At 44.9% G+C, this 68,099-nt stretch overlaps 10 protein-coding genes, 1 long non-coding RNA gene and 2 pseudogenes across 11 annotated transcripts; 5 read left to right on the top strand and 8 right to left on the bottom strand.

The window, feature by feature from the left end:
* Window positions 1-9,102: 9,102 nt before the first annotated feature.
* Window positions 9,103-9,643, bottom strand: LOC108156411. Its single transcript, XM_017287856.2, has 2 exons — window positions 9,546-9,643; window positions 9,103-9,492 (listed from the first exon to the last, which is right to left on the bottom strand). Exons 1-2 carry the CDS (start codon window positions 9,567-9,569, stop codon window positions 9,181-9,183), a joined length of 336 nt encoding a protein of 111 aa, XP_017143345.2. The 5' UTR covers window positions 9,570-9,643; the 3' UTR covers window positions 9,103-9,180.
* An 18,475-nt stretch (window positions 9,644-28,118) lies between these two features.
* LOC108157842 (4-coumarate--CoA ligase 1-like) lies at window positions 28,119-29,966 on the bottom strand. The gene is made up of 3 exons (XM_017290045.2): window positions 29,779-29,966; window positions 29,209-29,726; window positions 28,119-29,141 (listed from the first exon to the last, which is right to left on the bottom strand). Exons 1-3 carry the CDS (start codon window positions 29,920-29,922, stop codon window positions 28,175-28,177), a joined length of 1,629 nt encoding a protein of 542 aa, XP_017145534.1. The 5' UTR covers window positions 29,923-29,966; the 3' UTR covers window positions 28,119-28,174.
* A 298-nt stretch (window positions 29,967-30,264) lies between these two features.
* LOC108157418 (luciferin 4-monooxygenase-like) lies at window positions 30,265-32,171 on the top strand. The gene is made up of 3 exons (XM_017289469.2): window positions 30,265-30,456; window positions 30,504-31,021; window positions 31,108-32,171. The coding sequence occupies exons 1-3, from the start codon at window positions 30,313-30,315 to the stop codon at window positions 32,084-32,086; spliced, it is 1,641 nt and encodes a 546-aa protein (XP_017144958.2). The 5' UTR covers window positions 30,265-30,312; the 3' UTR covers window positions 32,087-32,171.
* A 235-nt stretch (window positions 32,172-32,406) lies between these two features.
* Window positions 32,407-33,956, bottom strand: LOC117187286 (microspherule protein 1-like). Its single transcript, XM_033389647.1, has 2 exons — window positions 33,838-33,956; window positions 32,407-33,770 (listed from the first exon to the last, which is right to left on the bottom strand). Exon 2 carries the CDS (start codon window positions 33,739-33,741, stop codon window positions 32,575-32,577), a length of 1,167 nt encoding a protein of 388 aa, XP_033245538.1. The 5' UTR covers window positions 33,742-33,770; window positions 33,838-33,956; the 3' UTR covers window positions 32,407-32,574.
* Window positions 33,957-34,093: 137 nt separating this feature from the next.
* Window positions 34,094-35,916, bottom strand: LOC108157419 (luciferin 4-monooxygenase-like). Its single transcript, XM_017289471.2, has 3 exons — window positions 35,712-35,916; window positions 35,142-35,659; window positions 34,094-35,088 (listed from the first exon to the last, which is right to left on the bottom strand). The coding sequence occupies exons 1-3, from the start codon at window positions 35,853-35,855 to the stop codon at window positions 34,134-34,136; spliced, it is 1,617 nt and encodes a 538-aa protein (XP_017144960.2). The 5' UTR covers window positions 35,856-35,916; the 3' UTR covers window positions 34,094-34,133.
* A 1,305-nt stretch (window positions 35,917-37,221) lies between these two features.
* LOC108157420 (microspherule protein 1-like) lies at window positions 37,222-38,759 on the bottom strand. Its single transcript, XM_033389941.1, has 2 exons — window positions 38,643-38,759; window positions 37,222-38,575 (listed from the first exon to the last, which is right to left on the bottom strand). The coding sequence occupies exon 2, from the start codon at window positions 38,544-38,546 to the stop codon at window positions 37,380-37,382; it is 1,167 nt and encodes a 388-aa protein (XP_033245832.1). The 5' UTR covers window positions 38,547-38,575; window positions 38,643-38,759; the 3' UTR covers window positions 37,222-37,379.
* Window positions 38,760-40,750: 1,991 nt separating this feature from the next.
* On the top strand, window positions 40,751-41,504 carry LOC117187265. Its single transcript, XR_004472006.1, has 2 exons — window positions 40,751-40,974; window positions 41,031-41,504. It is a non-coding gene; the product is annotated as an uncharacterized LOC117187265 (long non-coding RNA).
* A 1,087-nt stretch (window positions 41,505-42,591) lies between these two features.
* Window positions 42,592-46,596, bottom strand: LOC117187261 (protein argonaute-2-like). The gene is made up of 9 exons (XM_033389588.1): window positions 46,471-46,596; window positions 46,342-46,401; window positions 45,232-46,010; window positions 45,075-45,163; window positions 44,388-44,994; window positions 43,976-44,320; window positions 43,268-43,915; window positions 42,828-43,198; window positions 42,592-42,755 (listed from the first exon to the last, which is right to left on the bottom strand). The coding sequence occupies exons 1-9, from the start codon at window positions 46,484-46,486 to the stop codon at window positions 42,665-42,667; spliced, it is 3,006 nt and encodes a 1,001-aa protein (XP_033245479.1). The 5' UTR covers window positions 46,487-46,596; the 3' UTR covers window positions 42,592-42,664.
* A 164-nt stretch (window positions 46,597-46,760) lies between these two features.
* On the top strand, window positions 46,761-48,358 carry LOC117187263 (annotated as a pseudogene).
* A 128-nt stretch (window positions 48,359-48,486) lies between these two features.
* LOC108156019 (protein argonaute-2-like) lies at window positions 48,487-52,449 on the bottom strand. Its single transcript, XM_033389589.1, has 9 exons — window positions 52,341-52,449; window positions 52,212-52,271; window positions 51,102-51,880; window positions 50,945-51,033; window positions 50,258-50,864; window positions 49,846-50,190; window positions 49,138-49,785; window positions 48,698-49,068; window positions 48,487-48,625 (listed from the first exon to the last, which is right to left on the bottom strand). Exons 1-9 carry the CDS (start codon window positions 52,354-52,356, stop codon window positions 48,535-48,537), a joined length of 3,006 nt encoding a protein of 1,001 aa, XP_033245480.1. The 5' UTR covers window positions 52,357-52,449; the 3' UTR covers window positions 48,487-48,534.
* Window positions 52,450-52,627: 178 nt separating this feature from the next.
* On the top strand, window positions 52,628-54,219 carry LOC117187264 (annotated as a pseudogene).
* Window positions 54,220-54,390: 171 nt separating this feature from the next.
* Window positions 54,391-58,343, bottom strand: LOC117187262 (protein argonaute-2-like). Its single transcript, XM_033389590.1, has 9 exons — window positions 58,121-58,343; window positions 57,992-58,051; window positions 57,020-57,660; window positions 56,863-56,951; window positions 56,176-56,782; window positions 55,764-56,108; window positions 55,056-55,703; window positions 54,616-54,986; window positions 54,391-54,543 (listed from the first exon to the last, which is right to left on the bottom strand). Exons 1-9 carry the CDS (start codon window positions 58,134-58,136, stop codon window positions 54,453-54,455), a joined length of 2,868 nt encoding a protein of 955 aa, XP_033245481.1. The 5' UTR covers window positions 58,137-58,343; the 3' UTR covers window positions 54,391-54,452.
* Window positions 58,344-58,483: 140 nt separating this feature from the next.
* LOC108156020 (geranylgeranyl transferase type-2 subunit alpha) lies at window positions 58,484-60,313 on the top strand. The gene has a single exon (XM_033389591.1). It carries the CDS (start codon window positions 58,574-58,576, stop codon window positions 60,095-60,097), a length of 1,524 nt encoding a protein of 507 aa, XP_033245482.1. The 5' UTR covers window positions 58,484-58,573; the 3' UTR covers window positions 60,098-60,313.
* The last annotated feature ends 7,786 nt before the right edge of the window (window positions 60,314-68,099 follow it).

Genomic DNA, 68,099 nt, shown 5'->3' with positions numbered 1-68,099 from the left:
GTTAACAGCAGGTGGCTCTCACTGGATGGCCAAGTTCTCTCCCTCTGCCCCTCTCTCTGTCTCTACTACCCCCGGGCACAAGTTATCCGAAAATTGAAGTTAAAAGTTATCTCTGCCAGGGACTGACTGGGAGCTCTGATCCCCTATTGCCGGGAACACCCTCAAGTACGCCTGAGTGGCTAAATTCATTTGGCAGCCAAAATGCAAATTATTACAACTTACTTTTCTTTTTTATTTCGCCATCATTTCGTGTGCGAGAAGTCTGAAAATTATTTACTCGAATGGAGGCGGAAATTCCTCCATCCAAGCAGAAGTTCCGCCCGAGACTAAGGGTTGATCCCCGAAGTTTTTCGGTCGGAACTTTACGTGTGGCTGGTGGATGGGGTGGATGGTGGGATGGGGGCACCGAAAGGGATGGAGAAGGTAGTGTTACAACTTTGACTTCCGTATGGAGTCGTTTATGATTTGCTTTTTCAGCGTTAAAGATAAAGATATCATGCCTGGTCGGGCCTCGTTTCCTGTGCTCTGGGGAATGGGGGCTCTTTCTGCTTTCTTCTTTCTACTAAATCACCAAAAGGGGTTGGCCCTGCCGATAAGGAATCTCCCTTCGCTGTTCTTGTGCATTTTCTCAGGCCTCTCACCCTCTCACTCTCTCACCCTCGCAATTGTCATGTAAATCAATGCAACTGGCGCACATCGCATCCAAAAATCATTTCCATAACCTTACAGCAGGCACACTCACGTACATCCATCCATCCGTCTCTTTTTCCCGGTTGACTCCATCCATCTCTTTCCCTCACTCCAATATCTTCCTCCTTCTCGCATTTATTCAGTCGGCCTGCATTTTGCGCTTAAACGAAACCAATTGAAGCGTGAATCTTTCACATCGTTGTTGTAGTCGATAACGAAACGAATAATGAGTAAGAAGGAAAGAGGAGAAAAGGAATGGAGAGGGGGGAGGTAAAGTGAGAAAGGAAAGAGGCTGATGAAGAACCGAGAAGGGCAAAAAGGCTGTGGTAACAGGCGAGAAAAGGGAACGGGAGGAATGAGGGTAATGAGCAGGATGGGCCAAACGAGAGGGCACACAATCACAGTCGTGCCTCAGAATTAACACTGGCCAGCACATTTTTCAGTTTTCGAAAAGATTATTATTGGATAATACTGCAGATTATACATGCAATGCCTTGAGGAGATTTCTTAATGGAAGAAATGTTCATACATCTTCGGGAAGAAAATGGCATAGGGTTCCCTTGAAATTCTCTAGATGATCATTTCCTGTCATTAGATGAAAAGAGAACTTTAAATTCATTATCCGATTAGTTTCTGAAATCTATAGGAGACGGTCTCTTTGACTCTGAAGAATTCAGAGCTTTTATTTCTACAGAATCGAGATTTACAGACACTGTATTATTATTTATAGGAATTATTTTGGAATTATTTAGATAATGGTTATCATTACCACTCCTTCGGTCAATAATACATACAGTATGTCAAGAAACTCTTTACACACTGAAAATAAATTAAATTTTTTGACTTTGGATAAGAAAATAATGGTCTTTGGTTCAAATTTATCAAATTTTTTTAATTCATAACCATTCAGGGATTAATTATAAAGTAGTTAGTGAAAAAAAAATAACAAAACTATAAATAAGTAAATTACAAAACAACAAAAACAATGATTACTCATTTTTGACACTGTCAAGAAACTCTTTACACATTTCGTTTTCGAGCTCTGTTTTGATCTCGTTCTTAGAAAAAACGGGACTTTACCGTAATCTATGCTTTTGGCGTTGCTCAGTGATGCTCTATTTTTGCATTGACTTTGATTTGGTTGCGAAATTTTGACCGGTGCACATCTACAGACTAACTTTCTGAAATTTTTAAAATTCCTGGCAAAAGACTAAGCTTATGTATGTATCTATGTAGATTTAAGAATACTTATGTTGTTTTTATCTTTATCTTCTTCGAGGCAATATAAAATTCCATTTCGGATTTATCACTTTTATTATCCCAACTCCAAATTCAGCTTTTATTCCTTTGGAACTACAAAGATAACAAGTTTAATCTTTCACCTACAATTGTATATGGCTTCATTTCAAATTTTAAAGTAAGTTTGAAGATCATTTTGGTTAGGGATCTGTAAATCATTATCTCTCAAAGACGTTCCTGTGGTCTGGTGTAAACTAGCTGTTGAAGGCAAATCAAGACCCCTACAAAAGAGACTGCCATAGAGCTTCACTTACCCGATTATCCGATCCCCACTACCAAGTGCCACTACCACAAAGTACAATACCACTCCCAAAGTCCAGCTCCGATTCCACTGTCACTCCCAAAGTACAGCTCCGATTCCACTCCCATTCCGCTCACGCAGTGGTCTCAAAGTGGAGAAGCACTCAGGCTTAAATCTCTCGCGAAAGAGCATTGAGACCCTCGCTCGATATTAATTTCCATGCGGTCGCCCGTTGTCTATGTCTACGGCTTAAATTTAATGCCTGGCTCTGCCTTCCCTGCTTAGCCAGTGCCAGTGCCAGTGCCCTGGACCTGGACCTGGACCTGGGGCTGTGCCTGGGCCTGGGCCTGTGCCGGGCTTGTGTTTCAATTAAATCGCTTCGGAAAAAAACAGACACGAACAGAAAAGAACGTAACTTGAAACGCGGCACATTTTATTGATAGGCCTGCCAGGGCAACGTGCCAGACGTGTAATTGATGTCCGCGATTTAAGCGCAATTGATAAGCAGGGAACGAGAGTCCCGAACCGAACCGAACCCGAGTCGAGTAGAGTCCGTAATATAAACTGAAACTAAGAGCTCTACTCCCCTGCATCCCTCGCCCTGTGGCATGTCCCATCCCTCTGCGTTTGCTGTCCATTAAAAAGTCAGCAACTGTAGCTAATTAAAGCGACGTCTGAGCGAGTAAAGAGCAAAACTCGAATCAAATTTGGCGCATATCAAATTATGAGCACAGCTGGCAGCAATTGCCAGCGAACGAGCGGACTCTGCGACCAGGGACGGGACGGCAACGGCCTGAACGACAACATGACGCATATGGATGGGACATCAGACCATCAACCAAATAAATATGCAGCATGGGACCATCATCCATATAAATTTACAGTATGGGACATGGGACCATCATCCCATATAAAAGATATACAGTGTTTCCGAAAAGTTGTGTGACAAGGGGAATATTCATTAGAACTATACTTTATGGTATATTTTATGAAGGTTCTTTATAGTTCTGCAACACAGGTTGATAAGAACTGCTACACAGGAAAATAGCGTATGGAGCACTTTAATAAACAAAAACTGCTACACAGAAATAGAGAATGGTAAACATATCAAAACAATACTGTACTCTATTCGATGGTTGGATCTTTTGTTACCATTTTTATATCAGTCTCAAATTTTAACTCTGGTCCGCAGTTGGAAAAATAGGCTTTTCAAGTAATTTTAAACATAGTTCCGTCTCTTATATTATAAGTAAAATTCCTGAGATTGTATTCCATTATTTCTATATATGAATACTAAAATGTTTCGAATATATTCTGCACACACTGTGTGCGTTACGAAGAGTGCAGCCATGGGCGTTTTTCTTATAATAATGAATAACCTCAGGGGAGTAATTTGGACCTCATACCTCAACCAGGGGATTCATGGGTGACTCTCTCCCTTGTCCTCCCACTCCACTCTCATTCATTATATCATTTTCTCACTCTCGCTCTGTGCGTCGTTTCCCCGTTCTGCCTAATTTTGAAGCGTTTCCGTTTAATTACGGAATTCGCTTAGGAATCAAAATGAAATTCTGGCAGCGGGAGACGGGAAGAGGTGTCTCTGTTGTGTCCTACCTACCCACATCTATTACCATACCATATGCACGTATTTGCTTAGTACATTTCTGTTTTCCTAGGCACGTCGCCCTCTCTTGAACGGACCTTGTCCGTCCGTCCGTCCGTCCATTCGTTTGCTCTTATCGATGTTTGTCTAGTTTATGTTTTGTTATTTTTGTCATCTTCTATGTATTTCTGTCTCTTTTTTGAGTTTTGTTTGCCCACGTAGAGCCCAAAGAAGAAGTACTATAAGAAAAATAAGTAGAAGAAGGTAAAGACTCAAGCTGAGTTCTCTTTGAGCCGAAACGGTCCGGACCACAGACTCAAATTTCCCTGCCCAGTCACCGTGGTGCTAGACCCATGGAACCGATCTTCAAATGGAACAAATGTAACATTAATCCCCGGAGGACAAATGATATATGGCCTGGGTGTACGATTGCACTGTAGCTAGAAGCCATGTCATGTTTAAAGCCGAAAGTAAGTCGTCATCTGCTGTTGTAGATGGATAAAAAAGGTTGAGAAATGCTGCCCATAAACTGCTGGAGATCTAAGAAAACGGATATTGAATACGAATACGAGCAATATGGTATAAATATGAGTTGGATAGATGGACAGAAATATCTGGGAAATACGAGTATTTGCGGTCTACTATGTACTTTTTTGATTTATTCATATCTGAATTGATTTTGGATTATCCTGATTATGGAATGGGATAATCTTTTCAGAATATACATAAATATTAATACAGAAGGTATTCTCGTTACATCAAGTATTTCCCTTCATAATCCCCACTAATTGAATCAATCAGTAATGCAAATCATTCCACATAATCCGTATAAATACGAATGGCCTCTGGTAATGTCCATTTTGTAAACAACGATAAAATAAAGTTGCTTGCTTCATTGAAATGTGTGTTCTCCAGAAATTTCCAGCTGTTGCAATATCTACTTTTATCGGAACTACTAAAGGTTTATTCTGTATAATTAGTTCCAATTGTTAAATCTTAATTTGTTCAATTCATTCAATTTATGTACCACAAAACACACATTTCCCCAAAAGTTTATTAGCAGAATTCTGTTTAAGTTAGGTAACGATCATATGGTAGTTTTAAGTGGTTCTATGATTTGATGAGGGTAAATTCTTCAGAAACGAATCAGTTAACAACGTTCTGTACTACTCGTAAAAGTTTCTTCCTTTTTGGGTAGCCAATACTTAAGTTAATGAACAAATTCCTTGCGGAAATATTCCTTAAACATTCGTTAAATGGTCACTCAACTAAGCCGAAATTGCTTACAGGCCGAACCCAACTAAATGTGGAGACCACCATTAAGGATCTTATCTGCAGGCCCTTAGCAAAAACATGAAACATTCCCAAGTGCTCTTATCGCGCTTCTCTGCACTGGCGCTGGCTCCCCCAACTTTTGTCCATTCCACTGTGCGGCAGCGGCAACTGAAAAGTTGCCCCTTTTCGAGGGGCAGAAGCAGCAGGCAGCAGAGCAGGCAGCAGAGCAGACAGCAGGGCAGGCAGCAGGGCAGGCAGCAAACTTCCAGCGAAGGCAAATGCCTAATAGACATTAGTCCAAAAACCTGCTGACTCCTGACTGGTGTACGAGTACGAGTATATGGCTTGGTAGTGCCAGCTCTGGCGCTGGCTTTGGGTCTGCGATGGCTCTGCGATGGCTCCAACCCAAATGGAGCTGCTTCCATCCTTGGCTTGGCTCTAGAACAAACTTCAACATTGTTGTTACACTCTTGGGGAGAGTCTTGTCATTTTCAAACGAAGTTTGCCCAGCAGAGAAGGAGGATTTAGTTTCAGATATGGAAAGCTCAGACACAACCCCATCTTCTCATTGCTGATGCCTGAAAACCTATTAAGTCCATGGTAACGATCGTTTGTTTAAGGGTATTAGATGCTTCGTTCTACAAGCCCAACCTAGTTGCTGACGCCACTGTTGCTGTTTGTTTCGTTTCTGGTGTTGCATTACAAGTAGAAATTTTCAGTTTTGCAGCAATTTTGTTTAATTTCTTTTTGGGTGCCGCACGCCTCGAACATAACGAGCGTGGTTAATTGTAACCATATATACATACATACGGACCATGTCGATATCCAGGGAGACGACGACGACTCGCCCGGCGGGAGGGAGAGGCAGAGGCAGAGGCAGAGAGAGTGTGTCTGCCCCTTGGGTGTGCATGTCGCGACCCTCCTCCTGCCTCCTGCCTCCTGCCACCGCCATTCCCCGTTGCGGCTGCCGGCACTGGCGCAACCCTGCGTTTTGTTCAGAGTCTGTGGCAAATGTGTCATTAGGCATGTTTCATGACCCTTTGTCATGCACAAATAATTATAATTTAATACACTTGCCAGCAGGTTGTCGAACGGACAGAGGGGGACGTGCCCCTGCACGTAGGGCTCAGAGCGCTGCCACCCCAGAGTTGAGATTTCGGTTTCGTATTCTCATTACCTTTAATACCCATTACTTACATATTTGAACATTGAAGGGGGAAAGTTTTGGGTAGTCGTGGAGAAAAAAGTACATGGATATTTCCGGCCTATAAATCAGAGTATTCTAGACTTGAATTCAACGTACTCGAACTTCAGATATCCATGAATGCAATATAGGTAACTTCATGTTTATGCGACGGCTATCCCTATAGTCAAAGATTGATAACATTACTTAAAAACACTGATTTTACTGATTTATTTTATAGTTCTTCTAGTTTCCACCTCGCCAAAAAGAATGTTTTTTGCCTTATCGCCTACTGAGTAACCCCTTCGTCGACTCCACATCGATCTTTCATCATAATCTGGCCATCAAAGAGATTTTCCCTTGACTGTTTCGGGAATGCTTCGTTTTTTCCTGGATTTTTCCACCGTCGCATCGTGGCATTCTGTTGCTGTCGCTGTCGTTGTGTGTTTTACTTTACTTTGTGCCACATAATTGCCAACAATTTGCTGAAGTTGCCAGCACGAGTGCGCCGCCCGGCAATTACCAAAGGCGCAGGATGTGTTTTAGTGCGCGCACGGCCCCCGTCATCATCCTGCCCATTCCATTTCGTTCCGTTCCATTCGACTTCTACCCATCATCATGGTGCATAGTCCTTGGTACGAGTGCGAGTGCGAGTACCAGTACTATCCCTTGTCTTGGCCCCCAACTAATTTGCGCAGCTCGCGGCAAAATATTAAAAGTTTGTCTTGGCTAATTTGCTTTATGGCATTTTAATTGTATTTGCCCAGTGTCTGTCCCTGTCCCGTGGAGAACGCCATGGAAAACTGCTGACTGCCGACTACCGACTACCGACTAGCGACTCCTGCTGACTCCTCAGGAGTGTGCTGGGCTGTGCTGTCTGTTGAAAATTTAATGAGCTTATGAATTTCAAATCATTTTCCGACCCACTCAGTGCGCACTGCGCACCTGATAGAAGGGGATACTGGCTGGCTGTCGCTGTCCCCCGTCCCCCGTCCGCCGTCCGCCGTCCCACTCTTTGGCAGATGGCTCCGCGCTTTCGCTGCTGATAACCGCACATTAGCCAATTATTGATAATTTATGAAAGTAATTGAGGTACACGAAACATTTCCTATGAATGGTTCTACTCGCACTTACAGGCGTGTGTGTGCAGACATGTGTGCAACGTCTTTGTTGAAAATACAAATGAGCACAGCAGGGCCCCAAAGAGTGCAAATATAATTCTTATAAATAGACAACAACAGAGGCCCTTGTCGACAGTTGGCAGTCGTCATCATCATCATCATCATCATCATCATCATCGTCAAGCAACTAAGCAAACATAAATATATAAGAATAGCTATGCGAAGGCTATAGAGAAGTATAACGACGGGAAAATACCCGCCATTCAACAATTTCGGGGCGAAAGCTATGCCTCTGAATTGGAAATGGGAGATTACTCCAATCAGGGAAGCACCTAAGACTACTTTTGGCTGGAAAACTGATAGATTTGTTATGAAACTTGCCCAATGCCAGAGGAAATGGTTCCATAAAATATTTCATAAAATTCGAGCACTGAAACTTAAAAGATGAGACTTCTATAATACTTTATGAAGGAAAATATACTATTAAAAACTATGTCAAGGATACTACTAAATAATTTACCACTAATCACCAGTATTCCATGCAATAATATCCAATTAAAGTGTTTTTATTTGAAAAATAAGTCTGCTGGATCATTTAATCGAATGGATTTCAGAGGGCGTATCAGAAAGAATTTGCACAAAAAACTTAGCTCCTCCGGCTCTATCCGCAATGAAATACAACAAATTTAGGTAATCTGTAAGCACTGGGGATTAAAAGAAACCCAGAGACCCTCCGCCATTGACTTTGCTTTGCCCTGCCACGACCTCCCCCTGCCATATGGAGAGTGTAGAAAACAGAGGGCCCTACCATATAGAGAATATACTATGTACAGAAACGGAGGGAGCGATGGAACATGTCAATATTAGCAACGACAGCAACGGCATTGTCATTAATGAAACCAAATAAAAACCTTAAATGCTAGCTGGCAAAGCAGAAAAGCACACACTCGAAACACACACAAATTTGAACAGAAACAGAATTTTGTATTTGTTAACATACACCACACACTCGCAGATACTATTTGTTGTGTGTGTCTGTATGGGTGTGCGCCTGCATTTGGCTGGAAAAGTTGTTTCACAAATAAATAAGCGCTTCGAAATGGAAACATTCGCTCCATTGCTCATAAATATTTGTTACCGCTTATGTTGATTCAAATGGTTTGGATTGCTGACTGATAGATGGTGGAAAAGGGGCGGGCTGGGGTATGTGGGTAATTCAGGAGAGTTCAGGTCGTCACTGGAGTGGAAATATGTACATATGTACATATTTTTATACGGAAAGGTTGAAAAAAAACTAGCCTGGAACTAGGATAAAACAATCGTATGAACAGGAACACGAATACTCAAGAGAAATGTGTTTCTATCATAGTATATTAAATCATTAGGATCCCTATACGAATGTAATATGTCATTAATCATATAGTATATTTACTAATAATAAATTTCTGACCATTAAATGGGTTTTGAGTATATGTTTATACTATATGTCGTAGGTATTTCGTGAGTATAATAATTACTCGTTTGGTTTAAACTTGTTTTGCATTGGCTTTTGTGGAATCCAAAAATAAACCACACAATGATGCACAATTCCTTGAATTCTAATTTTATTTTAAGGTGAAGCTGCATATATTAATATTTTATAGGGTAAATCACATTTTTAGATACAAATTTGAAACAATTAAAATTAAAATTAGTTAAAAATTAAAACCGAATTTTAATTCATAAGAATATTTTATAGAACACATTACATTACATACTTTGCTGAAGTTTAGCCCGCTGAAGATTTCAAAGCATTCACACCGATTCTCTTTATGAAGGTCGTACCATTCAGAGGTGCGCCTGTCTCGTACGTGTAACGACTGCGATATCCATCAGGACCAGCCTTGTAAAAGAGGATTAGAGTGCCTCCTTCTTTGTAAGATTGTCGAATTTCTCCCTCGATCTGTCGATGGCCTTCCGCATCCTCGACCACCGATTCAGTGCGAAATCCTGTTCCATCTGGACGGGTGAACCTCAGTTGGTATTCCCTGCCGCAGGCTGATTCCAGCTCACAGCAACTAATCCACAGGACAAGAATCCACTAGGGGGACTTTAGTTATCTACAAATTCTCCATCAAATCCCCAGAGACTCACCGCACTGATGGTTCTAGGAGACATGACGTGATGTCGATCTAACTGGCAGCAGATTGCAACTACCACTACCCCGAATGATATCCAAAACTCTGTTTGTGCCAGCATCATTCTACACTCAACCGAAGGGGAAACGGGTTTTGTTGCAAAATGAAGATTAACTAAGATCAAAAGTGGCTAAACCACATTGCTACATTGAAACAAGCAATCAAGGCCGGATGCAGTGGGTCGAAGCTTTCAATACCCTTGGAAATTATAGGGTTTCCTACTTAACAATCCCAACTATTGATGATGCTATGATCATAAACAATTGCAAGGCACTATTGGCACTTCGATTGCATTAACAGAAGATTATGTAAGGAAAGAAAGATATGTGGTTGTTAAGTTCTGGGCAAAATGATATCAATAGTACCTAGCAGGTGAACTTATAAATAGCCATGATCCATTCAATTGTATTCCTCAATGGGAGAGAAGAGATATGTATATAGAACCTGTTCCTAAAAGGCACTTTTAATATTTAATAACACTCAATAAAGTGTTCTTCCAAAGAAAGTAAGCTTTCTTGTTCCGTAATTTCAAAGAGTGTTGTGTTTGATTGAAATGAATTCTCTGAAACGGCTCGTTTGATTTCTCAACTTTGGTGGGGGCTGTCGCTGTCGCCGTCCGTTTGCACTGCCTCTGAAGTGTCTTTATATCTTATCGAACTCGAAAAGAGTCAAGAGGCAGGGGTACGAGGCAGGGGCACTCCCTCAGCCCAGTCACCTGTCGGCTGTCGACTGTCTGTTTTTTCCTATCACTTACCACCTCGATGCCCAATTTTTCCCGAACACCAAATGCATCTAATAAATAGGCGCACAATTAACAAGTTGCTAGTGATTTATGCCGACCGTCGCCGGTTCGGTTCGGTTGCGTTGGGTTGGGTCTGGGTCTGGGTCGTTTGATTTTCGTGCCTAGGGCTGGGCCCGGCCTGGCCCTGCTAGATTTTATGAGCACCCCAACCGTGCCACGAAACAATGCAAGAGATAATTTTTTACGAGGCACTCGCTCTATGCGCCATGTGTTCGGGACCCAGAGAACAGGGACCAGGGAATAGGGCAGGTAGTGCCGGACCACGGACCACGGACCTCGACTTCGGTCTCTTTTAAGGGCCGCGTGTGCAATTAAACGATTTCGGGAAGGGCGTTAGGCATGCGCTCAGCCTTGACAGCGGCGCAGAGAGCCCCGGGAATCGAATCGAATTGAATCTCATTAAAGCAGTAAAGTCAATAGAGGCACGGCACCCTCTAAGCCAGATGGAAGAGGAAGAAGGTAGAAGGAAGAAAGGGGTTGTGTTGTGTGCGAGTGTGGGTCTTCTTGGGAAATTCAATTTGTGATTTTGTGGCAATGAAGTTGCTTTCTTTGTCTCTCGCTTGCTCGGTTCTCTCGTCCTTCTGGCTATTGATTTTTGATTTTGCTCGGTGGAAAAGTTTCCTCCTCATGCCATCTGAGACAGTTGGCCCGGAAACTTTTCTAATTGCTCCAACGCAGAGCAGAGCAGTAGCGGCAAGTTTTCCTTCATAATTTTCCAAGCAGCCGGCGATTGAACAAAGCAATATTTGCACAAGTAATTTTCGGTTCAAAAAACTTTCACGTCCCATCTCTCCGACAGATCCACAGCCAGCGCCAGAGCCAGCGCCAGAGCCAGAGCCGGGGCAGGGCTGAGATGGCAAAAAATAAACGAGTATTTTCCAGGCAGCCAGAACAAAATGATTTCCCAGCCACGTACTTCAGCACATTTCCAACTTTAATCTCTCGGGCGGTTCGAAGTTCCGTTCCATGCCGTTCGCTTCTCCGGCCCTGGCCCCACACTAATTTCTGTTTAAAAGCGGAATTTATGTGAGCTCAGCAGTTTTGCTCCTTCCTAATACCAAATCAAATAGAACTTTTCCACCGACCCACAGAAAAAGGGTGGGGCCCAGGCGCAGCCAGCCGAAAAAAAAGAATATACATAGTATGTACCAGTATTCGCGGAAAGGAGACGGAGATACGCAGAAATAGAATGAAAATCGTTTTGTTTGGTCCCGGGCTCATCTTGATTTATGGTCAGAGGAAGTTCGCACATTGGAGATGCCATTATTCTGCGTATTTATACAAATGTTATCCCCTCTCCTCTCCTCTCCACCCTTCCCCACCCAACCCTATAACGCATGCATTTATCCTCATATGTGGAATACCTCCCAATAAATCAATAAATGAAATTTACACGCATATTTTGTGTTACGTGCTGGTGGAAATTTATTAGATTCTCGCTGGGTTTGAGGGAAGTTGGGAAAATGGGAAACTGGGAACTTCAATCTGTCAAGTCATCCATTTCATTCATTTCTCTTCATTAAACGTAATCTTAGGGCCATCTACAGTGCGCTTCATCTCATACTCCTTTGAGGACATTTGATCAACTCTGTGGAATCCTTAGTAGTTCCATATCAAAGGAATAATTTATGCGGTTGCTTCTTGGAATGAATACAACGCGCTTGAACTGATGACGGGGCCCTTGAAGGGTAAGACGAGCGGACAGAAGGCAGAAGACCTCGTCTTGGTCAAAGGGAAACCCTAGAGCTATCAGAGCAACAACATCTACATCATTGGACCATTTGACACCCAAAGAATTTTTAATTAAGGCCGCCGCGAAACGAGTGAAACTGCTCTTATTCGGATGCTGTTTGAGCTCCTGCAGCGTCCATGTCCGCCTCGGCCTCGGCTTCGGTGTCGGCGTCGGCGTCAGCGTCAGCAAATGGCAATGAAACGATAACAATAAAAATGCAGCTATGGCCATATAGAGAGATATGCGAGAAACGCGAGCGAGAGAGATATATGGGCCTATATCGCTGCGGCAGCAACAGCAACAGCGGTGATGTGCAGCCCCAGAATGCACATAAAAATTGTCCGCATTATTGTTGCAACAGATGAAGGAAGCAATAAAAAGAAGTAGACGCCACAGCTTCGGATACCCTATTAGATCTATGTATTGTACGTATGGCATATAAATTTGGGAAATAGTGGTATGATTTGCAGCAAGTTTGGCAGAGTTATGCAAGAGCACACTATATTGCTGGATTTGGATATGCTTTGCAAACGTGTAATCAAAATCCTAATACCTTTTAAAAGGTACTCGAATAGAGAAGGCAGAGTACTAGAGCTTCTGCCCAAGGTGTACTTGTGCGAGGTGAGGAGTTCCTTTCGTCCATCGAGTCACATGTTTACATATTTATATATATTTATTTCGCTCTCTCTGCTTGCACATGGCGCTCGCATCGTGGGAGCGCCTTTTGGGACAGCGTCACCTCCTATAAATACACCTTGCATTAGCGCATCATCAGCAGTGAGAGGAGAATCAAAAGCAACAGAATCGAGGGTAAAGCAAAAGCGGCAGAGGCGCAGCGCTAGCAGCAGAGCACCACCACTAGAAGCAGCGGAGAAGTAGCAGAAATGGAAAGGGAGAAGCACATAAGTGAGGGAAGGCATATAAACAACAATGTCATCAGCATAATTGTATGTCAAGTGAGCGGCAGAGAGAGAGAAACGTTGAAGAAGGGGTGGGGGGCCCGTACAATGGAGTGAGTGAGAACTATAAAAAGCGAAAAGCAACAAAGAAAGGGGAAGGAGGGCAAAAAGCGGTGCCAGGAACCACTCGAGACCATGACGAGACAATGCAATCAAAGGAATCTCAGGGAGGGGGAAGGAGGTAGCAGAGGCAGTTGTAGAAAGGGACAGGGAAATGCAGCAGAGTTAGTCGATGGGAAGGGGTAACGTCAGCGGGGACAGGCCGATAGACAGTCGGTCGGAGGGGCAATGAATGGATGACGAGTCGCCGCCATGCATACGCAATATTAAGCCATCGGAAAGGAGGAGCAGTCGATCAGAGGCGGCGGGCAGGAGTTAGAGAGGAAGAGAAGGTGCATTTCTTCTGCTTTGCGGACGAATTAGCACACTACAGAATAGCCCTTAAGTTTTATAAGACGGTTGGTAAACCAATTAAATTCTTTTGTACTTTGTTACAGCTGGGAAAATATTAATGTTTCAATGTTATTTATTTCTCATGTGGATAGGGTATACAATATTCCTTCTATAGCGGAGACCCCCTTACAAATGCAGCTCGGATTGGATCATATGTGCACTTTACTGCTGTGTGTGTGTGTGTGTGTGCCATTAGACGATGCGGGTCGCCTCGATGACAAAAACACGGATTCTGCTGCACCCAACATTTAGCATTTTGCCATTCACGTCAGCGGCATCATAATAATCATCTCCATCTCCAGCATCCAGCAGCGCTATACAGAGTACTATGATTCCGACCCGACGTTTGCAACCCCAAGAGGAACGACTCGAATTGCCATGGGATTGCCACATCTGAAAGGGTATCAAAAGCTTCGTCATTTCCTTCAGGGCTGTTCTTGTTGTCGACGGTTTGTGTGTCATTGAAATGAAACGCCGGGCGACGCCTCTTGAGCGGAATTATTATTACCACTTATGCAGCAGTCGCCAGCAAAAGCAGAAGCTCTGACACAGGGAGCGACAGAAGGGGGGCAACCATTGGCATTGTTTTCCCACTGTGCGAGGCTTGGTTTTGGTTTTATTTTCCTTTTCTCTCCTCGTTTTTGTGTTGTATGCAGTTTTGTGTGTGTGTGTGTGTGTGTGCTGGCGGCTGCACTCATTTCCACATGAATGCACCGGCAGCAGCAGGGAGGACCGGGTCCATATGTGGCATACCACACGAAACCGTAGACACAGCTCCGACCCATACTGGAGACGCCGACATAAACCGCAAGATGTTAAAAAAAAAAACTGGCCACTCCGTCAGCAGCTCTAAAGCAGTCACACCCAGAACCACTCTTTTCTTTTATACAATTTTTGTTGAGGAGAATTTCAGGTTTTCCTCTTTGCAAGTCCTTAAGCTTTCTTTTGAAAACCATGCATCTCATTATCATATTAAAAATTGTCCCTCTTGATATGCCTTGAAAATGCTTTGCAGAATCAGAATAAATATAAAATTCGAACGAATGTAATGGCCTGATGTAAGGACCAAAAAGACCAAGACGCCCACAACAAAAATGTCCCGCAGGAATGGCTTCGTAAGACCGTGATAACGCCGCAAAAAAAAGGAAATTATACAAAAATTTAATCTTACACGTTCTGAGCTCAGAAATGGGTAAACTTAAGGAATGTTTAAACAGGGCCACAGTAGGAGATACAGAATGATTACATGATATGAAGCCAACTTTTCGTAGAGTAGGGGAATTAATGCTATAATGAATAGAGATGGATCTCCATTAATCATAGGGAGTTGTGAATCGAATCAAAATCCTGATTTTTATGAGAAAATGATATAGTGCTATATGCTACGTTATAATTCCAAGAGATAATATATTTTATTATGGATTTAGGGAAGTTTCGTTTAAGCTTTATATTTTCTAGATACCATATAAAGATCATACCATATAAAATCTTCAACATGCGATTCTCTGCACATTTTGAATGTTTCCAGTGGATCATAATAGATACTATTTCAATACGTATGTACTTACATATGGATCGATAAGCTTAACCCAATACAATTTTACAGATGCAGCTCCCACTTAATTTCGTTTTGCAGACATTCATTTGCATATCTTCAATGCACCATGCGGCATAAGTTCCGAAGAAGTAGTCATTCAAGAGCTGCACATGTACATATGTCGGGCAACCTACCATTTGGATATATGTATGTACGTAGTGTAAGTACGTATAGAGTGATCTCCAACAGACATCCGTCAATAACTATTTTGAGCATAGAATTCTTGGTGATTTCTCTTCGATGGCCACTCGAGGCGAATGGCAAGTGGCCAGTCAAGACGCTGTGCTCTATATAAGGTCACCCACCGCATATGTGTGCCCACATAGCATCCACAGAATGCCCCTAATGTCCACTTAACAGCAGCCTACTTAAATACATGCCATGCATACGAAAATGGCCAACGAAGCGGAGACGGTAGACAGTAGACGCCAATGCCGATGCCGATGTGGAAGCCACACATCAATGGCCCAAGTATCGAACTCTTAGAGAGAAGGCAGGGCCGATGTAGAGAGACACTCATTAAATGCCAAGAACATGCGACAACGACAACGTCGACAAACGGTACTGGAACGGGAGCGGGAGTGGGAGCGGAAACTTGAACAAGGGAGAACAATAAGCCTGCAGATTACGGAGCGGAGACTACGAGTGGCGACGGATGGGACGGTGCTCGGGACAGCGTCTGTCGGATCGGGTGAGTGGGGGTCAGTGAGTGATGTCTTTGAGTGGGCCGCACGAGGCACGGACAATTGAGTGCGTGGCCCCGTCCACGTCGATGTCGTAGTCGTTGTCGTTGTCGTTGTCGTCCATCGGCCCGTTTCAAATTCAAAATGCAATTGCCGGTGATGCCAACTTTAATTACACAACTGCGGATCCCACTGTCCGTGCCTCCCTCTCTTCCTCTCTCTCACACTCTCCTGGTACTCCGATCCAATCATGGTACACCCAGTACGACCCTCCCTCTTTCAAACTGGACTTGTGGGCTGACTAAATGCTGCTCATTAAAGTAAATTACAATTTCTGTTTCGCCATTTGAATACCCTAGCAGAGGGGTATTATGATTTGGAGTAAGTTTTTGCTAATCAAATAAGGAAGAAACGTTTCCTTAAGAGCGCGATGGAACCATCTCCATCTACCTGCAAATAGCCCCTTACTTGCAAGGGTACACCACATCATACAGACGGATAGCTAAAGGATCTACAAGTCTACAAGTAACACAGGGAAATGAATCACTAAATCATATAAGTAGCTTCTAGTAGGGCATCCAGATCTTCGGTTTCCCAAAAAGCCACCCTTATGTATATTCTTCTTTATCTTCGTTTGCATGTCGCATGTGGGCGTGGCAAGTCTTGGACCTGGTGCGAGGTTATGTGTAATTAATGTTGATTAACGGTTTCTGCTCCGGCGAAAACTTTTAACCCAACTTGAAAGCAAATTACATGAAAATTTCTGTGCGTTACAGCTGAAGTTTCATAGTTGCTTGTGCCAAGGGTAGGGGTGTTGCTGGTGGAGGGCGGGGGAGGGGTCGGGAAATTAATAGTTGGCTGCTGGGATTTTGGTGGGTAATGTTAAATGAAAGGTTACCAGCCAGGGTTGTCAGCCATGACGTTGGGGGTTGGACCTGATATGTTGCAAGAGCTTCGGAGCCGTTACTCAAAGTTGGTCGGTTCTGTGGGGGGTGGGTGGTGGGATGGGTGGGTGGTGCTGTCAGGTAGTGTGGGGTTCGGATGGCAGCGAAAAGTAATGGAAAGTTTTCACTCTAAATAATCCTTGAAGAAGGTGAAAGAGATGGTAAGACAGACGATGCTTCACAGGGATTAGAGCACGGAAATGTCCCAAAAAGCAAAAAATAAGAAAGGTGGTGGAGAAATAAGTATTCAGACAGAATGTAGTAGGGTATAGTAATCTATGCGGCTGGTTGAGAAGAAATCAATATATTTCTATACCTAAGGCGAACATCACCTCTGGATCCATGGATGTACTCACAACCATTTACAGAAACATGACTCCACAGAAAGTGGAAGTCCCATGGGTAACTAACGCCACTAACTAATTTCCAACTCTCAACAACAATTTTTTGCATTTTAAGGATGGAGACCCATCCTATCCGGCATAGAGAAAGCTAACCCTGCTTCCAGGCGACCTTTGTGGACAGAAACCCGCTCTTCTTCACATGAACGCACTGTCTAGCCTCCCATCCTATAGATCCATAATTGATTAGCATTCGAATGGAGCTCGGCAACAATGTCTTGATTAATTAATCCACCCACAATGCAAATTACATGCCACAGTATCTCGTGAAATCTGGCACAGCTGGTTCCCGGTGCCCCAACATTTCCAAGAGCCATGGTGCCACTCAGCATGTGCAGTGGGGGCACTCTCCATGCCCCAGCAGTGCCAGCGAGAAAAAGAGAGAGCGGTAGAGAGGCGAGGGACAGAGAGAAAAAATGATTGCCTACATCGGTGTCATAAATTAAAATCTAACAAAATAAATCAATAAAGATTAAATCTTACGTGCGGCACACACACACACACACAGCCACTCAGAGGGGGCATGCTTGGAAGTACTCGTTGATCGGATGGAGGAGGCATAATCCAGCTTGCTTTGTCTGCCCCTGCCTCTGCTCTGCCCCTGTACGTATCTGTGTATACGTATCTGTATCTGCGGCCCGGCCTTCTCCTCTATTTTGTATCTGTAACTAACAAAACGTGTGTCTGCATATGAAAGCGCCGCCATGTCGCTGTATCTGCTGTATCTGCTGTATCTGTGTGCGCTCGTATCTGTTTGCTGGTGCCGTGTCTCTGTCAGCCCCTCGGAAACTACTTAAGTATTTAGGTCTTTGCGCTGTCGCTTCGCATTTTGAATGCTGAATAGGTATTTAAATTTCATACAAATTCTATGAGCGCAATGTCTGGGGGAAGGAAGACTTCTGGGGAGGAGGCCCGTACAAAATGAAAAGCAGTTCAGCAATGCAAAAGGCCCGCTCAATTCATTCAGACAGAAAGAAGCTTAAAGTCGGGTTGAGTCCCAGTCACAGTCACAGTCCCCTCCTCGACTGAACATCCGCCGGCTGGTTTTTTAGGCAGACAATCAGATACAGTCACCTATACATACATATACATATTATATGTATGTACATACATACATACATACTCCTATATATTGATAAAGACTGCATGCGCTTTAATAATACGCAAAATAATACTAACAATAAAAAAGCTGCCACTACAACAAAAACAATGGGAAACAATCAACTCGAGGCCACACAATGGAGGTTTCTTTTTTTCTTTTAGAACAAAAAAGAGGAAAGAATCATATACATATATTCTTTTCTTTTCAGGGATAGGCATAGGAGAGGTCCGACCATTGTTGGCTCTCGTCGGGCATGACATAACTCAGCTTTCGACACGGATAATCCTAGGCGGCGTGTAAGCCTAAACTTGTTCAAGATTCTCTATCAATATCAATGGGTGGTCCCCACTGCTGGATGAATGCTTGATGAATGAATGGGCACGAGAGGATAAAGCATTCGAAAAGGGGTCAGTGGAGGTTCGTAGATCAATATGTGTGTTTTTTCATATGGAATACGGAAAAGCTAACAATGTTTTGTTTGATTTCGAGGGGAGCATGATGAAATGCTGATGATGGGATGGTCATGGTTAGGTAAACTTCTCTAAATTATTCAGAATAAATGTCAATAAAATTATTCATTTTTAAATATTCTAATTGTAGTCCCCACACAGCACTAAAGAAGGGATCATTTGGCTCGAAAATAATAGCCTGATTGATAATTCATGTACTTACTTGATTTTTATCTTGCAGCATAAATATGATAAAGAGCGCATTGATGGCTTTGTAGCTGATATCTCATCAGAAGTTATCAAAACTTGAAAGAGCGGGCAGAATATTGATTTCAGAGTTCATTTTCAAAAGATTAAATTCTGTAAACTCATTAAGAAGGGTTTCGGGCTCTCACTCTCTGATTGATTACGGTCCCCGGAATATTGTTGTTTCCCCGCATAAAAGAGCCACAGATAGCATTCAAAGGCGTTTCTATGCGCTCACACACCCACGAGTTCTGGTATCTGTATCTGGCCACCGCTTTTGTTGCTGCCCCATACCCCATTTCCCCACAATCGAAAGCAGTCCTGCGAGGTTCTTCGCTCAGTCATCATCGTGACCAGCACACAGAACACACCACACAGCACACAGCACGGGCGTCACTCAGCCACGACTGAGCAGATAAACGAAAATTGGGCCCCAGCGAACACTTATTATTAATAAGTGCACATTAATGTTTGCTTGATTAAGCGCTCAATCAAATGAAATTCTATACGCATGACGGCCCGAACAAAAAAAAAAAACAAATAAAACCCAACGAGAAATACGTAGAAAAACAGAGAGCCAATGAACAAAGAGCCGGAATATGCCAGTTCCGATCGCAATCCTTTTATGATTCTACAATACTTTGTGAAGCTCTTTTTCGAGGGGAATGCTTATCTATAAAATATCCGATCCATACTAACTTTAGGGCCTGGAATATTCTTTCACTAACATATCTGATACCATCCATAAAGTTTTACAATCGCAATCTTTCCATATTTCCACACCAATTTAGGGGCCTCATTTTAGCGGCGAACAAGTAAACATAATTTATAGTATTCGTTTGGGTTCTGGTTCTGGTTCTGTTCAACATATGATACCATTCCCATCCCATTCCATCGGATCTGCAGGGGTGCCTGTTTTTGGTTGGGTTCGGAGTCGGGGTCGGGGTCGGGCTCTGTTTCTTCTTTTTCTCGCCCATCAATCATAATAATATTGCACTGCAGACACTCACACATCAAAGGGAGCAATCTCGGTCTGCGTTTTATTTTCGGCACTTGAGCAACCGTATTCGTATCTGTATCTGTATCTGTAGCATCCGTATCTGTATCTTTACGCTGTTGCCATTGCCATTTCTTTAGCTGTATCTCTACCAGCGCGCTGGTACTGATGGTGTTGCTGCTGCTGTTGCTGTTGCTGTGTTTCTATCTGCATCTGTCGTTTGCTGTGTGCAATCTCTTGGGTGTGCGGAAGTGCCCTGGTGGCGACGTCGACGATGACGACGAGGAGTGCACCTTGCACACGCCTCTGCCCTTTCCCCCTGCAGTTTCCCTGCAGTGTGCTCTCCTCACTTTAATTGTTTGCACAGCAGCCGCTTCGGAGTGGTTCGGAGGTTTTTATCTGGCCCGACATTTACCGTTCTGCCGTTGCCGTTGACGCTGCCGCTGCCCCTTCCATTGTTGTTTGTTGGCCGAAAAGGACTCGGGGAATCGTGTGAATTTCTTAGGATTCTCTACAGCTCTCTACAGCCTTCCCGTTTATTTGCAATTTTTTGCATTCAAGTGAGATTCATGCCCCTCAACCCCAGGCATTACAGGATGTTTGCACCTTTCACAGTTGGGATGGATGGGATGTATCTTTGTCTGAGGCACATACATACATATCAGTATCTGGGTATCTGGTTCTGCTTAATGACAGGTTGACATTCCCCTGGCATCATTAATGCGCCATACGAAAGCAATTTAATGTATGTAAGTACGAGTATATACAATATTGTGTGTATAGCATCCGAACCACCCTTAATGGAAGCGCGGGGAAACCCTTTAGAAAATTGCTTGCGGAAAGTCAAAGACGGGGCGTCGTCGCTTTCGTCGTCCCTCAAAATGTTAATGCAAATAATAAAACACAAAAGTATCTCAAGTATTAAGCATTTCACGACTTGAACGAGTTGAATTTTAATGCGGCCTTCTCTCCGCCAGCTTTTCAAGAGCCATCTCCTTCTCGGCCTCAAGTGCCTCAGGAATATCGGATTTGGAAGCAGCAGCAGAAGCAGAATGGAAATTGCCGAACAACAAGTAATATAAAAAGCAATTGCTATAAATCAAATAAATCATGGGAAGGCTCTCCAAAGACGACTGAAAGAGTATTTGCACATGCTGAGAATGATTTCGAGACTACTTAAGATCAGAGAACGAATCCCATACCCCAGACCCCAGACCCCAGGCCCGACTGCCAGTCCCATTCTGATATCAGCTCCGAGATTACTTCACATGGCTGTACAGTGTACACTCGTAAACCCGTTTAAGAACAAACATGGAATACATTTCACTTGCAAGTGAATGCAGCACACCGGATCACATAAATTCAGAGATCACATTAATATAATTAAATCGAATATTGCGCCATTCAAATGGAGGGATTAACAAACATGTTTCGTTCATATTTATCTCCCCGACTTGGCCACTCAGATTTATGGCCCACAACTGCGACACCTGCATACTAATTTGTTTGATTATTTACACACACATACACACATTCATAAGTAGGTACATACGTACTCCAGGTACTCCTCCCGATTTGCATTTACAAATTGTCGTAAAGCGCTGCCAAGTAATTCTTGAAATGCTAATTTTTGACTTACTCAAATGAGTGCGGTAATTAATGAAGATTTCACTTCAAAGAAATTAAAATATATAGGGGGTTTTCTTGTAACAAAATATTCTGTTTCAAGATATACAATAACGGGTATGATTTATACATGTCTCATGTTGTATTTGGTGGTTAAATTATATTGTTGTTTTCATAGTTCAATAAAATACATTTTCTACCAATTTAATATAATATGCTTATATATTAAAATAGTTTATATTTAAATTGAATCAGGATCGTAGTTAAGAGATTTTTTTGAATACATTTACATCTACATCAAAGCAAATTAGTTTTTTAATTGTAATTTAAATAAGGGTGTGCGATGCCCTTCGGCGTGATTATTGTGATTGCCACAATTTTTACAGTGATCAATCGGCTTCAAAGATCACTAATCTGACTGTAACTTCAGTATTAAACTGCACAGAGGGATTGGGCCAAGGCCTATCATAAGACTATCATAGGAAGACTGCGTTCTAAAGATATTTACTTTATGAATCTACTTGATTTTCGCTGCCTGTTGTATGACCCAAATATGCTTCATTCGAAGGGTTTTTTTTCTGTTATTGAAATGCCACTCTTAACCAAAAATACTTGTTATCTCAGAAAAACCTGGGCACTGGAACCTCCCCTCAATATCCATATGAACACTTATTCCCAAACCATAAATTAAAATAATTTTTGTATGCATAATTTCCATTCGCTATAATTCCATTTAAAATTTTCTCAGGCGCTTTCAAAAGATGAAAATCGATCCAATTTGAATATTCAAATGCAAAGTAGGTGATTGTGAGTGGCAGTGGCAGGCCTTCCACATAGCCATGAATGAAAGTAATTGTTGAAATTTCACAGAAATATCTACGATACTCGGAAACGTCGCTTCCATTTATCGCAATGTACGAGTAGTACAAAGAAATGCAAATTCCGCTTTATGTTATACAATTTAATAGGTAAAAAAGAAGGCACAAGTTCTGCATTTAATGAATTATCCAGAAAATGCAAATGCCAAAATGGACCTGGGGAGATGACTGGCGAGGATTTGGCTGAGCCAGAACCCTGGATGGAGGCTGCTGCCTGCAATTGTTGTTTGTGTTTACTTAAGCGCTTGTCTCCGCCTCCATCCCCGTCTCCTGCCTCTTTTGTGTGCCCTTTTCAATGTGGCACGTTCAGGTCTCTGTCTCTCTGTCTCCTGGCCCTGGGTCTGGGACAGTGACTGGGCCTGGTTTCGGTCCGGTTCGTTCCCCTGCCCTGCCTAGACCTGGACCTGGGACTTGAGACCGTCGAGAGGCAGCGCAGCGCACTTAATCATATTCGATACAGATAAGCTTCAGTGCCGGTACGTGCATAGAATTTAAGCATACATAATAATCATCGACAGGGGAAGTGGGGAAGCAGAAGCAGAAACAGAAACAGACTCTCAACAGAACAGAACAGAACAGAACTGACGTACAATAACTAAAAATACGGAGCGTGTAGCTGGAAAAGGCATTATCATAAAGCAAATATACAGAACAGATAGATATATACTCGTAAGCGTAGAGAGCGAGATGAAACAGGGACAATTTGTGCGACTTGGGGATCAGAAACCCCGACCCAGACCGAACCATTTATAATTTCATACTATTATTATTATTTACGTCTTTTGCGCCAAAGAAATTGCAGATACAAAAGGCCAGTCCCCCGTTCCCAGTTCCCAGTTTCCCCCTTTTTTAGCCAGTTGCCGAACAGCTTTTAAGTTCAAATTATGTTCCCGTATACCGTTGCCATAGAGTGCGGTGCGGTTAAAAATTTGAACTTGGATGCCTCTGACTCTGACTCTGGCTCTGGCTCTGGCTGTGACGTTCAAGCCCCGCCCGACCCCCCTTTGCGGTTTTGAGGTTCGCTTCGCTTCAGTCCGGTCCAGGCCCAGCCCAATCCGCAAAACCGCAGTCGAAAAGTATCTTTGTATCTGCGAGATTTGCGCCATTTGATCTTTGGCTGGCGGCATGGCTCTTTTTTTGCTGTGCGCAATTTTTTATTTTCGATATTTCTTATTTTTTATGTGCTGCTGCTGCTGCTGCTCTTTTGTCTCGGGTTTCCAGCATATGCTTCTGCCACTGTGGCCACTGTGGAACGTGAACCGAGCTGCAGATGGCCAAGAAGTCCAATCATCAGTCAGTGGCTGCATCTGAGAACCAGATACCTGACAGGGATATACCTGCATATATATGTACTATGTATTTGTATGCAGGAGAGAGTGTGCGAGCGACAAAGTATGGGAATTAAGTAGCAGGGACTCAAAGACTACAATTAATTCTGCGAGAAATCAATTAACAGAACGTTAAGATTGCCAAGTGAATTGCCACCATTCCTCCGCTGCGCAGCGCTAGAGGGTGTGGCAATGAAAGAAAGAGTTCCTAAGAAACTTGCTGATTGTTCGCCATGATTGATCGGGAAATTGTGGGTTCATGGGCTGATATTAATACAGAATTATTCGATAAAATAAATGTATGAATTCTGGGAATTAAACCTGAATTAAACTGAATAGGTTTTAAAGCAGATTTTTACTCTTTGATCTGGTTTTGTCTTGGTTTACTCAGTATTACGGGGGATGAATGGAAATGAATAGAAACAGTTGCCATTGGTATTCACTTAACAACATCTGTGTCCGAGTATAGAAGATTGTAATTTAGGAAACCCCGATAATTATTTTGAAAGAAAAGTTATCCGATGCTTGCGTAAATCATCGAATTTCAATTACTTTTTTTTCGTGGTCCGTCCAAAATAAATCAGATTCCCGAGCCTGTTTTCCAGCTCAGCCAACTGAAAACTAGAGATCTGCCCGCACTTCAAAAGGGAATGGAATTAATTATAAATCGCCAGGGCAACAAAATTGCCATAATATTCCAAACAAAATGCCGCTGACCTTCCCTGCTGGCCAACAAAACCAACTGAAATCTAATTAACATGAACTATTTATATTACCAATGGAAATGCGAGACGTCCTCTCGGAGAGACAGACTCTGATTTCAGTGAGACAAGGATTTGGAGAAGTGGAATTCCCTGTTTCGCAGCATAAATCAACAGAACAGTAATCCGAGGCATCAAAATTATTAAAAATAAAATCAATGAAATGCGAAATATCAAAAGCGGAATGTAAATATCACCAGGGCCCAGGGGGCCCTTCGAAAGCCTCACTGAAGAGGGTGACACTCGTAGAACGGTTCAGGGCGGGGCGGGGCAGGGCAGGGCAGGGCAGGGCAGGGCAGGGCAGGGCAGGGCAGGGCAGGGCAGGGTGTTTGGCAAACGCTTAATTGGCATTAAGCACGTTAAGATGGGCAGGGGATTGTGACTGCGAGTGGGCCTGGGATTCCCCCCATTTTTGGGGTGGCAAATGCCTGTCAGGGCCAGCGAAGCGTTGCCAGCTGTAATTAGGACAACGGGAAACGGAAAACGGGCAACGGACCATAGGACACTGGGAGATGACGATTTAAAGCCTTAGTGCCTGAGTCAGCCGGTTATATTCTTTGGTCCTGCCACCACGTCCTGGCTATTTATTTAGGCACGTTATGCGCCGCTTCCCCTCCACCTTCCCCTTCCCAGTCTCTTGCCCAAGCCATGCCTTGAGCGGTGCTCTGTGCGGCAGCAAAGCCTTTAATGCTCTGGGTAAACAACGAAGCGATTTACGCACACGGATGCTGGGGCAGGAAACTAGGAAGACCCTAGTATAACCCGGGTACACTGCTGGTACGGTTCCTGTCACGTTGCATGCCACCAGAGTGGCTTGGACAGATCCTCCTCCTGTCGCTTCTGCTGCTGCTGCTGCCGCTGTTGTTATTATTGCAATTATTATAATTGCGCACACAGAAATCGACAGTTAGACAGGGGAAAAGTTCCATGTCCTCGCCCTCGCCCTCGTCCTCGTCCTCGTCCTCGTCAGGGTCCTGCCCACACATAAATTGCACACAAAAAATATATAAAAACTAATTCACTTCTTGTGCTTCAGATTGCTCGCTCGTTTCCTGTCCTGTCGTCAGCAGATTTGCATAACTTTTTCCAATTTCAAAGCTCAAGCTGTGGCCAAGGCATATGTATATACGTAAATAAGGCACACTCCCTGTGCTCCCTGTGCTCCCTGTACTCCCTGTACTCCCTGTATTCCCAGACCATCTCCGGTTACAGGCGTCGTCATCGTGGCGCTGACGTTGCCAGGCTGCTTCTTATTTACGTCAATTGCTTGCGCATTCGCTGAAGCCAACAAAACCAGGCGATAGCTGGAGGACTGTATGGACTAGAGGAGTACCAGAGGAAGACTAGCAAACGACCGGAGCAGAGCCAGAGGAAAGCCATTGGAGGACCAGTGGCAAGCCAGTGAATAGCCAGAGAAGGAGACGCCACCAGAGGGACGGGTATCCCCCACTTTGCTGCGAGCGTTTTCCCCTTGCGTGGGTATTAGGTGTCAATTTTCAGCGTGGAAGTGAAATGCTTGAAAATCGCTGAAATTTGCCTGGCTGCCAATCTACATGGGAGTGGGGTGCGGTGCGGTGGGGTTGGGTGTTGAGATATGGGAAATGTGGCAGAGAAACCACTGAATTTTCGCTTGAGGTCCACTTGGATTACCCATTTGATGGTAACACTTGGAGCAAGGTTACTGCCACGATGGGTGTTATTACACGTGGAAATGGAAATGGCAACTTGAATGCCATCTGAAGGAAAGTTGAAGTATTTGATATGCTCTCTAAGTAATTGTATGGAAAATACTCTGCTTGGAGCCTGGTTCTCTGCAATGGAGCTTGATTCATCTTAGAAGAACGTCATAATCCCTGACCATATTTAATTCGAATGTTACACAATTTCAAAGATATGGTACTACATAAATAAAGAACATCCTGAACCCCAAGTTGTCTTGGTTTCTGAAAGATAAAAGGGCTTCGGAGAATCGTTACTTCCAATCCATTGTACACACATACATTTAATGGCTTCTGGGCATTGGCCAAACCTCTAGCCAGAAGTATAATACCATTTGATGAAGTATTATTTGAAATTCAGGCGTCATTATGCCTCATTCTTCAGCAACTTCAGCAACTCCGCTGAGGGATCATCCCTCGAAGAAGAGAACGCCTATGCGCTCCATTCGTGACCAATCAATAGTTCAATTCCAGTCATGAAAGAACGAGGAAAAAGAAAGGAAAACTTCATCAGGCAAGTCATAAAATTTAATTAGAAAAGCATTTCTCCAGCGAGCGACTCAAAGTTGGAATACAAATACAAAAATCTCCTTTATTGTTTTATGGCTGAGCAGAAAGGAAATAAAATAAGGGGACCGAGGGACGGGGGCATAGGCAGGGGCATGAGCAGTAGCAGTGGCAGGACTCTCGCGTTCCCCTTCTTCCAGGGATAGACAAGAGCAAAGCCGAGAGCCGAGAGCCGAGAGCCATGGTCCTTCGTCTAGGGAACAATTTCAGACGAGTCAGGAGTAGCAGCAGGTGCGAATGAATAGGACTCTCCTCCGATGTGGTCCGGGGGGCGATGTCTTGGTGCGAGAAAATCAATCGTGCAGCAAAATCAAAGGAAATATACATGCACACAAACCCATATACCCGTAAAAAATATATGTATGAGTATATATGTAGGTATATAAAGTTTTATATATTTTCCTTTCTTCTTAAGGTTTTTTCTTCGTTTTTTTTATTTCACAGCAAATTTCGCGCGACGCGTTGAAATGTGGGCGTGACATCGCTCCCCCGCCGAAAACGCGTTTATCAAAGTCAGTTCCCGAGGGTTGCTCACCCACGAGGAAAGCAGGGCCGTTAGTCTGCGGCTCCTGCTGCCGTCATTCCCATCCCATACCCATCCCACTCGCGTCTAATGTGATACGCATCAATTTATGAAATTTGAAATATTATGACTGATTTTCGAGCATCTGAAATGCTCATGTGGGTTCGTTCTTGTCCTCGTCCCCGATCTCCCCGTGTCAGGCCTAATCCGGCTAACAGGTCACAGACCAGCCACAGCAGAGGGTTCTGTGTGAGACAGAGATAGAGACAGAGACAGAGACACAGTGAGACAGACAAACGGCCGCAGCTTAGGTGAAAAATACTCGCTGTGCATCCTCGTACGGGGATATCATATAACTCCGCCCGGAGCCCGCTCGGCCGACGACGGATTATGGACTATACGACAGGACGGCTGTCGACCGGGTAAATTGGAGGAGTAACAACAACGAGGCGCTATAACAAAGGCAATGAAATGAAGCGAGATTTCTATTTTTATGACGACACCCAACACAAAGGCAGGCGATTTAAAGTGAAGGTCTCTTCGACCGACTGACAGCTCGGGGGGTTTTATCAGGGTTGATTGCTTTCAGCCGTCTTAAATGCAGGGGTCAGGCCAACAGACCAGCCCAAACGATGGCACCAAACAAATAACATCAAATGCTAATATAACCTTGGGATCAGCACGAATCCACGAATGTATGAATATAGGGAACTCATTTGTGTATTTCTGTTATTTCCATGAATGCATGAATTTTCAATTGTCATCCATTGTAATTCATTTGAACCAAGAACTTTTAATTAAATACAAATTCCGAAATGGCTAAGTCCTGTTTCTGTTTGAGACCTCTAGAAAGTGCGCTTTTGTGGCGACTCGGTGGGTTTTTCCGTTCGGACTTCGTACCAGATCCTCCACAATGATGGCTCCTGCGTTCAGCTGCTTGTACTTGGCCCCAATATGTTCCTTTACAAACTTCACAACATCTTGAGGTGAGAGTTGGGTGCCAGGCTTCTTTACCACAGAGGCAGCGGCCTCGTCGCCATTCACTTCATCCCACACACCGAAGACACAGACCTCGGCTACGTCAGGGATCTGAGAGATCACTCTCTCTATTTCGCTTGGATAATACATGATGCTCTGATACTTGAGCATATCCTTCTTGCGGTCCACGAGGTATAGAAAGCCGTCTGGGTCCATGTAGCCCATATCACCGGTGTGTAGCCACCTCTGAGAGTCAACCATTATGCGCGTCTCCTCTGGATTCCCGTAATAGCCCGACCAATGCTGACCACTATAAAAACAGACTTCACCGACTTCACTGGGACCCAGGGCCTCGCCCTTTTCATTGATTATCTTGACTCTGATTCCTTTCACCGGGCGGCCCACGGAGTTGGGTTTTTCGTCAAAGTGATGGTTCAAGCAACCCAAGCTGTTCATCTCCGTTAAGTTATAGCTAAAGACCAGACAGTCCGCCTGCTTAAGACGCCTGCGCATTCGATGCTGCATCTCGACGGAGCAGGCAGTGCCTCCGTAAACGTAATACCGGATGCTCGACAGATCAGACGCGTCGAACTCTGGGCAGCTCACCAGCATGGCCATTTGGGAAGGGCTCTGAGCGAGGAATGTTATTTTGTACTCCTCGATGATACGACACAGGAAGGCAGAATCGAACTTGTTATCGGCAATAATGCTTGTGGTGCTGAACACTCCAGCGTTAATGCAAACGGAGAGTCCCGAGAACCAGTCCAGGGTGCTGTGCGAGTACTGAACCACATCGGTTGTCATGGGACTAATCAGAGAAGAAGAGAAATATACTGATATCAGTAAGAATGGATTACTAAACATATTAAACACACGTGCAGCTCCATAGAATCTGTTGGCTGTTAGTGAAAGTGACTGCCTTTGGAACGCCCGTGGTCCCCGAGGAGCAGAGAATGGCCAAGGTCTGACCGGGGCCCTGCTCCAGAAGTGCTGGCTGGAAGTTATCCTCAATGGGTGTTGCCAGGATATCCTGAATCCGCAGGGATCCCGAAGGGTGATTTCGCATGGTTATGATTGTGGTGTCCAGCTTGATGTGCTCGGTGGCTGCCAGAACTCTCTCGTACTCATCCCCATCGCAGAAGATCAGACGGGGTCTGGTAATGCTGAACAGCTTCTCTATGGTGTCCTGCTCGTAGGAGATGTTCAGGGAGTGGAACGGCATTCCATTGAAAAAGCAGGCGTAGGCCACGGCCACCAGGTGCGTGGTGTTCCTGGCTATGAAGCCCACAATATCACATTGCTTTAGGCCAAGTCCTCGGATATAGGTGGCCACACGCATCGCATTGAAACGCACCTCCTCCCGAGTCAGCACCGTCTTCTCAGTGGCTGAGATCTGGAAGGTTAGTTTAGTTAATAGTGGAATTCGATTCCTCGTAACAGCATACCTGTGCAATGAGCTTCGGATGCCTTTCCATCTCTCGGAAGATGATCTCCCCAATGGAAAGGTGCGGTGCGAAATAATTAGATCTTTCTCCACCACTCCAGACCTTGAGCCTTGGATCGTATTTGGATTCTGGCTTATCCGGCATTTTGCTAACTACCAGTTTTTATATTTTTTATTAACTGTTGACGATTTGTGGCTGCCGGTCCCCTCTTATAGAAACGAGAAGAAAACTTTGGGACAGACAAACGATAGGTTTTCAGATATATCACGTAATAAATTGAATTGTGGTTGCAAACATTTCTATATCCTGGGAAATAAAACATTATAGCCCTGCCCTACACGTGTGCCCTCAACGTGGAAGAATGTTGTAAGTTTTGAATTCCATTTTGCAAGCGCACGTTTGAAGGTTTGTACCGGTTAAAACACGCCCCCCGCAACGATCGTCAGTTCAGCTGTTCGATTATTCTATAAAAGGAACCTCAGGCACGATACGGAAGCAGTTTTGGAACTATACCGATAACTGATCGATCGCAGCATGCCGTACGGCCCGGAAATCACCTACGATGATACGCTCAAGGTGTGGAGTGGGGGCGAAAGAGCGAACTATTTCGCTCCGCACCTTTCCATTGGGGAGATCATCTTCCGGGAGATGGAAAGGCATCCGACACTCATTGCACAGGTATGCTGTTACGAGGAATCGAATTCCACTATTAACTAATCTTCCAGATCTCAGCCACTGAGAAGACCGTGTTGACACGGGAGGAGGTGCGTTTTAATGCGATGCGTGTGGCCACCTATATGCGAGGACTTGGCCTAAAGCAATGTGATATTGTGGGCCTCATAGCCAGGAACACCACGCACCTGGTGGCCGTGGCCTACGCCTGCTTTTTCAATGGAATGCCGTTCCACTCCCTGAACATCTCCTACGAGCAGGACACCATAGAGAAGCTGTTCAGCATTACCAGACCCCGTCTGATCTTCTGCGATGGGGATGAGTACGAGAGAGTTCTGGCAGCCACCGAGCACATCAAGCTGGAGACCACAATCATAACCATGCGAAATCACCCTTCGGGATCCCTGCGGATTCAGGATATCCTGGCAACACCCATTGAGGATAACTTCCAGCCAGCACTTCTGGAGCAGGGCCCCGATCAGACCTTGGCCATTCTCTGCTCCTCGGGGACCACGGGCGTTCCAAAGGCAGTCACGATTACAAACAGTCAACAGGTTCTTTTGACCTTTTTGTAAGTAGACAAGAACAAGCATATGCAGATTTCAATTGAACTAGTACTATTCCAACTCATCTGTTATATATTGCGTTGCATCACAGTCGTCTAACCTCCAATGATGTGCAATATACACACAGCACCCTAGATTGGATATCGGGTCTTATAACCATCATTAGCGCCGGGGTATTCAGCACAACTAGCATTATTGCCGACAATGTTTTCGATCCTGCTCTCCTGTGTCGTATGATCAAAGAATACAAGATAACATTCATCTTTCAATGTCCTTCACACATGGCCATGCTGGCCAACTGTCCGGAATTCGAAACATGTGATCTGTCAGGCATTCGGTTCTACATTTACGGTGGATCCAACTGCTCCTTGAAGGTTCAGAATCGAATACGTAGTCGCCTTAGCCACGACTGCCTGCACTTTGCGTACGCTGTAACAGAGCTGAACAGCGTGGGCTGTACTAATCTTCACTTTGACGAAAAACCCAACTCCGTGGGTCGCCCGATAAAAGGAATCAATCTAAAGATAATCAATGAACAGGGTGGGGCCCTGGGACCAAACGAAACGGGTCAAGTCTGCTTTCTCAATGGTCAGAATTGGTCGGGTTATTATGGGAACCCAGAAGAGACTCTCATAATTCGGGACTCAGAGAAGTGGCTGCATACTGGAGATCTGGGCTATATGGACGAAGATGGCTTCCTATACATAATTGATCGGCAAAAGGACATGCTAAAGTACCACAACATCATGTATTATCCCAACGAGATAGAGACAGTCATCTCCCAGATGCAGAATGTAGCCGAGGTCTGTGTCTTCGGGGTTTGGGATGCAGTCAATGGGGATGAGGCCGCAGCTTCTGTGGTGAAGCGGCATGGCTCTGAACTGCACGCCCAGGATGTTGTGGACTACGTAAACCAGTCCATCGATGCCAAGTACAAGAAACTGAACGCAGGAGCCATCATTGTAGATGATCTGAAGCGCAGTGCCAATGGAAAAACTAATCGACATGCGACCAAAGCTCACTTCCTGGAAATCACCAATAAGAGGGCGTTCGGAGAACAATCGATATAGTAATCGGGATTGTATTTTTATTTTTGTGGTGGTTTGCGTCTAAGTATGTATCTTGAAGAGCAAATACAAGACCTAAGACTTTTAATCAATATGATGAACAAAAATCTTCAAGGAACTCCTATGTCGGAGAGGAACGAGATATAACGGCTGGTGTTGGTGGGAGCAGGATGAAGATGAGACTGTTGTAGCGGAATACAAATCAATATCAGAAAAATGGAAGCAGATAAAATATTTTAAAATTCCAATCAAATGGGTCATTACATGGAAATAGGATAAACGGAGTGCCAGAATTAAATAATTAAATTTAAATAATAATTGAATTTACATATATTTAATTTAAGGAACATAAGTAGCGATAGTGCTTCCTCTTTATTTCTATCATCAGAAATTCTAGTAAAGTTAAGAGATATCGCAGAGAGATCCCCCACCCCGCATTAACCAACAAATTTAATTGGCTCTTCCTCAGATCAGGTCCTGTATCGATTCTGTTACTTCAACGGCTCCGATGTCTTGGCGCACTGCGTGCGTACGGCATCGATGGCATTGGGGTTAATGATGAACGTAAAGGTAAGGCCGCATATCTCCACCAACATATTGTCGTCGAGCCGTGTCTTGTGACTCGTAAGCAGGGGTTCGCCCTGCACAAAGATGGTCCGCTTGCCCACATTGGCAATGAAGATGATGCCATCGTTGCGCAGCTTAATGGTGCCCTGCAGACGTGACACCTTCTCGGCCGGACCCTCCAGGGCCAGGTTCACATCCACCTTCCAATCGGAACCTTCGTTACCGTCGCGCCCAAAGTTGATCTCCGGATGTTGTATCAGAAAGCGCACCCGATGGCCGCACAAACAGGCAATCGTATTGTTGTCCAGGTCTCGAGGACCACGACCACAGTCCACCAGGACGGACATACGAGTTATTTCGTTCTCCAACAACCGAATGGAGCGCCTATTGCGACGGTTCTGAAGCTCCAGCTCGGCGTCCAGGGCCTCGTCGATGGGCTCGTGGACATTGACATTAAAAGCCTCCGCCTCGGCCTCGGAGAAGCTCTGCAGATAGGACGCCTCTTCGCCCGGCGCAATCACCTGATCAGGCAGCAGCATATACTTGCGGAGCTCGCGCCAGTAAGTTTGCAGATATTGGGCCGTTCGTTCACGCAAAAAGATGGCAGCATTCTGATCGATCAGCTCCTGAAACTTTGCCAGTGAGGGGGATTCCGAGCTCTTGATGCTCATGATTACTTCCTCCTCCTCGGGACTGAGTACCGTATTAGCCCTAACGGTGGCCACCGTCTCCGGGTGTAGATTCTCGATGGCCGTCATGGCCGTCTGCGAATCCATGGGCGAGTAGAGCAGTGCCTTCCAACGCTGATGGACCTCCTTGAGCGAGAACATGCACGAGAATTTGCATACACGATGCACAATCTTAACATTGTTCACCCGATCCATGGCAGTCAACAGGGCCAGGTCATCAATGGGCTTCCAGCGGCCGACCATTTGGGCCCTTGGCTCTTCATCCTTGCGGAGCTTGCGACCCCCCTTGAGGGCGGCCGCATCAATCTTGGCTCGTCGAAGTTGCTGCATTGGACGGAGTTCCATCACGTTCCCATTGGGTACAAATTCCATATCCTCACGTTTAAACTTTGACAGCGACATTTTGCACAAAAAAAAGCTAAGCCGTTTTCCTTGTAAAAAAATTAGAGAAACAAATTTACAAATGCAATAAAAGAGTCCGAAAAGTGCCATATTTACCTTCACTTTAGAGTTTGTCTGATGGGAGTACCACTATTTAGTGTTTTTATTCCAATTTGGTTTTCTTCTGCCACACCAGCCCTTTTATTTCTGCAGTAAGGTTGTCAAGTCATCTTATTCATCAATAAAATGACGTTGTCAAATGTCAAAGTTGTCAAATCAGCTCATTAATCGATAAAATAGGTTTTAGTGTTGATAAATTATCAAATATATAAAGGATAAAGTGTTGGACTTGGTTCTTGGTATATTATTAAGTTTTTTTTTTGTTTCTCCCTTCTCTCGCTTAGGGATTTAAGCTACTTGATCTTCTGAACATTCAGAAAGTGATCCTTGTTGGCGCGTCGATTGGTTTTCCCATTTCCACTTCGCTTCAGATCATCTACAATGATGACTCCAGCATTTAATAGTTTATACTGGGCATCAATATGTTCCTTTACAAAGTCCAAAACGTCCTGGGCGGCCAGATTGGTTCCGTGCCTCTTCACCACAGAGGCTGCAGCCTCATCGCCATTGACTGCATTCCAAATGCCAAATACACAGACCTCGGAAACGTTAGGCATCTGGGAGATAACTGTCTCTATCTCGTTGGGATAGTACATGATGTTGTGGTACTTGAGCATGTCCTTTTTGCGATCATCTATAAACAAGAAGCCATCTTCATCAACGTAGCCCAAATCTCCGGTGTGAAACCACTTTTGAGAGTCGCGAATCATAAGCGTCTCCTCGGGATTGCCATAGTAGCCAGACCAATGCTGGCCATTGAAGAGACACACTTCACCCACTTTATTTGGACCCAGAGCCACACCCTCTTCATCGATTATCTTGATTTTGTTGCCAGCGACTAGACAACCCACTGAGTTGGGCTTTTCATCAAAGTGAAGGTTCAAGGTGCCCGTGCTATTCAGCTCTGTTATGGAATAGCTAAAGATCAGATCTCCCTTGAGGCGGCTTCGGACACGATTCTGAACATCCAGGGAGCACCGGGAGCCACCAAAAATGCAATGCTTTATGCTCGACAGGTCAGCGTCTTCGAATTCCGGGCAGTTCGCCAGCATTGCCATGTGGGAAGGACATTGAAAGACCAACCCGATCTTGTATTCCTGGACCATACGACACATGAAGGCGGGATCAAAATCATTGTCAGCAATAACATTTGTAGTGCTGAAAACTCCAGCGTTGATTATGGAGGAAAGGCCCGAAAACCAATCCACGGTGCTGTGCGTGTACTGAACAACATCGGTGGTGACGAGGCTGCGAGAGGAGACAGTCAATGGTGAGCTAGTCAACCATTCCGATGGACTTACAAGCCGGGGAATATGCAATTGTGACTGTTGGTTGCAGTAACCGCCTTGGGAACGCCCGTGGTTCCTGAGGAACAGAGAATGGCCAAGGTCTGATCGGGGCCCTGCTCCAGAAGTGCTGGCTGGAAGTTATCCTCAATGGGTGTTGCCAGGATATCCTGAATCCGCAGGGATCCCGAGGGGTGGTTTCGCATGGTTATGATTGTGGTGTCCAGCTTGATGTGCTCAGTGGCTGCCAGAACTCTCTCGTACTCATCACCGTCGCAGAATATTAGACGGGGTCTGGTAATGCTAAGCAGCTTCTCAATGGTGTCCTGCTCGTAGGAGATGTTCATAGAGTGGAACGGCATTCCATTGAAAAAGCAGGCGTAGGCCACGGCCACCAGGTGCGTGGTGTTCCTGGCTATGAGGCCCACAATATCACATTGCTTTAGGCCAAGTCCTCGCATATAGGTGGCCACACGCATCGCATTGAAACGCACCTCCTCCCGAGTCAGCACCGTCTTCTCAGTGGCTGAGATCTGGAAGGTTAGTTTAGTTAATAGTGGAATTCGATTCCTCGTAACAGCATACCTGTGCAATGAGCTTCGGATGCCTTTCCATCTCCCGGAAGATGATCTCCCCAATGGAAAGGTGAGGTGCGAAATAGTTCTCTCTTTCGCCTCCACTCCACACCTTGAGCATATCATCGTAGGTGATTTGCGGATCATACGGCATTGTCTCAGCTGTTAGCTTAAACGATGTGTTTCAACTGTTGGCAATTTGTGCTCGAAGTCCTTTTTATAGAACTAAAATACTGAGCGTGTTGAGATACTGTGTATATATTACAGTAGCGTAGTAACGTTCGGACAGACAAACAAAGACAGACCTTTGCAATTACTGGGCGTATTTCATAAATATTTTGAACCTTCCAGGCGAGAGAACGTGTGGGAATTTTATTGTATAATATAATAATATACATAATATATAATAATAATTGTCGATCTGATTGTTAAAATACATATGGGTTTGTCGACTGTTATTAAAAAAATCGTTAATTGTTTAATTGGTTTTATATAAAAAAAACAAAGATTTTGAATTAATAAAAACAATTTGAAGTTGTGGCCGATGCAACTAAAGAAAACAGCATGCAGCGCCATCTATGCTTCGTCTTGCCAGCAGCCACCTTGTGTCAGCGTGCTAATTCCGTTACAAAAAAAGTCTAAAGATAATCAATGAACAGGGTGGGGCCCTGGGACCAAACGAAACGGGTCAAGTCTGCTTTCTCAATGGTCAGAATTGGTCGGGTTATTATGGGAACCCAGAAGAGACTCTCATAATTCGGGACTCAGAGAATTGGCTGCATACTGGATATCTGGGGTATATGGACGAAGATGGCTTCCTATACATAATTGATCGGCAAAAGGACATGCTAAAGTACCACAACATCATGTATTATCCCAACGAGATAGAGACAGTCATCTCCCAGATGCAGAATGTAGCCGAGGTCTGTGTCTTCGGGGTTTGGGATGCAGTCAATGGGGATGAGGCCGCAGCTTCTGTGGTGAAGCGGCATGGCTCTGAACTGCACGCCCAGGATGTTGTGGACTACGTAAACCAGTCCATCGATGCCAAGTACAAGAAACTGAACGCAGGAGCCATCATTGTAGATGATCTGAAGCGCAGTGCCACTGGAAAAACTAATCGACATGTGACCAAAGCTCACTTCCTGGAAATCACCAATAAGAGGGCGTTCGGAGAACAATCGATATAGTGATCGGGATTGTATTTTTATTTTTGTGGTGGTTTGCGTCTAAGTATGTATCTTGAAGAGCAAATACAAGACCTAAGACTTTTAATCAATATGATGAACAAAAATCTTCAAGGAACTCCTATGTCGGAGAGGAACGAGATATAACGGCTGGTGTTGGTGGGAGCAGGATGAAGATGAGACTGTTGTAGCGGAATACAAATCAATATCAGAAAAATGGAAACAGATAAAATATTTTAAAATTCCAATCAAATGGGTCATTACATGGAAATAGGATAAACGGAGTGCCAGAATTAAATAATTAAATTTAAATAATAATTGAATTTACATATATTTAATTTAAGGAACATAAGTAGCGATAGTGCTTCCTCTTTATTTCTATCATCAGAAATTCTAGTAAAGTTAAGAGATATCGCAGAGAGATCCCCCACCCCGCATTAACCAACAAATTTAATTGGCTCTTCCTCAGATCAGGTCCTGTATCGATTCTGTTACTTCAACGGCTCCGATGTCTTGGCGCACTGCGTGCGTACGGCATCGATGGCATTGGGGTTAATGATGAACGTAAAGGTAAGGCCGCATATCTCCACCAACATATTGTCGTCGAGCCGTGTCTTGTGACTCGTAAGCAGGGGTTCGCCCTGCACAAAGATGGTCCGCTTGCCCACATTGGCAATGAAGATGATGCCATCGTTGCGCAGCTTAATGGTGCCCTGCAGACGTGACACCTTCTCGGCCGGACCCTCCAGGGCCAGGTTCACATCCACCTTCCAATCGGAACCTTCGTTACCGTCGCGCCCAAAGTTGATCTCCGGATGTTGTATCAGAAAGCGCACCCGATGGCCGCACAAACAGGCAATCGTATTGTTGTCCAGGTCTCGAGGACCACGACCACAGTCCACCAGGACGGACATACGAGTTATTTCGTTCTCCAACAACCGAATGGAGCGCCTATTGCGACGGTTCTGAAGCTCCAGCTCGGCGTCCAGGGCCTCGTCGATGGGCTCGTGGACATTGACATTAAAAGCCTCCGCCTCGGCCTCGGAGAAGCTCTGCAGATAGGACGCCTCTTCGCCCGGCGCAATCACCTGATCAGGCAGCAGCATATACTTGCGGAGCTCGCGCCAGTAAGTTTGCAGATATTGGGCCGTTCGTTCACGCAAAAAGATGGCAGCATTCTGATCGATCAGCTCCTGAAACTTTGCCAGTGAGGGGGATTCCGAGCTCTTGATGCTCATGATTACTTCCTCCTCCTCGGGACTGAGTACCGTATTAGCCCTAACGGTGGCCACCGTCTCCGGGTGTAGATTCTCGATGGCCGTCATGGCCGTCTGCGAATCCATGGGCGAGTAGAGCAGTGCCTTCCAACGCTGATGGACCTCCTTGAGCGAGAACATGCACGAGAATTTGCATACACGATGCACAATCTTAACATTGTTCACCCGATCCATGGCAGTCAACAGGGCCAGGTCATCAATGGGCTTCCAGCGGCCGACCATTTGGGCCCTTGGCTCTTCATCCTTGCGGAGCTTGCGACCCCCCTTGAGGGCGGCCGCATCAATCTTGGCTCGTCGAAGTTGCTGCATTGGACGGAGTTCCATCACGTTCCCATTGGGTACAAATTCCATATCCTCACGTTTAAACTTTGACAGCGACATTTTGCACAAAAAAAAGCTAAGCCGTTTTCCTTGTAAAAAAATTAGAGAAACAAATTTACAAATGCAATAAAAGAGTCCGAAAAGTGCCATATTTACCTTCACTTTAGAGTTTGTCTGATGGGAGTACCACTATTTAGTGTTTTTATTCCAATTTGGTTTTCTTCTGCCACACCAGCCCTTTTATTTCTGCAGTAAGGTTGTCAAGTCATCTTATTCATCAATAAAATGACGTTGTCAAATGTCAAAGTTGTCAAATCAGCTCATTAATCGATAAAATAGGTTTTAGTGTTGATAAATTATCAAATATACAAAGGATAAAGTGTTGGACTTGGTTCTTGGTATATTATTAAGTTTTTTTTTTGTTTCTCCCTTCTCTCGCTTAGGGATTTAAGCTACTTGATCTTCTGAACATTCAGAAAGTGATCCTTGTTGGCGCGTCGATTGGTTTTCCCATTTCCACTTCGCTTCAGATCATCTACAATGATGACTCCAGCATTTAATAGTTTATACTGGGCAACAATATGTTCCTTTACAAAGTCCAAAACGTCCTGGGCGGCCAGATTGGTTCCGTGCCTCTTCACCACAGAGGCTGCAGCCTCATCGCCATTGACTGCAGTTCTCTCTTTCGCCTCCACTCCACACCTTGAGCATATCATCGTAGGTGATTTGCGGATCATACGGCATTGTCCAAGCTGTTAGCTTAAACGATGTGTTTCAACTGTTGGCAATTTGTGCTCGAAGTCCTTTTTATAGAACTAAAATACTGAGCGTGTTGAGATACTGTGTATATATTACAGTAGCGTAGTAACGTTCGGACCGACAAACAAAGACAGACCTTTGCAATTACTGGGCGTATTTCATAAATATTTTGAACCTTCCAGGCGAGAGAACGTGTGGGAATTTTATTGTATAATATAATAATATACATAATATATAATAATAATTGTCGAACTGATTGTTAAAATACATATGGGTTTGTCGACTGTTATTAAAAAAATCGTTAATTGTTTAATTGGTTTTATATAAAAACAAAGATTTTGAATTAATAAAAACAATTTGAAGTTGTGGCCGATGCAACTAAAGAAAACAGCATGCAGCGCCGTCTATGCTTCGTCTTGCCAGCAGCCACCTTGTGTCAGCGTGCTAATTCCGTTACAAAAAAGCTGATTTTAGTTGAATAACAATGTCCGAATTAAAGAACATGCGTTGGAGTTGGACTAATTCTGTTTAATAGTGTTCATCAGATATGGATATTAAAAGTAAGTTTAACAACAGTACAACGCGTGAGTGCACAGTGTATACCTGAATCCCATTAAGAACCTCTGTGGTATCCTCCCTGTCAAGGACAAATTAAAATGGCAATAGAGTAAGACTGGACGAATACTGATGTAATGAATGCATCCACCATTAAATCGCTAGTTGAATCCATGATTTCTGATTGAGCTCCCTGCGCATTGTCATACTTCCACGCTAATCTTCGTGAGCATTGTGCTGTATTTGGAGGTGCTTCTGGCTGTCGCATTCAGGTCTAAAGGAAAGCCTGGAAGGTGGATCTTCTCTTTAGTTCTTCAGGCTTATCGCATCTTTCTTGTGTTATAGGTAACCCAAAATGAGATGCGAGGGACCCTGGAAAGAAAAGACAACGGAAGTGAAAAAAGAATGAAAACCCGTCTATAATCCACTAACCAACAAATGCATAAAAATTGGACTTCAAGGGATATGAATCTTGCTGGTGCGAAAAGCGCATAACGCTTCATGTAAATGAATCATTTAGAGAACGGAAATTAGTAGATTGATTCCCTTGATTTCTCTGTGGAGTTCCCTGGAATTCAAAACACTCGTGCGGTGAAGAGAAAGGCATTGTCTATGAGAACAATGTCTGTTCTTGCGGATGGGAATCCCAGGAACTCTTTGATTCATTAAAGATGACGAAATTCTCCCCGGTGCCAAAATTTCGTCGAGTCAATTGAATGGAAAATGTATCAGTCAATGGTATTTTCTGCTGTCAAATTTCCGAAAGCTAATTTAAAGAACTGTAAGATATGAATATTAGTTTATAAGATTTGAATATTAGTTTAAGATTTACTCATCGATAGTATTATAAGAAATACCAATGTACTCAATATATCGATACTTGTCCTCGACAAGTATCGATATGCCAACACACATTCATTCGAATACGCCGATCAAGAAAGAAGAACATATAATAAAACCGTGCTATTAAAAGTTTACAGAACTAAGATCCAAATAACTATTGCGACTCGGGTACTCGATATCCATTGCTATTCCATTCTTGTGCTATACTCGTATTGTGTTGTTTTAAGTATTTTTTGGAGCATGTTCTTTCTGATAAATGGTCATGCTTGACCATCTACAAACAGTGGCGCGCACATGAGCAGATCACTAACGATAATCCCAATAAATTTGCGTGAGTAGTGTATTATTTATTTTATATCAAAAGCGCTCATCAAAAGAAAGGATCAGCATCAGCATCAGGATGGAACGGAGCGGGTATCTAGCGGCGTATGCACTGACGACGACAGTCGGCGAGAGAGCAGTAGCGGTTGTTGTTGCCCCCACAGCCCAAGTACCTCATCGTTTGGCAGTCCCTGACGCGTGGGTTGTACCACCACATTACGGGCATGAATCTCGCTGGACAGGACCTATTTCGGTTGTGGCCTTCATGCCGGCCGCCAGTGCATGCCTGGATCGCTACAGAAACATAGAAATAATGTCCTGTAAGTTGATAAGCTCGAAACTGAACTGATCTTCACTTACCGGGACGTCCACGTCAGTTGACCTGGCTAGAGGTGTGGGCCACATAAAGTGCCAGACAAGCCAAAACCAAAATAACCTTCATTCTCAAAAGACTCGTGTCGAATGTTCGATTTAAACTGTAGGATCAATCGGGTTTCGGGGCTTATATAGGATCGATCTTCTGGTAGTAAAGTCATTTCACTAGTCAATCAAAAACACCTGACCCCTATTGTGAAAGATGCATACAATGGGTTCTGGATATCAATATGGGCACAATCGATATCGAAAATTACAGCTATATATAGACGCTTCTTTCATACTGATCTGGGCAGACATATGTATCCAATTCAAAATAATATACATATGTACGTACTACATTGAAATTCCCCCAAGAATCCGAGGAAATTTTCCATGCCAGAACAATGGAAAAGCTGCGTCTTTCAGTTCGTTTGTCACTTCTGTTTTGAACATTCTTGTATCGTATCTGTAGCGGGAACCAAGGCGCAGATAAAGATTTTCAAACACAAAAGATACATCTCAAAAGTATACAATAGTTTTTTTAATGTTGTTATGTATTGGGGTTCAAGGACAGAAAACTGAAAGGACACTGCGAAATTGGTTGAAAGAATCGCTGTTTACCAACAAACTTACTTTTTCGCCGTAAAAAGTCAACCAATATTAATTATTATTTATGGATACAGTTACAGTTGAACTTCCATAAATCGAACCACTATTATCCAACTTAAGCGAATGCCTTATGGAGACTTGGACTTGGACAAAGTTGGATGTAATGTGCTCCCTAAATGCTGCTGCCACCCGTTTTAGTTCGAAATAATAGAAAATTCCAGTTGCAGACGTTCGACCTATTGGTCCTTCTGCTTACATTTTGAGAGTTCCGTATATAAACACTGCCCAAAAGGAATAATTTTCTTTTCCGTCAGGCTGATGGTTGAAACACTATTTTGCCTTGTCAATAATTATTAAAAAAAGTTTTACCTGTTACATTGTCCTGGCTTTTTAGCAAGAGACGAGAATTTGTTAAAACAAGTCCGTATATTTAAAGTATATAATATATACTTTTCTGTATTATTTTGACTTCGAAATAAAGTTGAAAGTTTAAACATGATATCCGATTATGGACAGAGAACGAATAGCCCATTGTCGACCAGTGGTTATTAAAATTCATAGAACTTTAACAAACAGTACCATATTCCGCGGTTTAACTCAATGTGTTCGCCTGTTTAACTAGAGGGGGGTTAAGTGGGTAAAGTTCGCTTTTTCATCGGTATACTTATGGAATATTTTGGTATAGATGATATAGAGTCAGATTATCTGAAAATAAAAACGTTTTATTGTTCTGCCTACACGAAATACATGGGGTTCGTTTTCAAGAACTCTGGAACAATCAACCGCTTTGCGTATTCCTCCTTTGGAGTGCGGAACTTGGTGCAGCTGTAAGAGAAGCAGTCAAGATATATATCGTCAGAACAAATAAACGTAACAATAATAGCATTAATATCGCACCCAGTGAGATAGACACGTCCACGTGCCGCAGCCAAATGTGCCAGATATGCCGGAGCCGGATAAGACACTGCGCGGTTGCAACGGGGAAACATGTGACAAAGATTGTATGTTAATTGCTGCAGTAAGTCTATATCCAAGTTGCCCGTATTCTCAATCACATTGTAACGCGTCGGCTTGGCCGTCCCCTGAATCGACTGATGGCTGACCATGAAGAACTGCATCTCATTGGGATGAACAATGGTGCGATCGACGACCGTTCCCGGATCAACATTGTTAAACTTGTTGTATTGCGATGGAGCTCCGTTCGGAAAGAAGCGTGTATGATGCCGCTTAACTACGATGACGCAGCAAATCTTGGGATTAATGCGCATCTGAAAGGAGACGAAGGGTGATTAGCGATAGAAAATGATGAGGCTTCTGGAGGCAAGAGTTCAACTTACCTTGCTGCAGGCCGCAGAAATTCCTCTCAACTCTTCATTTTTGATCTTGGGAAACTGACCATCGCTCACGCCATCACGATAATAGACAATATGCTCGGGATAGGATTTGCGGAACTGATGATAGACACGCAAGTGCTCAAGAGTTATCGACTCCATGTCCTCTATCTCCTCCAAGGTAGAGCGTTGCAAGCGATATTGCATGTTATATGAAGCCCCGAATGGATCATGGGAGGCGGCAACCCCCACCACACTGGGGATCTCACGCTGATCTGGCGATGGATGAGTTACATCAGCACCCAAGAACATCGCATTCTTTAGCAGAAAGCGTGGGTCATCCTTTAGCTTGTGATTAATTCCGTTTAGCTTGGAATTGACCTTAAGCAAAACGTTGCCAATACACTGCAGGTTACATTTACGCAGGACTGTGATCTCCTTGATGCATTGTGTGAGAATTCCATGCTGCAGCTCAGCCTTTTGCTTCACGACATCATAAAAGGGCCCGGAATTTGGTATAATAACGAACACCAAATCAAATTGATTTTTTTTGAAGTCATGGAAATGAGAATCCAGGTCACGCTCATCCCTGTAATTTCGTATCTCGGCCTTCTCATTCAGGCACACATTGACGGTGCGACTCTGCTGAATTATCTGAAAAGAAAATTAGTCAGGATCTGAGTGAAATTCTGCTTCCAGCCGTGCACAACTTACCATGCCCTGAAAATCGACCACACTCATGTAGTTAGTCTTACCGTGGAGTATAGCCCATTTATGTGGCTTTGGCTTGGGTTCAAAGAATTGCATCCGATCCATGCGCCACGAACCGTTCCTCACCGAAGCCAAATTGTTATTCTTATACTCAACCTGGGGCGCATTGAGGGTGCGTGTATGCACCACAATGAAGTCGTTTTCCAAGCGAATGCCAAAGTGGCTGATGGTCGGATCTAAGTTGTGTTTGAAATATTCGAGCAAGTGGATGATCTTGGCCTTCCTCTCGTTGGTGGAAGTGGCAGCATACTTAATCATGGCCGCCACCTGATTAGCTCCATCCTTGCGCTTCAATGCGATGTAAGGAAATCAAATCAGGAAATTATTTGCAGTGAAAGAAACTTGTTGAACTCACATTCAGGGCCTGCCCATCCTCAATGCGACATAGTTCGATGGGCAAATAAATGTTTTTTAGCGGCGGCCCAACATGCAAGCAGAGCAGGTTCGGATACATTAAATTATATTTCCGAGACCGGAAGTACTCTGCAACTGTTGTTTGCTTCCCATCCAGCTCAAATTTCTGACTGCTAGCGGGAAACTTGGAAAGCCCGTTGACTCTGAAGACGCGAGGGGCACTGGTAAAACAGGCAGGCGGATCGTATACTATATTCATGCCCTTTAGGAATGCTTCGATATCGTATCGCCTGTAGTCAAGATTTGTGCTTTTGTCAATTTTCTGGCGCTGATACTGCTCTAAATATTCAATGATCGTAATGGCCTTCGGAAAGGACTTGTGCGATATGTCCACATTAACAAACGGACGATCGCCAAGCACAAATGTTTGATAGAGTCCAACTAGAGCTTCGTAGCCGTCGTTCAGATCAAAGGCTTTTCCGGGCTCTGACCTTTTGAAGAACGAGCGACCGGCGCGTATGGCGGTGTTATGACAGGGGGCCGCCAACACAACCTCCAGACACTGCAAGGCTCTCATGGGTTTGTCATATATCTTATTCTTCATATAGCTGCAAAAATAAAAAAATGGATAATTGCATTATGCCGATTCTCTACCGACACATTTGGTTCAATATAACGGTTCACTCACTTTCTCAGCGAGTTCAGATCGACCTCCGTGTCCTCTGTCTCCTTGAGTTCCAGAGTGTAAGTCAGGGTACGGCCGTGGCGATCTAATATCTGGACGGCAAAAGCAATATTCACTTCAAAGGTTCCTCAAGCTCGACGAAATACACAACAGCACTTACTTTCACTTCTTGGCCCTGGGAGCTGCATTTTAGCTTCACAGCTGAGTAGGCCGATGCACGTCCATCAAATGCGGCAATCGCACCGCCCAAGTGTTCAACTCTGTACTGATCAAAAGCCTGACGATAGAATTTCTTAGGACGCTCTGGCGTGATCTTCACATCGTAGTGGTAGGCCACAGCTGGCATTTTGTCCAAGTTAACGTCGAGGTAATTGACAGATACTTGACCTGGTTTTCCCAAAGTTCCACGCTTCATGGTGCCTGCTGGGAGAGGCGGCAGAGCCGCGCCTCCTTGGACCCGTCCCTGCTGACTCTGAGGACGTTGCTGATAGCCACCCTGTTGTTGTGGCGGCCCGCGGTATTGCCCCTGTGCTTGCTGACCCTGAGGACGTTGCTGATAGCCACCCTGTTGTTGTGGCGGCCCGCGGTATTGCCCCTGTGCTTGCTGGCCCTGAGGACGTTGCTGATAGCCACCCTGTTGTTGTGGCGGCCCGCGGTATTGCCCCTGTGCTTGCTGACCCTGAGGACGTTGCTGATAGCCGCCCTGCTGTTGGGGTGGTCCTCTCTGTTGTCCGCCTCCTTGCTGCTGCGGTCCTGTCTGTTGACTGCCTCCTTGCTGCTGCGGTCCTTTTTGTTGTCCGCCCTGGTGACTGTCCTGTGTTCGCCATCCTCCCTGCTGTTGTTGGGACCCAGAAGCGGCGGAGCTTGTGGATGGAGTGGGAGTGGCTGGGGGTCTAGCGGGTTGAGTGGGTCTGTTCTGAGCACCCGGTGCACCAGCAGCTGCTCATAATTTTAGTGGAAAACAAGAAAAATATTAAAAACTAGTGTTTTCCACTAAACAAAGGAGTGAAATCTTTCGTGCACATGTCAGCCCACACGAAATTGATTTCATCAGAGGCTCGGCGAATTTCGTGATTCCCCCGATATTGAAAACGTCTTTAAACACACATACATACATACGTATGTATGTACATATGTATTTACAAAGCTTATCGGAGGAATGGAAGTTACATACATATGTATATGTATGTATATACAACATACATATACAGAAGATGCTAGAAGATTTTTTGCATACGTTGTGTGAGTATTTGTAGTGCATTTCACTTACCTTGTTGTTGTTGTTGTGGCTGTGCTGCAGGGGGCACAGGCTTCTCAGCCTCCTTATATTCTAAGATTTTAATGAAATAGGATGGAGCATGTTACTTACTTAAATAATACAATTTTGTAGTATTCTTACTATTTTTCTTTCCCATGTCTAAGACTTTCTGATGCGTAAAAAAGCAACTAACTGATTGCGAATTGCTGCACTATAATGCAGTTAAACAGTTTCTGTGCGTTCTGGTTTAAGGTCACACCAAAAATCAGGGTCTTAATCCAAATTATTCGTGCAGAGCTACCAAAAAAAAATGTTCACAAAGAATTTAGCAAAAATCTGACCGACCCTCAGAAATATACCGAAACATACCGTCTTATTTTCAGTATATTTACGGTATATTTCTTAAATGAGACGGTATGTTTCGGTATATTTAAGTCCACGGTCACACTGATCCCATCCCAGCTGCTGACTAGTTTTTTGTTAATTTTTTTGAAAGAAATTTAAAATTTATTAACAAAATACGATGCATGGCCGTGTGAAAGTGCGCACCACCGAGGAGGAGCGGGAGCGCAAGAAGAAGGAACATGCGCTGAAGGTGCGGGACTGGGCGGCCATGGGCGGCCATGGGACGGATACTCAAGAAGCGCGATGCAGGAGAACTCGATGACGAAATGCTTGGCCTGACGGTGCAAATCCTGCATCGCAATCCGGACGTGACCACGCTGTGGAACATTCGTCGAGAGTGTGTGCTGGAGAAAATTAAGCAGAGTCCAAGAAGTCCGATGAGGTCCAGGCGGAAGCAGGGGCGGAGGAAAAACCTGCTGCACCGGAAGATAAGCTACAATCTGTGTACGGCCAAGAGTTGAACGTCACAGAACAGTGTCTGATGGTTAATCCCAAGTCATACAATGCCTGGCATCATCGCTGCTGGACCCTCGAGCAGAATCCCCAAGCAGACTGGCAGCGGGAGGTGCAGCTCTGCAACAAGTATCTCAAATACGATGAGCGAAACTTTCACACCTGGGACTTCCGGCGTTTTGTGACCGCCAAGGCGGCCGTGCCTGCAGAGCAGGAGCTGGACTTTTGCACTGAAAAGATCAAGGTTAACTTTTCAAACTATTCTAGCTGGCATCACCGGAGCCTCCTGCTGCCGACGCTCTACCCCAACGAGCAGCGCGACCGACCCATGAGCGAGGAAAAGCTGCAGCAGGAGCTGGAGATGGTGCTCACCGCCGCCTTCACCGATCCCAACGACAGTAGCGCCTGGTTCTATCAGCGCTGGCTGCTGGGCGGTGGCGCCCAAGTGGATCAGGCCCCCAAGGTGGTTGCCTTTCGCATGGGAGTGACTTTGTCACTTCTGTTTTGAACATTCTTGTATCGTATCTGTAGCGGGAACCAAGGCGCAGATAAAGATTTTCAAACACAAAAGATACATCTCAAAAGTATACAATAGTTTTTTTAATGTTGTTATGTATTGGGGTTCAAGGACAGAAAACTGAAAGGACACTCTGCGAAATTGGTTGAAAGAATCGCTGTTTACCAACAAACTTACTTTTTCGCCGTAAAAAGTCAACCAATATTAATTATTATTTATGGATACAGTTACAGTTGCACTTCCATAAATCGAACCACTATTATCCAACTTAAGCGAATGCCTTATGGAGACTTGGACTTGGACAAAGTTGGATGTAATGTGCTCCCTAAATGCTGCTGCCACCCGTTTTAGTTCGAAATAATAGAAAATTCCAGTTGCAGACGTTCGACCTATTGGTCCTTCTGCTTACATTTTGAGAGTTCCGTATATAAACACTGCCCAAAAGGAATAATTTTCTTTTCCGTCAGGCTGATGGTTGAAACACTATTTTGCCTTGTCAATAATTATTAAAAAAAGTTTTACCTGTTACATTGCCCTGGCTTTTTAGCAAGAGACGAGAATTTGTTAAAACAAGTCCGTATATTTAAAGTATATAATATATACTTTTCTGTATTATTTTGACTTCGAAATAAAGTTGAAAGTTTAAACATGATATCCGATTATGGACAGAGAACGATTAGCCCATTGTCGACCAGTGGTTATTAAAATTCATAGAACTTTAACAAACAGTACCATATTCCGCGGTTTAACTCAATGTGTTCGCCTGTTTAACTAGAGGGGGGTTAAGTGGAGTCAGATTATCTGACAATAAAAACGTTTTATTGTTCTGCCTACACGAAATACATGGGGTTCGTTTTCAAGAACTCTGGAACAATCAACCGCTTTGCGTATTCCTCCTTTGGAGTGCGGAACTTGGTGCAGCTGTAAGAGAAGCAGTCAAGATATATATCGTCAGAACAAATAAACGTAACAATAATAGCATTAATATCGCACCCAGTGAGATAGACACGTCCACGTGCCGCAGCCAAATGTGCCAGATATGCCGGAGCCGGATAAGACACTGCGCGGTTGCAACGGGGAAACATGTGACAAAGATTGTATGTTAATTGCTGCAGTAAGTCTATATCCAAGTTGCCCGTATTCTCAATCACATTGTAACGCGTCGGCTTGGCCGTCCCCTGAATCGACTGATGGCTGACCATGAAGAACTGCATCTCATTGGGATGAACAATGGTGCGATCGACGACCGTTCCCGGATCAACATTGTTAAACTTGTTGTATTGCGATGGAGCTCCGTTCGGAAAGAAGCGTGTATGATGCCGCTTAACTACGATGACGCAGCAGATCTTGGGATTAATGCGCATCTGAAAGGAGACGAAGGGTGATTAGCGATAGAAAATGATGAGGCTTCTGGAGGCAAGAGTTCAACTTACCTTGCTGCAGGCCGCAGAAATTCCTCTCAACTCTTCATTTTTGATCTTGGGAAACTGACCATCGCTCACGCCATCACGATAATAGACAATATGCTCGGGATAGGATTTGCGGAACTGATGATAGACACGCAAGTGCTCAAGAGTTATCGACTCCATGTCCTCTATCTCCTCCAAGGTAGAGCGTTGCAAGCGATATTGCATGTTATATGAAGCCCCGAATGGATCATGGGAGGCGGCAACCCCCACCACACTGGGGATCTCACGCTGATCTGGCGATGGATGAGTTACATCAGCACCCAAGAACATCGCATTCTTTAGCAGAAAGCGTGGGTCATCCTTTAGCTTGTGATTAATTCCGTTTAGCTTGGAATTGACCTTAAGCAAAACGTTGCCAATACACTGCAGGTTACATTTACGCAGGACTGTGATCTCCTTGATGCATTGTGTGAGAATTCCATGCTGCAGCTCAGCCTTTTGCTTCACGACATCATAAAAGGGCCCGGAATTTGGTATAATAACGAACACCAAATCAAATTGATTTTTTTTGAAGTCATGGAAATGAGAATCCAGGTCACGCTCATCCCTGTAATTTCGTATCTCGGCCTTCTCATTCAGGCACACATTGACGGTGCGACTCTGCTGAATTATCTGAAAAGAAAATTAGTCAGGATCTGAGTGAAATTCTGCTTCCAGCCGTGCACAACTTACCATGCCCTGAAAATCGACCACACTCATGTAGTTAGTCTTACCGTGGAGTATAGCCCATTTATGTGGCTTTGGCTTGGGTTCAAAGAATTGCATCCGATCCATGCGCCACGAACCGTTCCTCACCGAAGCCAAATTGTTATTCTTATACTCAACCTGGGGCGCATTGAGGGTGCGTGTATGCACCACAATGAAGTCGTTTTCCAAGCGAATGCCAAAGTGGCTGATGGTCGGATCTAAGTTGTGTTTGAAATATTCGAGCAAGTGGATGATCTTGGCCTTCCTCTCGTTGGTGGAAGTGGCAGCATACTTAATCATGGCCGCCACCTGATTAGCTCCATCCTTGCGCTGCAATGCGATGTAAGGAAATCAAATCAGGAAATTATTTGCAGTGAAAGAAACTTGTTGAACTCACATTCAGGGCCTGCCCATCCTCAATGCGACATAGTTCGATGGGCAAATAAATGTTTTTCAGCGGCGGCCCAACATGCAAGCAGAGCAGGTTCGGATACATTAAATTATATTTCCGAGACCGGAAGTACTCTGCAACTGTTGTTTGCTTCCCATCCAGCTCAAATTTCTGACTGCTAGCGGGAAACTTGGAAAGCCCGTTGACTCTGAAGACGCGAGGGGCACTGGTAAAACAGGCAGGCGGATCGTATACTATATTCATGCCCTTTAGGAATGCTTCGATATCGTATCGCCTGTAGTCAAGATTTGTGCTTTTGTCAATTTTCTGGCGCTGATACTGCTCTAAATATTCAATGATCGTAATGGCCTTCGGAAAGGACTTGTGCGATATGTCCACATTAACAAACGGACGATCGCCAAGCACAAATGTTTGATAGAGTCCAACTAGAGCTTCGTAGCCGTCGTTCAGATCAAAGGCTTTTCCGGGCTCTGACCTTTTGAAGAACGAGCGACCGGCGCGTATGGCGGTGTTATGACAGGGGGCCGCCAACACAACCTCCAGACACTGCAAGGCTCTCATGGGTTTGTCATATATCTTATTCTTCATATAGCTGCAAAAATAAAAAAATGGATAATTGCATTATGCCGATTCTCTACCGACACATTTGGTTCAATATAACGGTTCACTCACTTTCTCAGCGAGTTCAGATCGACCTCCGTGTCCTCTGTCTCCTTGAGTTCCAGAGTGTAAGTCAGGGTACGGCCGTGGCGATCTAATATCTGGACGGCAAAAGCAATATTCACTTCAAAGGTTCCTCAAGCTCGACGAAATACACAACAGCACTTACTTTCACTTCTTGGCCCTGGGAGCTGCATTTTAGCTTCACAGCTGAGTAGGCCGATGCACGTCCATCAAATGCGGCAATCGCACCGCCCAAGTGTTCAACTCTGTACTGATCAAAAGCCTGACGATAGAATTTCTTAGGACGCTCTGGCGTGATCTTCACATCGTAGTGGTAGGCCACAGCTGGCATTTTGTCCAAGTTAACGTCGAGGTAATTGACAGATACTTGACCTGGTTTTCCCAAAGTTCCACGCTTCATGGTGCCTGCTGGGAGAGGCGGCAGAGCCGCGCCTCCTTGGACCCGTCCCTGCTGACTCTGAGGACGTTGCTGATAGCCACCCTGTTGTTGTGGCGGCCCGCGGTATTGCCCCTGTGCTTGCTGGCCCTGAGGACGTTGCTGATAGCCACCCTGTTGTTGTGGCGGCCCGCGGTATTGCCCCTGTGCTTGCTGGCCCTGAGGACGTTGCTGATAGCCACCCTGTTGTTGTGGCGGCCCGCGGTATTGCCCCTGTGCTTGCTGACCCTGAGGACGTTGCTGATAGCCGCCCTGCTGTTGGGGTGGTCCTCTCTGTTGTCCGCCTCCTTGCTGCTGCGGTCCTGTCTGTTGACTGCCTCCTTGCTGCTGCGGTCCTTTTTGTTGTCCGCCCTGGTGACTGTCCTGTGTTCGCCATCCTCCCTGCTGTTGTTGGGACCCAGAAGCGGCGGAGCTTGTGGATGGAGTGGGAGTGGCTGGGGGTCTAGCGGGTTGGGTGGGTCTGTTCTGAGCACCCGGTGCACCAGCAGCTGCTCATAATTTTAGTGGAAAACAAGAAAAATATTAAAAACTAGTGTTTTCCACTAAACAAAGGAGTGAAATCTTTCGTGCACATGTCAGCCCACACGAAATTGATTTCATCAGAGGCTCGGCGAATTTCGTGATTCCCCCGATATTGAAAACGTCTTTAAACACACATACATACATACGTATGTATGTACATATGTATTTACAAAGCTTATCGGAGGAATGGAAGTTACATACATATGTATATGTATGTATATACAACATACATATACAGAAGATGCTAGAAGATTTTTTGCATACGTTGTGTGAGTATTTGTAGTGCATTTCACTTACCTTGTTGTTGTTGTTGTGGCTGTGCTGCAGGGGGCACAGGCTTCTCAGCCTCCTTATATTCTAAGATTTTAATGAAATAGGATGGAGCATGTTACTTACTTAAATAATACAATTTTGTAGTATTCTTACTATTTTTCTTTCCCATGTCTAAGACATTCTGATGCGTAAAAAAGCAACTAACTGATTGCGAATTGCTGCACTATAATGGAGTTAAACAGTTTCTGTGCGTTCTGGTTTAAGGTCACACCAAAAATCAGGGTCTTAATCCAAATTATTCGTGCAGAGCTACCAAAAAAAAATGTTCACAAAGAATTTAGCAAAAATCTGACCGACCCTCAGAAATATACCGAAACATACCGTCTTATTTTCAGTATATTTACGGTATATTTCTTAAATGAGACGGTATGTTTCGGTATATTTAAGTCCACGGTCACACTGATCCCATCCCAGCTGCTGACTAGTTTTTTGTTAATTTTTTTGAAAGAAATTTAAAATTTATTAACAAAATACGATGCATGGCCGTGTGAAAGTGCGCACCACCGAGGAGGAGCGGGAGCGCAAGAAGAAGGAACATGCGCTGAAGGTGCGGGACTACCGGGCGGCCATGGGACGGATACTCAAGAAGCGCGATGCAGAAGAACTCGATGACGAAATGCTTGGCCTGCCGGTGCAAATCCTGCATCGCAATCCGGACGTGACCACGCTGTGGAACATTCGTCGAGAGTGTGTGCTGGAGAAAATTAAGCAGAGTCCAAGAAGTCCGATGAGGTCCAGGCGGAAGCAGGGGCGGAGGAAAAACCTGCTGCACCGGAAGATAAGCTACAATCTGTGTACGGCCAAGAGTTGAACGTCACAGAACAGTGTCTGATGGTTAATCCCAAGTCATACAATGTTTGGCATCATCGCTGCTGGACCCTCGAGCAGAATCCCCAAGCAGACTGGCAGCGGGAGGTGCAGCTCTGCAACAAGTATCTCAAATACGATGAGCGAAACTTTCACACCTGGGACTTCCGGCGTTTTGTGACCGCCAAGGCGGCCGTGCCTGCAGAGCAGGAGCTGGACTTTTGCACTGAAAAGATCAAGGTTAACTTTTCAAACTATTCTAGCTGGCATCACCGGAGCCTCCTGCTGCCGACGCTCTACCCCAACGAGCAGCGCGACCGACCCATGAGCGAGGAAAAGCTGCAGCAGGAGCTGGAGATGGTGCTCACCGCCGCCTTCACCGATCCCAACGACAGTAGCGCCTGGTTCTATCAGCGCTGGCTGCTGGGCGGTGGCGCCCAAGTGGATCAGGCCCCCAAGGTGGTTGCCTTTCGCATGGGAGTGACTTTGTCACTTCTGTTTTGAACATTCTTGTATCGTATCTGTAGCGGGAACCAAGGCGCAGATAAAGATTTTCAAACACAAAAGATACATCTCAAAAGTATACAATAGTTTTTTTAATGTTGTTATGTATTGGGGTTCAAGGACAGAAAACTGAAAGGACACTGCGAAATTGGTTGAAAGAATCGCTGTTTACCAACAAACTTACTTTTTCGCCGTAAAAAGTCAACCAATATTAATTATTATTTATGGATACAGTTACAGTTGCACTTCCATAAATCGAACCACTATTATCCAACTTAAGCGAATGCCTTATGGAGACTTGGACTTGGACAAAGTTGGATGTAATGTGCTCCCTAAATGCTGCTGCCACCCGTTTTAGTTCGAAATAATAGAAAATTCCAGTTGCAGACGTTCGACCTATTGGTCCTTCTGCTTACATTTTGAGAGTTCCGTATATAAACACTGCCCAAAAGGAATAATTTTCTTTTCCGTCAGGCTGATGGTTGAAACACTATTTTGCCTTGTCAATAATTATTAAAAAAAGTTTTACCTGTTACATTGCCCTGGCTTTTTAGCAAGAGACGAGAATTTGTTAAAACAAGTCCGTATATTTAAAGTATATAATATATACTTTTCTGTATTATTTTGACTTCGAAATAAAGTTGAAAGTTTAAACATGATATCCGATTATGGACAGAGAACGATTAGCCCATTGTCGACCAGTGGTTATTAAAATTCATAGAACTTTAACAAACAGTACCATATTCCGCGGTTTAACTCAATGTGTTCGCCTGTTTAACTAGAGGGGGGTTAAGTGGGTAAAGTTCGCTTTTTCATCGGTATACTTATGGAATATTTTGGTATAGATGATATAGAGTCAGATTATCTGACAATAAAAACGTTTTATTGTTCTGCCTACACGAAATACATGGGGTTCGTTTTCAAGAACTCTGGAACAATCAACCGCTTTGCGTATTCCTCCTTTGGAGTGCGGAACTTGGTGCAGCTGTAAGAGAAGCAGTCAAGATATATATCGTCAGAACAAATAAACGTAACAATAATAGCATTAATATCGCACCCAGTGAGATAGACACGTCCACGTGCCGCAGCCAAATGTGCCAGATATGCCGGAGCCGGATAAGACACTGCGCGGTTGCAACGGGGAAACATGTGACAAAGATTGTATGTTAATTGCTGCAGTAAGTCTATATCCAAGTTGCCCGTATTCTCAATCACATTGTAACGCGTCGGCTTGGCCGTCCCCTGAATCGACTGATGGCTGACCATGAAGAACTGCATCTCATTGGGATGAACAATGGTGCGATCGACGACCGTTCCCGGATCAACATTGTTAAACTTGTTGTATTGCGATGGAGCTCCGTTCGGAAAGAAGCGTGTATGATGCCGCTTAACTACGATGACGCAGCAAATCTTGGGATTAATGCGCATCTGAAAGGAGACGAAAGGATATTAGCGATAGAAAATGATGAGGCTTCTGGAGGCAAGAGTTAAACTTACCTTGCTGCAGGCCGCAGAAATTCCTCTCAACTCTTCATTTTTGATCTTGGGAAACTGACCATCGCTCACGCCATCACGATAATAGACAATATGCTCGGGATAGGATTTGCGGAACTGATGATAGACACGCAAGTGCTCAAGAGTTATCGACTCCATGTCCTCTATCTCCTCCAAGGTAGAGCGTTGCAAGCGATATTGCATGTTATATGAAGCCCCGAATGGATCATGGGAGGCGGCAACCCCCACCACACTGGGGATCTCACGCTGATCTGGCGATGGATGAGTTACATCAGCACCCAAGAACATCGCATTCTTCAGCAGAAAGCGTGGGTCATCCTTTAGCTTGTGATTAATTCCGTTTAGCTTGGAATTGACCTTAAGCAAAACGTTGCCAATACACTGCAGGTTACATTTACGCAGGACTGTGATCTCCTTGATGCATTGTGTGAGAATTCCATGCTGCAGCTCAGCCTTTTGCTTCACGACATCATAAAAGGGCCCGGAATTTGGTATAATAACGAACACCAAATCAAATTGATTTTTTTTGAAGTCATGGAAATGAGAATCCAGGTCACGCTCATCCCTGTAATTTCGTATCTCGGCCTTCTCATTCAGGCACACATTGACGGTGCGACTCTGCTGAATTATCTGAAAAGAAAATTAGTCAGGATCTGAGTGAAATTCTGCTTCCAGCCGTGCACAACTTACCATGCCCTGAAAATCGACCACACTCATGTAGTTAGTCTTACCGTGGAGTATAGCCCATTTATGTGGCTTTGGCTTGGGTTCAAAGAATTGCATCCGATCCATGCGCCACGAACCGTTCCTCACCGAAGCCAAATTGTTATTCTTATACTCAACCTGGGGCGCATTGAGGGTGCGTGTATGCACCACAATGAAGTCGTTTTCCAAGCGAATGCCAAAGTGGCTGATGGTCGGATCTAAGTTGTGTTTGAAATATTCGAGCAAGTGGATGATCTTGGCCTTCCTCTCGTTGGTGGAAGTGGCAGCATACTTAATCATGGCCGCCACCTGATTAGCTCCATCCTTGCGCTGCAATGCGATGTAAGGAAATCAAATCAGGAAATTATTTGCAGTGAAAGAAACTTGTTGAACTCACATTCAGGGCCTGCCCATCCTCAATGCGACATAGTTCGATGGGCAAATAAATGTTTTTCAGCGGCGGCCCAACATGCAAGCAGAGCAGGTTCGGATACATTAAATTATATTTCCGAGACCGGAAGTACTCTGCAACTGTTGTTTGCTTCCCATCCAGCTCAAATTTCTGACTGCTAGCGGGAAACTTGGAAAGCCCGTTGACTCTGAAGACGCGAGGGGCACTGGTAAAACAGGCAGGCGGATCGTATACTATATTCATGCCCTTTAGGAATGCTTCGATATCGTATCGCCTGTAGTCAAGATTTGTGCTTTTGTCAATTTTCTGGCGCTGATACTGCTCTAAATATTCAATGATCGTAATGGCCTTCGGAAAGGACTTGTGCGATATGTCCACATTAACAAACGGACGATCGCCAAGCACAAATGTTTGATAGAGTCCAACTAGAGCTTCGTAGCCGTCGTTCAGATCAAAGGCTTTTCCGGGCTCTGACCTTTTGAAGAACGAGCGACCGGCGCGTATGGCGGTGTTATGACAGGGGGCCGCCAACACAACCTCCAGACACTGCAAGGCTCTCATGGGTTTGTCATATATCTTATTCTTCATATAGCTGCAAAAATAAAAAAATGGATAATTGCATTATGCCGATTCTCTACCGACACATTTGGTTCAATATAACGGTTCACTCACTTTCTCAGCGAGTTCAGATCGACCTCCGTGTCCTCTGTCTCCTTGAGTTCCAGAGTGTAAGTCAGGGTACGGCCGTGGCGATCTAATATCTGGACGGCAAAAGCAATATTCACTTCAAAGGTTCCTCAAGCTCGACGAAATACACAACAGCACTTACTTTCACTTCTTGGCCCTGGGAGCTGCATTTTAGCTTCACAGCTGAGTAGGCCGATGCACGTCCATCAAATGCGGCAATCGCACCGCCCAAGTGTTCAACTCTGTACTGATCAAAAGCCTGACGATAGAACTTCTTAGGACGCTCTGGCGTGATCTTCACATCGTAGTGGTAGGCCACAGCTGGCATTTTGTCCAAGTTAACGTCGAGGTAATTGACAGATACTTGACCTGGTTTTCCCAAAGTTCCACGCTTCATGGTGCCTGCTGGGAGAGGCGGCAGAGCCGCGCCTCCTTGGACCCGTCCCTGCTGACTCTGAGGACGTTGCTGATAGCCACCCTGTTGTTGTGGCGGCCCGCGGTATTGCCCCTGTGCTTGCTGACCCTGAGGACGTTGCTGATAGCCGCCCTGCTGTTGGGGTGGTCCTCTCTGTTGTCCGCCTCCTTGCTGCTGCGGTCCTGTCTGTTGACTGCCTCCTTGCTGCTGCGGTCCTTTTTGTTGTCCGCCCTGGTGACTGTCCTGTGTTCGCCATCCTCCCTGCTGTTGTTGGGACCCAGAAGCGGCGGAGCTTGTGGATGGAGTGGGAGTGGCTGGGGGTCTAGCGGGTTGAGTGGGTCTGTTCTGAGCACCCGGTGCACCAGCAGCTGCTCATAATTTTAGTGGAAAACAAGAAAAATATTAAAAACTAGTGTTTTCCACTAAACAAAGGAGTGAAATCTTTCGTGCACATGTCAGCCCACACGAAATTGATTTCATCAGAGGCTCGGCGAATTTCGTGATTCCCCCGATATTGAAAACGTCTTTAAACACACATACATACATACGTATGTATGTACATATGTATTTACAAAGCTTATCGGAGGAATGGAAGTTACATACATATGTATATGTATGTATATACAACATACATATACAGAAGATGCTAGAAGATTTTTTGCATACGTTGTGTGAGTATTTGTAGTGCATTTCACTTACCTTGTTGTTGTTGTTGTGGCTGTGCTGCAGGGGGCACAGGCTTCTCAGCCTCCTTATATTCTAAGATTTTAATGAAATAGGATGGAGCATGTTACTTACTTAAATAATACAATTTTGTAGTATTCTTACTATTTTTCTTTCCCATGTCTAAGACTTTCTGATGCGTAAAAAAGCAACTAACTGATTGCGAATTGCTGCACTATAATGCAGTTAAACAGTTTCTGTGCGTTCTGGTTTAAAGTCACACCAAAAATCAGGGTCTTAATCCCAATTATTCGTGCAGAGCTACTAAAAAAAAAATTTTCACAAAGAATTTTGCAAAAATCTAAAACAATATGGACGATGTACGCCAGTGTGAGCGACCCTCAGAAATATACCGAAACATACCGTCTTATTTTCAAAATATACCGTAGAAAACACCGATAAGCATAGAAGTCATCAGTATATTTACGGTATATTTATTAAATGAGACGGTATGTTTCGGTATATTTAAGTCCACGGTCACACTGATCCCATCCCAGCTGCTGACTAGTTTTTTGTTAATTTTTTTGAAAGAAATTTAAAATTTATTAACAAAATACGATGCATGGCCGTGTGAAAGTGCGCACCACCGAGGAGGAGCGGGAGCGCAAGAAGAAGGAACATGCGCTGAAGGTGCGGGCCTACCGGGCGGCCATGGGACGGATACTCAAGAAGCGCGATGCAGGAGAACTCGATGACGAAATGCTTGGCCTGACGGTGCAAATCCTGCATCGCAATCCGGACGTGACCACGCTGTGGAACATTCGTCGAGAGTGTGTGCTGGAGAAAATTAAGCAGCTGTCAGATGCAGAAGCAGAGTCCAAGAAGTCCGACGAGGTCCGGGCGGAAGCAGGGGCGGAGGAAAAACCTGCTGCACCGGAAGATAAGCTACAATCTGTGTACGGCCAAGAGTTGAACGTCACAGAACAGTGTCTGATGGTTAATCCCAAGTCATACAATGCCTGGCATCATCGCTGCTGGACCCTCGAGCAGAATCCCCAAGCAGACTGGCAGCGGGAGGTGCAGCTCTGCAACAAGTATCTCAAATACGATGAGCGAAACTTTCACACCTGGGACTTCCGGCGTTTTGTGACCGCCAAGGCGGCCGTGCCTGCAGAGCAGGAGCTGGACTTTTGCACTGAAAAGATCAAGGTTAACTTTTCAAACTATTCTAGCTGGCATCACCGGAGCCTCCTGCTGCCGACGCTCTACCCCAACGAGCAGCGCGACCGACCCATGAGCGAGGAAAAGCTGCAGCAGGAGCTGGAGATGGTGCTCACCGCCGCCTTCACCGATCCCAACGACAGTAGCGCCTGGTTCTATCAGCGCTGGCTGCTGGGCGGTGGCGCCCAAGTGGATCAGGCCCCCAAGGTGGTTGCCTTTCGCATGGGAGTGACTGGTGCAGTCATAGCATTTAAGAAACCCTGTCCAGACTTCGAACAGTTGAAGGTTGAGCTTTCAAGTAATGAAGACTCATGGCAGTTGCAGTCCTGGCAGCCTGCGGACAGCAGGCGAACCACCTGGAAACACCAGACACCGATTGACTACCAAAAGGATAGATCCTACTCCTTGAAGCTGTCGGAGCAGGAGATCAAACTCCTGCCTCTATCCACAGGCGATGGTGCCTTCTTCTTTGTGCCGCCCCATGCTGCCTACAGCTGCAGCAAGGAGCTGTTGGATGAACTCCAAACGCAGCTGCAATCCTGTTTCGATCTCCTGGAGTACGAGCCCGATAGCAAGTGGACTCTCCTGACCAGTGCTCTCCTAATGCGAGCCATCGATGCTACCGCCAACCACGAGAGAAGCTTGGAGCACTTGGTTGAGTTGGAGAAGGTTGACGCCCTACGAAAGGGTTACTATAAGGATTTGGCTGCATGCTGGACGCTGGAATTTGAGCTGGCCAAGTGGGCCACATCCCCAAAGTTTCCCAAACGCTTTGAGCTAACAGCGGAGTCAGCATTGACATCGTTGCCTTATGGCCAGTACCTGGCAATTGCTGATGAATTGGAACTGTCCGAAAAACTTAAGGAGGAACTTGGCGACAGATTGCCACAAACGTTTGCAGAGTTGAAGTTGCAGAAGTAAGGGATTAAGGTGTTTTCCCTTCACTCTCCAAGACATGAAATAACTGACCAATATCATTTTCCAGTAGGTATTCAGCTAAGATTTCAGGGTTTTCGGTAAGGTGAAATTGTTCCAAAGTATACTAAAGATATAAAAACATTCAATTTAGTAATTATGCCTACTTATTTATAATAATACATATATTTATGTAAATAAAACTAGCATTTGTATATACAATATATTTATTTTATATCAGCATTAGGAACAAATTATCTAAAAATATATCAAGTTTGTGGTTCATTTACAATACAATAATAGATACAAACATGCATACATTTTAAAAGCCATATTTATTCAACTGAAAACTAATTCGGATTCTAAGGCACATTGCAAATCGAGATGAAATGTCCCTTAAACGCCAGTCAGCTCGCTCCCATTTATTATGGAGAACGTGTTACTTTCCCTGTAAGTCGGATAACCATCAATATGTCGTTGTCGTGCAACCGACAATGGCTACTTTAAGCTGTCCCTCAAGCTTCAACATGTCTCGGGGCATTCGCTGCTGCTGTTGTTGCCACCGATGCTGCGATGTGTGCAACGAAGCGCTGCGAGATTTGCGGTTTTTTGGCGGCTTGGGTGGTTGTATAAATTATGCAAGGCACTGGAGGTGCCGGCAATGCTCTCTGCTCAATGCGCGTCCACAGCATTGGCAGCCGCATGTCATTACGTGCCACAGCCGCACGAAGGCAGCTATGCAGGGGCAAGTGACAAGGAGGGCTACGCTATTCGAGGCGAGGAACGTTTGACTGGCGTGTGAGAGGCCACCAGACGTGCCTGCAGAGTGGGGGAAGGAGAGAATAGAGCAGCAGATCTCAAATGTCTTGCTGGCTCTGCTCAGGTGTTAACGCACATGGATGAGTGAGCACGGGGGGGCGGGGAAAGAGGTGTGGCCTGCTGCATCTGTCACCTGTCTTGCCGCACAAGCATACACGTCGTATGCGGAATGTTTGTGCATTCGAATTTAATGGAGCTCGGGCGAGCATATGGAAATGCTCGGATGATGCTTGTATTTCCTGCTGCATATCATATTAACATTAGCACACTCTCGGCATTCAAATTTCCGCCTCAGTCAGATGACATTATATCCGAACCCGGCCGTCTCAAGAACCGCTCCGCCTCCCCTGAGCCAACATCAACATCCCCATCATCTTAATTATGCCAATGCCATTTCTTGCAAATATTTTGCATTGGCTCCGCTCCGTCTTCTCCGACATCGTTCCGTTCCGGAAAACGTGACGCTGACAGGCAGCTGCTCATTAAAATGTTTGGGGCCAATTATTAAGTCAATTTCACGACCAGGAAAGGGGTGCGGTGCCCTGGAGTCTGGGGCAGTGCATCTTATCTGCACGCACAGCAGCACAAACTTAATTAATGGGGCAAGTCAATGGATGCCGACGGGAAAGTGGTCCGCCGGGGATGGGTGCGAATGATACCAGCAGATGCAACTCATGATGCCATATCTTAGCCGCAAATGGTGCAGAGAGGGGTGCGCTAGGCTGGATTGTATCACTTTCGGTAGGGTTATTTATCGATTTGGGTTCTCTTTAGGCGGTTGCGATGAAATGAATGGGCTATCAGTTGAGTCAGTTGAGGCCCGAATTCAAATTGGGGAGACCACAGAGTGAATAGCTTATTTGAACTGAGTTTCCTCTCGACTGTACATCTACCACATGCAAAGGTTCTGTTAATCTTGGTTAAAGGTTGGTCGGGAGTGGTTGGCAAACGAGTGAAGTAATACCATAAACATCACAAATAAACAGGAACAAAATAAACAGTAACAAATAACAGGAAAAGCCCCTTAACTTATGAACATACATTATGAGATACAGGACAGAAATGACCCTTAGAGATGCATAAATCATAACTACTTGATATACAATTATTCAGCCCTATGTTCTAGAGATCTTTGGTAGCTGACAAGTGTGTGTTTTTAACAAAATTACTATTGGAAATATTCACCAAAGATGAACCTGCAGTTGTAAGGAATTTTCAATTCAAAACTGGCTTTTCACCTTTCAAATGCAGTTGGAAATAATATTTGTTTTCCAGATACATTTGGTCTCATCTTCTCATTGCTCTCATCGGGAGAAGCCACTGAACTTTTGTTCAATTTTGTTGCACAGTTTTCGAGTCGAGTTTTACCATTTATTCACAGAAATTCCCCCAGCTGAAACATAACTTATACAATTTTCCATGGCATCACAGCCAGTTCGGTAAGGTTTCCTTTGCTTGGATTCGTCCCTAAATTATGTTTATATATTGCCTTATTTCCTGCACCCCGCAAAGAGTATAGCCCCCTTTTTGACTAGACAAAGCCGAAGTGCCCGCTAGACTGAACAGACAATGCACACAATACACATGTTTTAATGGTAGACAGTTTTTAGACGTGATAATGCAAGTGGAAAATCAGAAAAATATATTGTTGCTGCCCTGCCAGTCACCAGCAGACAACAGGCCAAGAAAAGAGGAGGGGCGGTGGGGAGGCGGGTGGGTGGGAAGCCACAGCCAGTCTGGAAATAAAAGAATCTACGAGATAATACGTATACGTTTATGTATACGAGTCTTTGCACTTGGTCACAGTCCGTCCCGTCCCGTAGCCATTCCACATAACTATGCAACATAATTTTCATGCTGTCTGCTCTGTGCTCTCCACTGGGAAAGGGATAGTTAGATGGGAGTGGAATGAAATGGAATGATTTCTGTCTGCAGCTGTCACATAATGTTAGCTGCGAGAAATCTGTCTCAACTGTCTGCGTGGTATGCATGGAAAACTCATTACGAGCAGCTGCGGTTTGACTTGGGGGGGACCAGGGAGGGAGCTTGCCAAGGAGCATATCCTCGACAATATCCTGATCCTTAAATAGGTTGCGGCAAATTGGTTTGTTGTCGTCCAATTGAAACCCTATCGATTGTTGTGGGGGTGTGGGGGTGTGTGGGTGCCGCCGCCACCGCCACCGCCATCGCCATCGCCATCGTACTTTTAATTGCATAACACACACTACTTTCACGCTTGTTGTTGCTTACACTTCATTTCACTTCACTAGCAACTGGAAACTGGCAACTGGCAACTTGCAGCTTGCAACGTGCAACATGCAACTTGGCAGGGGCGAAAGTTCACTTTAACAACTGAACAACTTTCAATGGGCAATTAAAAGGGCATACAAACCGAAGGAGACACCCAACCACACCAGGCAATGTTGTTCAAAAGGATTAAGAGTGGATGGAGTGGGGCAAGAGACAGTCTTGGATGTAGAGTGGCAGGAGGCAGACTTGAGGCTTGACTGTGGAATGTGGCACGGCGAGCAGTCTTGTGGTGGCTAGGACTACGCCTCACCAGCGAGAAGTCACCGGAAATGTTAGCAAAATGCATAGCACAGATTTTGTAAACTTTTTGGCCCGAAAGGCAATTAAACTTTTGGCAACACCAGGAACGGAACAGAGTTGGAGCCGCCACAAGATGGGGACTCTTCGTGTCCTTCGCGGATGCCTGGCTGCGGCAGGCAACTTCTGCCCCCACATCCGGCTATAAATGTTTACGCGAATGAAGCAATCAAAAATCTGCAATAATATTTTATTAATTAACATTTAGGGTCCTCCTCCGATGCTAGAACGGAAAGTTTTTTCAGTGATTCAGTCCCACTTGACAGCAAACCGCATTTAATATTATGACTCAAATAAATTATTAAAATTTACGCCCAATGCAACCGAAACAGCGCCATCAAAATCAGCAAGGCACACACACACATACACATGAGAGGAGGGGGGGTGGGTGTTATGGTGTGGTAGAGTGGTGGGATAGTGCATATAAATTGCGTATTTATGAACTATAAACATTAACTTACTTGCCATTTAGTTAGACGCACAGTTAATTGAAAACAGCGCCACATCGGCAGCAACAGAAGCAGTTGTGGCAGCAACAGCGGCAACGTCAAATAGGGGCATTGCCACGCAACCTTCCACCCACATTTGCCCCATGCTCAGGCCACATCCATATCCACTGCAACAGCAACAGCGACGGCGGCGGCGGCGGCGGCGGCGGCGGCGGCGGCGGCTGCTAAAGCAAACATTTTTAAATTATGCAAAGGAGAGGAAAAATGCAGCGAGCAAAAATTGCAGGCATCATTAAATTTGCGTGGAAAGAGAGCAACGATCAAAGGAGAGAGGACGAGTATAGAAGATGCAGAGAGAGAGAGAGGGAGAGGGGGAAGAGGAGGAGGAGTGGATGGTAGTAATTCCAAATTTAATTGCAATTAATGTGCAGTAAAGCGGAAGTGCCATAGAAACAGAGCTCTGGGTCGGCCATTGCTGAACGGGCTGGCACTTCCGGTTGGCGCCATGTTGGAGCTTGTCGGATGCTGGGACTTGCAGTGGGAGGAATGGGTCAGCCTGATACTCTGGGTCGGCTTGTGGTGTCATCTAGAAGTAGCTTTTTTTTGGGATGCTATGGTTTCTTGTGTTCTGTAGAAACAAAAACAGGATCATATTTGTTCGGCCTGCTTTTAATTTGGGTCGCAGTCCTATATACCCTCCACATGGCAACCATAAGCCCGCGGTACACATGCTGCAGCACTCGCCAACGGATGCAAAAAGTAAGAAATCAAGTTTCAAGCGAGGGGTAAACCAACATGGCTCTGACCGCGTGACACAGGAGGCGAATCCGGAATGGGAATCGGAAGATGGCGGCTGGAGGCTGGCAAATCCCACCTAGGAGTGGGGGTCCTGGAACATGTTACCTGGTAGCATTTACCTGGCGCCGTCGCGAAATTCAATTACTCGTGCACCATAAACCGATTAACTTATATAAATATTTATATCGCTGAAATGCAGTCGGCTGCCAATGGCTTTATGGGGTCGTAGCTCTCTCCGGCTGTGGCCGCTCAATGGGTAGGGGGCGTGGTCGAACTACAGTTTATGGCCGCAATGTGCTCCTGCATATGCAAACACTTTTACCAGAGGCGCTTCAGTCGTTGGTCATTGAGAGAAATGGAGGCCTGCCCGCTCTGCCCGTTGACTGCAATAATTTCATTTGCATTTGCATTTGTTACCGTTTATGGTCCACTTAAGAGTTGTCAGGCCTCCTCCTGATCCGCCTCCATCCCTCCTGTTCCTCTATTGAATGATAACGCGCTAGGTGTCATTCACAGACAAGGACAAGGACACTTAAGGTCAGAGCAGAGTCAGAGACAGAGACAGAAGCACAGACAGAGGCCGGAGGGCCCACATATCATTACAATGACACAACGTGTAGAGGCCGTTCCATGGTTGCAAGTGGCAACTACGAGTACTTGCCTCCATAAATAGTTGCTAAACAGCAATGGGTATGTTTAAGTGCTGTTGGGGGGCAAGTGCGTGACTATGGCCTGGCCTCTATGGAGAGACAGGGAAGGGTTAATCTCGAGTTAAGTGATGCTCGACCTCGGCTGGTGTCTGATTAATTGAGTTACGTGATGTGTGGGCCTGCCGCATTCAAGGCAAACTTTGACTGCCACTGCCACTTCCACTGCCACTGCCTCTGGCTTCATGCCATGTTATGTGGTGTGCGATAATCACATGACCTTCGAAGGTGTTCTTTTATGCTTATTTGCATGGCACACAAATTAAAATAGTTTGTTTGACAATTATGACATCAGCAGATGGAGTTTTAATCGAATTAATGTTTAATTTTCATCTAAAATAAGTCAATCATCGCAGTGACATTTCTTTGATGGGTTGGAACTTTGACATTCGGTTTGTTAATGTTTTCTGGAATTCCCAAATTGCGTTTGTGGCTCCCCCGCGGATGGCGGTCCCGTTCCTCGGATAGTCGTTCTGTCAGCATATGTCTCTGCCACAGCATCAGCTGGTGGCGCAGCCACAAATGATGCCCCTGCAGCTGGCGCAGCTTGGAACGCACATCCTCAGTAGGGGTTCGGGACTCGCCCTGACCCACATCCTCCTCGATGGAAACGGCTGTTGAATGAGCATTCATTGTGCAACAGCAGTGGCAGCACTAGCTCCAGCTCCGGATCCGGCAAATCTGCTGGGGACAGAGGCAAAAAAAACTTGGTATAATTTATGCAACGAGAAGTTGGGGCAAAACTTCCATCTAATCGCTTAATTCCGTGTTGTAAAAACTTTCGACTGAGCATCACGTATACGCAACGGGAGCTTTTTTTTTTCTTTCTGGCTGATTGACTTAAAAATTGAACATTTTCGCAGTGTTTGGCTAAGGCGTTTCCCCTCTCTATTCCTCTCTGATTTTTTAACCGTTCTACGTAATGCCTTCGCCGGGTTGTGAGCAATATTCAGTGATGCGTTGGCAAAATTTGCAAATCGTTTGGCCTGGCCTAGGAAAAGGGAAAGGAGAGCTGGGAGGCAGTACGGTTCGTGCAGCTACTTGAGGTGGCATACACCGAAATTGCTTTTCCGCTCTTGGGGTCAGCCATGCAGAAAAATGTCTGCCCTGCTGATGCTGCTGTGGCTGCTATTGCTGCTACTGCTGCTGCTGCCACGGATGTTCGATTTTCAACTATCGATTGATTTTGTATTCATTGGCTTTCGCTTTACGAGAATATAGTATACACTTGAAGACAAGTTCAAATGGCAGGCTCCTCCAACATGTCGATGCAACTTTGTGTTTTCTTTGTCCAAATTGCTTCGCAACGTCAAGCCCGAATGCATATTATCAGCTTCTTTTCTTTTTCCCCTGCCGCAATGACAGAGCACTGTGCACTGTGCAACTGGAGTGCGTTGCATATGTAGTGTGTGGGTTTCAGCCTGAAATGTGAAATGTGTAGCCTGCTTTTATATGAAAAACCAATTTCCATGTTGTTGTGATGCTAATTTGCTAGACGCGCATCGAATCAATCCCCCCCCCGAATCAGTCGGAACAATGCCAAAAAGCTTTGACAAAAGATGTCATTAGGGGAATGAGAATGGGAATGGCAATGGGAATGGAAATGAGGAAAGTGTGCTTCCAACTTTCACCTTTTCTTCCCCTTTGGCTCAGCAGACGGCAAAAGGAAACGAACCACAGCGACAGCAAATGCAGCCGCATCGACAAGTTTTGGCTAGGGGGCCACCCGTGCGTATGCGTAATATTTGTGGAATATCTCTCGTGTGTCCTTCAACGGAATTCTATCTGTGTATCTGTGGAAGTGGGCGTTTGCGTTGTTTGCTTTCTATTTGTGTCCCCACACTTGGGGCTATTCTGCATATTACGTATACGACAAGATGCCGCTGCCATGACATCGCAGAAGATGAAGCCCAGTTTTCAAGTCGCCGAAGCTTAACGGGGATTGCAAAGCGAAAAAGATAAAGATGAGATCCAAGAGATGGGGGTTTCATCGTGCTTACCTGTGACTTTTGCCATGTGAGATACTGAATAGCTTTTTCAGTCATATTTTTATATAAAAACGCTGAGGAGAAACTTGAAAAGAAAAGCCAGCTGCGCGCCGAATGACAGCCTAATTGAAAATCTATGCCGCTAAATGTAAGCCCCTTCCTTCTCCTCGCTGCAATCTGTCCCTCTGCCTGTCGCTGTACTCCGCTGGATAGCTGTTGATATTCTCCTTCCCGGAATTGGCAACTTAATTATTTCAGCGGCACGTCGCTAGCGACTGGCGCTTAAGCCAAACCTCCCGACAGCTGCAAAAGCGTAAATAAAAACAGTGGGTAAGGGGGAATGGGGCATGGGACCCGGCCGCGTGGCAAGAAAAAGCAAGTGAAATAAACAACGCTTGCAGCGTGCAACGTCAGTGGCAGCAGCAGCAACAGCAGAAGGAACAGCAAGAAAATCAGCAACAACAGCAGGCTGCTATTGAGAATCTGTGCTGAAAGATAAAGTTGCCTGGCAAACGGATTTAACTGCAAAACGAGCGAAAGAAACAGTCAGAGCAAAAGTAAGCGATGAGTGGGAGTTGGCCCTGTGTCTGTTTGTCCGTCCGTCCGTCCGTCCGTCTGTCTGTTTGTCTGTTTGTCTGCG

This window comes from Drosophila miranda, chromosome 2 (assembly GCF_003369915.1).
Source record: "Drosophila miranda strain MSH22 chromosome 2, D.miranda_PacBio2.1, whole genome shotgun sequence".
Classification (NCBI taxonomy): domain Eukaryota; kingdom Metazoa; phylum Arthropoda; class Insecta; order Diptera; family Drosophilidae; genus Drosophila; species Drosophila miranda.
Note: the sequence above shows the minus strand (reverse complement) of the source record. Positions and strands in the feature narration are given on the sequence as shown.

Coding starts and splice junctions, on each gene's coding strand:
- LOC108156411 (XM_017287856.2), bottom strand. CDS start 9,569: ATGTCTCCTAGAACCATCAGTGCG. Junction 9,493..9,545: donor CTCCTAGAACCATCAGTGCG/GTGAGTCTCTGG, acceptor AAGTCCCCCTAG/TGGATTCTTGTCCTGTGGAT.
- LOC108157842 (XM_017290045.2), bottom strand. CDS start 29,922: ATGCCGGATAAGCCAGAATCCAAATACGATCCAAGGCTCAAGGTCTGG. Junction 29,727..29,778: donor ATCCGAAGCTCATTGCACAG/GTATGCTGTTAC, acceptor CTAACCTTCCAG/ATCTCAGCCACTGAGAAGAC. Junction 29,142..29,208: donor CAGATTCTATGGAGCTGCAC/GTGTGTTTAATA, acceptor TTCTCTGATTAG/TCCCATGACAACCGATGTGG.
- LOC108157418 (XM_017289469.2), top strand. CDS start 30,313: ATGCCGTACGGCCCGGAAATCACCTACGATGATACGCTCAAGGTGTGG. Junction 30,457..30,503: donor ATCCGACACTCATTGCACAG/GTATGCTGTTAC, acceptor CTAATCTTCCAG/ATCTCAGCCACTGAGAAGAC. Junction 31,022..31,107: donor CAGGTTCTTTTGACCTTTTT/GTAAGTAGACAA, acceptor GTTGCATCACAG/TCGTCTAACCTCCAATGATG.
- LOC117187286 (XM_033389647.1), bottom strand. CDS start 33,741: ATGTCGCTGTCAAAGTTTAAACGTGAGGATATGGAATTTGTACCCAAT.
- LOC108157419 (XM_017289471.2), bottom strand. CDS start 35,855: ATGCCGTATGATCCGCAAATCACCTACGATGATATGCTCAAGGTGTGG. Junction 35,660..35,711: donor ATCCGAAGCTCATTGCACAG/GTATGCTGTTAC, acceptor CTAACCTTCCAG/ATCTCAGCCACTGAGAAGAC. Junction 35,089..35,141: donor AATTGCATATTCCCCGGCTT/GTAAGTCCATCG, acceptor CTCCTCTCGCAG/CCTCGTCACCACCGATGTTG.
- LOC108157420 (XM_033389941.1), bottom strand. CDS start 38,546: ATGTCGCTGTCAAAGTTTAAACGTGAGGATATGGAATTTGTACCCAAT.
- LOC117187261 (XM_033389588.1), bottom strand. Junction 45,164..45,231: donor CCCAGGGCCAAGAAGTGAAA/GTAAGTGCTGTT, acceptor TTTGCCGTCCAG/ATATTAGATCGCCACGGCCG. Junction 43,916..43,975: donor TGGTCGATTTTCAGGGCATG/GTAAGTTGTGCA, acceptor TTTTCTTTTCAG/ATAATTCAGCAGAGTCGCAC.
- LOC108156019 (XM_033389589.1), bottom strand. Junction 51,034..51,101: donor CCCAGGGCCAAGAAGTGAAA/GTAAGTGCTGTT, acceptor TTTGCCGTCCAG/ATATTAGATCGCCACGGCCG. Junction 49,069..49,137: donor TTTCTGCGGCCTGCAGCAAG/GTAAGTTGAACT, acceptor GTCTCCTTTCAG/ATGCGCATTAATCCCAAGAT.
- LOC117187262 (XM_033389590.1), bottom strand. Junction 57,661..57,991: donor GCCACAACAACAACAACAAG/GTAAGTGAAATG, acceptor AATTATGAGCAG/CTGCTGGTGCACCGGGTGCT. Junction 54,544..54,615: donor GGACGTGTCTATCTCACTGG/GTGCGATATTAA, acceptor CTTCTCTTACAG/CTGCACCAAGTTCCGCACTC.
- LOC108156020 (XM_033389591.1), top strand. CDS start 58,574: ATGCATGGCCGTGTGAAAGTGCGCACCACCGAGGAGGAGCGGGAGCGC.